This window comes from Ipomoea nil, unplaced genomic scaffold, assembly GCF_001879475.1.
Source record: "Ipomoea nil cultivar Tokyo-kokei standard unplaced genomic scaffold, Asagao_1.1 scaffold3054, whole genome shotgun sequence".
NCBI lineage: Eukaryota > Viridiplantae > Streptophyta > Magnoliopsida > Solanales > Convolvulaceae > Ipomoea > Ipomoea nil.
This window is the reverse complement of record NW_017619482.1, coordinates 637965-710053: the sequence shown is the minus strand read 5'-3', so window position 1 is coordinate 710053 and position 72089 is coordinate 637965. Positions and strand designations below refer to the sequence as shown.

Below are 72089 nucleotides of genomic sequence, written 5' to 3'. Positions count from 1 at the left end.
TACATATTCGCTCTACACAAGATATACTTCTCACACAATCTCACACACACTTTATGTTCATTTATTTCCGCTGTGCACCATACTCTAACAATCTAGTTAAGAGTTTTGGTTTATCTCTGGCTTAGCAATTGTTGTGCTGTGCGAAAAAGTTTGAAAGTCTATTAACCCCCCCTCCCCCCCTCTCTAGACTTTCACCTTACCTCTTTTGGGACCAACAATTGGTATCAGAGCAGGTGCCTATCCAGTCAGAATTTGTCTCTAACTGATACCAACATAATCAATAAAGGTCTAGAATGCCATAATTCTAGGAATTCCAATCCAATCTAGCAAGTTCTAGCCACTCATAATCATGGTGACTTCAAGTATACCTCTAAAATAATTGCAATGAAAAATAAGAACAATTAAGAAAAGATAAACAAGGACCTTGTGGTCCAATGGTACCAAGTTGAACTCCCATAAGGGAGGTTGTGCGTTCGAGCCTTACACTCAGGGAACGAAAAGTGTAATTGCTAGGGTTTTCTCTTTCCCATAGGTGATGATCTCCCCTAAAGTAACCAACACTCAGGGATAGGTGATGATTTCCCCTAAAGTAACCAACACTCAGGGAATTCCTCTGAACGGATCATTTATGATGCTACTTTTCCTCGAGTTCTTCTTCAATAACATCCTTGTCCACTGCCCATCACTTTATTAGCATGAAATTAACCTACAAAAATTTCTTGTTTTGACGGACACAAGTTGTTCCGTTTTTATACGGGCATTGATTTAATGGGGTTTATTGATGGCACAAAACCATCACCGCCAGCTCTCCTCCCGGCCGCTACCGGCGCCCCCGATTCTCTCCCACGGTCGAATCCCGAATACGGGTTATGGATGTGTCAAGATCAAGCAATGTTGCAACAGGGTGGCCGCGGTCGTGGTAATAACGGAGGAGGTAATCAAATTAAATGTCAAATTTGAAAACACACAGGTCACTTAGCGGTTGCATGTTACAATCGTTTTGATCCACCGACTCAAGCCAATATAACCTACCAAAATAATTCAGATATTGGTGGATCTCAGATGTGGATTCCAAACACTGGTGCTACCAACCATGCCACCCCGGACATTGCTTCCTTGTCCACTTCAGAGGAATATGTTGGTAACGACACTTTACGTGTCGGTGATGATATGGGTTTATCTATTAGTCATGTTCGTCATGCCTCTTTCAATACCCCTTCTAAATCTTTTAAATTGTCTGATATTCTTCATGTTCCAAGTTTGTCAAATTCTTTATTATCCGTTCAAAAATTTGCATCTAATAATAAGGTCTTTTTTTAGTTTCACCCCACTTTTTTGGTTGTAAAGGATATCAATACCAAGGAAATTCTTCTTCGAGGCAATAGTTACGGGGAACTATACACTCTACCGCTGCCATACACGTCTTCTTTCGCTTTCTTCTCAGCCCGTGCCTTAGCATCAGTTTGGCACAATCGTCTAGGTCATCCTCATCATCGCATTCTTAGTCGTATTCTTCAGCCTTCTTTAGTTCGTGGGTCTTTAGTCAGTTGTGCAAATAATTTGTGTAATGCGTGTCAGTTGGATAAATCTGCCCGTCCCCCCCCCCCCCCCCCCCCCCCAACATGTGTTACTTCCTCCAGTTCGCATGTTCTTGATTTAATTTACACAGACATTTGGGGCCCTGCTCCTATTCTATCTACAAATGGTTATCGTTACTTTGTAATATTTGTGGATGATTATTCTCGTTTCACATGACTTTTTCCTATGAAATTGAAGTTTGATTTTTATGTCATATTCGATAAGTTTCGCATCCTTGTTGAAAGGTCATTCAATTGCAAAATAAAATCCATTCAGTCTGACCTAGGTGCTGAATATAAAAAATTACACAACTCTTTTGTTCAATTAGGAATTCAACATAGACAGTCATATGCATATACACACGAACAGAATGGCCGTGTTGAGCGTAAGCATCGTCACATTGTTGAAACTGGCCTAGTTCTCCTAGCTCATGCTTCTGTTCCTTTAAAATTATGGGATTTTGCCTTTGAGACAGCCACTTATTTAATTAACTGAATGTCATCTTCTGTGTTAAATAATCCCAGTCCCCATCACTTGTTGCATAAATCTCCTCCATCCTACTCCTTTCTTTGTGTCTTTGACTGTCTGTGTTATCATCATCTTCGTCCATACAATCGTCACAAAATGTCATACAGATCATCTCCTTGTGTCTTCTTAGGTTATCCGAATTCCTTTAGGGGGTATAGGTACATGGACCTTCAGACTAACAAGATTTACACATGCAGGCATGTCAGATTTGATGAAGAAATTTTTCCCTTTGCTGCTAAATCTTCTTTACAGGATTTGTCTCGATATCATGAAGCTCCGTGGGTGGAATCTATTTTGACTCATCAACCCGCCACCATGCCCTCGACTGCCATGATCCACCATGCTCCTCCGGATCAGTCGCTGCCTGCCGACGTCTAGCCGGCCGTTTCCGACAATTCTACCACAGCCTCGGCTGACGTCACGGCTCCACTTCAGCGACGGCGAGGACGCCCTCGTGGTCGGTCCACCAGGCCTACCGAACGTACTCAGTCTATGGCTACTCGTAGCAGGTCCGAAGCACCACTTATGGCCTTATCGACTCAGGTTTGTCCTACGGAACCCACATGTTATTCTTAAGCTATAAAATATCCTGAGTGGCGTGATGCTATGGACCAAGAATTCAATGCTCTCTTGCAAAATCAAACTTGGGCTCTAGTTCCTCCCACCACAAGTATGAATGTTATTGGTTGTAAATGGGTTTTCTGGACTCAAAGAAAAACTGATGGAACTATTGAGAGACATAAAGCAAGATTAGTGGCAAAAGGGTTTAACCAAGTGCCTGGCCAGGATTTCTTTGGCACATTCAGTCCGGTGGTAAAACCTACAACTGTAAGGCTTCTTTTATCTTTAGCCTTATCTTCGGGATGGGCTATCAGGCAACTGGATGTTCATAACGCTTTCCTAAATGGTAATCTTGCTTAAAATGTTTATATGAAGCAACCTCTTGGCTATGTTGATACTAATTTTCCATCCCATGTCTGCTTGCTAAAGAGATCTCTATATGGATTAAAATAAGCTCCGAGAGCCTGGTTTAATCATTTGCATGACTTTTTATTAACAGTTGGCTTTCAAGCATCCAAAACATATATCTCTTTGTTCTTTTATTCTAAGGATTCTACCTTAGTCTATCTGTTGGTTTATGTGGATGACATTCTTGTAATGGGAAGTGATCAGGTTCTGGTTTCCCACTTAATATCAAAATTGTCAGCTGCTTTCAAGATCAGACATCTTGGTGAGCCAAATATCTTTCTGGGTATTGAAACTGTTAAATGCAAAGATGGTATTATTTTATCTCAGCAATGATATATGCATGATATTCTTAAACGTGCTGGAATGGCTGGATGCAAACCTCTTTCTACTCATATCCCTATTTCGAAACATGTTCCATTCTGTGCAGATTTGTATGATGATCCTACACAGTACAGGAGTATAGCTGAGGCTTTACAGTATCTCACAGTCACGCGTTCTGATTTATCCTTTGAGGTTAATCAACTATGTCAACACATGCATGCCCCGATTGTATCACACAGCAACAGCTCAAGCGTGTGCTCAAGTATGTCAAGGGCACTCTCAGTCTCAGGTTGCGCATTCGACACTCCAGTTCAAAAGAAATTCATGCATTTTCTGATTATGATTGGGGTGGTTGTCCAAAAGATCGTAAATCCATGAGTGGGTATGCAGTCTTTTTAGGCACTAATCTCATATCTTGGGTTTGTAAGAAACAGAGAATCGTTGCTAAATCTTCCACTGAAGCTGAATACAAAGCTCTGATTGATGTTTGTGCTGAGGTTTTATAGATCGTGTTGCTATTACAAGTCACTAGTGTACCATATGCTTGAGGGGGAATATAAAGACTCTATGTATTTGAGTCAATCTAGATCTCCTACTCCTAGTTACTATATGACTCTTTATTGTATATATTTCCATCTCTTGTACTCATTGTAATTAAATTCAGTTAATACAATTCCATCAGTTCTCATCCTCCCAACATCATGATCTTTTAACTCCAAAATTTTATTACTTACCTGAGTAAATTCAGTTACCAATGTTCAAAATAACAAAGAATTTTATTTATTAGAGTATAGCAACATAGCAACAAAAGGGACTTTGATTTGCAACAGATCTAAATTTAAAAAAAAAAAAAAAAAAAAAAAAAAAAAGAATTGCATTGACTATAAATCTCTCTTCATAGGTAATGTATCTATGGGGAAATCAACTTCCAGCACCCTGTGTAGTCCCCTGGGAAAAACAGGAGAAAAATTAATAATCATTCAATTCATAGCAATTGCAATATTTAAGGGCGTAAAGAAAACAGATCACTACGAATCCAATCTATTAATACAACCAACAATTAATTGCTTTCCGAATTTATATACCTAAAATTCAACAAGTTGGTATGATTTTCAATTGTACCGCAAGTAATATGATAAAAACTAAAATAAATCAGGCAAATTATATCGTGCATGGTGCACTCCAATATTTACCCTAATACACATTCATTTTTTAATATACTATAAGTTCATTTTATGTGTACAGTGTACTATAATTCATTTTTAATAAATTCATTATATTTGATACATGCTCATTTTTAGTGGATTAAGGGTCCACCTTAGCATGTGAACTTGAACCCACGGTACAAATATTGATATAATCAAGCCTTAAATAACATAATGCACCTATTTTTATTTGAGGGGGGTGGGGTGGTCAAAGAATCAATCCAATCCAAGCCACATACAGCCTAACAAAAATGAACCATAAACCAAACAGTTGATAAGAAATGCCATTTCAGCCTAATTTTTTAAACCAAATCTTGTATGATTGACATTATAATCAATCAATGAAGATAAAGAGTTGTCACTGGTAATGAGTCAAATCAATTGGTAAGGTTTAGTAGAAATGGCATTTCCCATATTCTAAAACATCCATCAAGGCATTAACAAAAAGAACAAGCATGATATTGAACAGTTATGCAGATATTCATTTACCACAGACAAATCTGGCATGATGTCCAGGCAGGATCACACCCCTTGGGGAACTCACTGTAACATACAAGAAAAGCTTTCAAAGGTAAAGGTGAGAAATAAGGACCTATTGAACACATAAATGTCAAAAACGAAAATTTATTCATAAGATAAAACAAATGATAACTGAAAGCAATGCTATGCACCCAAAATGAGAATAATTTTAACCAATGGTTCCTTCAGGCAAGCACAAGTTATCAGAAATTTTCAGTTCTGGCAAGTAGCAAACCATTATTTCGTTCCAAATTTTCATATCAAAAAAACTGATGGTATCATGTTAATTGATCGTAAATTAGTAACGCAATCATAATATATTGCTAACACTATAAAACCTTCTAGAGCAACCTCACAATCCGTTTTATGGATGATATTATTTTCCATACATAGCAGGGGATTTTATTAACTTTCTCTAAGCCAATAGAAAATGGTGATTTACCTTTCCACCTGATGGGGTGAATAAAGCTTTAACAGCATTGAAAACTTCATTCACAGGCTTGGCAGCATCAATCTGAAAATATGAAGCTCCAGTTGTATCACAGGTTTTTATTTTCCTTTCCTTTTCTTTGCTAGTCGATGGGGTTAAAAAGAATGAGCTAAAAGATACTACCTTCTGGACCTTTCCCTTTGACTTGTAATATTCAATAACCGGGAGACTAGATTCCATGTAAACGTTAAATCGCTTCCTTATTGTCTCAATGTTGTCATCTTCTCTTCCCTTTCAAGAGAAAAATTAGGAAAGTCATAAAGAGAAGAGCGCAGAAACAAACCTGAAGACATTAAAATGGGAGCATGATGAAAAACATACAATAAAAGGAAATTGTATTCCAAACCTGGTTCCGACTCAAAAGGCGCTTCTCCATCTCTTCTTCATGACAATCAAAGAAAAGGACAAAATCTGGCTGAATTCCAGTCTGCAAGATGTCAAATGTGATTGTGATTATTGTAACAAGAACGCTCATCTAAATGAAACAAATATTGATAAACATGAAAATTTGAAAGATCTGGATCAAACTGTCGCTCATAAGAAACTTACAACACGTTCAAAAGCTGCACGATTCTCCTCATTGCGAGGGAACCCATCAATAAGAAATTTGTCATTGCCATTTTCCTGAATTGCACGTTGGAGAAGGGCAATTGTTACCTCGGAAGGCACAATTTTTCCCTCTTTGATCATGTTCTGAATCATTGTCCTATACATGCAGGAGAAAACTCTTAATTTTTTTTTTAAATCACGAGGAATTATGCAGCTATGGAAAATAAAATTTAAAAAAAAAAATCAGCTATGGAAAAATGTAATGAGGCTTCACTATACTAGAAACTTCACATTTCATATAATAGAATAAGCTGTAAGAACTACAGATATATGAGCATAATACTGGACCAGCAGAAGAACAATAGCAGATTATTGATATTTAAAAATCAGAATATCAAATAAAGTACCCAAAGGGATTGGTATAATAGCACATTACCCATTTTCAGAACCAGACTTGATCTCTGCTCGAAGGAGATCACCAGCACTTAGATGGGTGTACCCAAAATGTTCAACAATATTTGCACACTGGGTGCCTTTACCGCTTCCTGGGCCACCTGTCAAGTTGAAGGATGGAAATTATTAAATGCAAAGGTATATATCTCAAGAATGTAATTGCAGAAACCAAAGGACAGCCATCAAAAGTGAATAATTACAAGAACAGTGCAAACGCCAAATAACATAAAATCGGTGGAACTATAAGATGCATGATCAGCCATTTTTGGAAACTGATGATGACAAGAAAAATCTTATTCACTTGATATGATTGAAGAATAAATGCTGAAATTGAAGTATTCACCTAGGACAAAGACAACCTTAACCTTCTTGTTAATTGGGAGGCTTCCAGTTGTTTCCTGCAATCAAACTCTATTTGTCAAACAACATTGCATGTAAGCACGTCACTATTTCCACACAAATTGATTTTAGAACCAATAAAGCCAATAACAGAAAAAGTCTTCTAATCTAAATTATTCATTGGTTAATCCTAAGAGAGCACCCTATGCTGGTGGAAGGAATTGCTGATGAATTAGTTTCTCCGTGAAAAAATCAATACACACACACATACACACACACATATATATATATATAGATATATATGAAAATTCCTTTTCAATAAAATGTCATCTGGAAGTGAAGCATTCAACTTCAGAGTCTAATTCAGGATTCAAAAACTGAAATATCTTAGCACTCATTCTCAATGAAAACATCAAGAGCAAATGTAAATTTTCAATGACCATATCGATAACGTTTAACACTTACTTAAAAATAATCCGGAGTAGTAATTTTTTTTTTTTAAAAAAATGAAAAGTAAAAGAAAATGAAATATGCAATAAAAGGTACCTTGTTTGCAGAATCCACAACAGTCCCCATGAATATCAAATGAAGAGTCTTAGAAATAGTCTGACTACTCTAAGATCTTAAACTGCAATGACAATCCTGATGGAAACAAAAAAAAAAAAAAAAAAATGATGATTATCCAAGAATTGCACATAAGATTATTGATTCTTGAACTACAAAAATAAAAACTACACAGCATGGTAATGCTTGTGAGAAGTATAGAATAAAGGAGAACAAATGAATATACCATTAGATCCAAAACAAAAACAACAAAAAAAACAAAAACAAAAACAAAACAAACAAAAAAAGAGGATAATTTAGATCAGATATTTGAACAAAAAGACTGCGCTTGCCAATGACTAGACAATCCAAATCAATCAAGCATTCCACTGGCAAACAGAAAATGCAAGTGCAAAAGACCTTTTTAAGGAATAGTTTTATAGGATATTCTGATTGTGAGGTCCACTTAATAGACATGGAAATATCCTGTGAAGGTGCAGGGGAAATGAAAATAAAGTTAGAGTGAAGAGCTGAACTTGTCACATTCATTAAAAGTTAGAATCACTTCCGAGGCAGACAAATGATAGATCTGACTCCATTATGGCGTAACAAACATTTCATGTGATCACGCAATACACCAATGAGACATGCATATGTGATCAATAGCTGACTAGTTCTAAAAACTGAAGGAGATAAAAGACTTAAACTGCACACAATAATACGAAGACCATTCCGATTTACAATACAGGAAGCAATAAAAGCAATACAAAATCGCATGGCACCAATCTCCCATTTATCGGTTTTAGATCTGTTCAAAAAGAACGAAACTCAACCAGATCAACCGGATTACCACTCAGATCAAAGCCAAAACATCCAAAAATTTACAGGGAGATCCGAGAAATAAACCTCAAAAACAATTCAACAATAGCATTAAAAATCAGAAAAAACAATAGCATTAAAAATCAGAAAAAAAATCAGGCAAATGCAATGATAGGTTGAGCAATAAAAATAGAGCAGAAAGCAAGATCTGAGCTTGTTCACCTGGTAGGTAAAGCTTGAAATTTGTTAGGGGTTGAGTACAGCGGACAGGAAATGCGAGGGAAAGGAGAGATAAGAGGAATGGCTATTTATAGGGAGGTCGCGAATGTTTCTCTCTACGCGTTCAGCTGCTTTTCGTCGGCAGAAGACGTGATTTTGCAATTTGGTGCTCTCATCATAATCATTAAGCGGAGATTAGGAGATTTTTCCCAAAATAGTTTCATGTGAAATATATTATTGAAAAAGAGGTAATTCTATTTTATAGATGGCAGTTTACTTTTAGTCACTTTTTATCATAATATTCTATTTTGGTCCTAGTATTATTATTATGATATTATCAATTTTGATCCTCTATAAAAAAAAAAAATCATTGAGATTTTGTTAAATACAAGGGCATTTCGATCTTCAATTATGAATTTTATCCAAAAAAAATAAACATAAAAAATATAACAGGTCGATGCACTTTGTATTAAAAAAGATGGATGACTAAGAAAACAAGTAAGGCAAGAATCCCACAAAGAAGCTTAAAAAAAGACTCAAAAGCTTTGTAAAAAACTTGGATTACTTGAACTCAAAAATTTGCTTGGATTCCTTTTATTGTTTACAATGAGCCCCATAAGGGTATTTATACCTATTCCACCTCCTCAATGGATGATGGAGATCTACTTAATCCAACAACTAAGATTTGCTCTCTAGAATCCTCCAAAGATATCTACACAAGTAGGAAGATTCCCTAATGTTCTAGAATATTCTATATATCTTTACTACCCCTAGTGTTATGTATATGCTTCTAGAATATTCTACCAACTATAGGAAGCTATGGGAAAGTCCAAGATAGGTTTAGGAGGATGTAGGAAACCTCGAAAAGGTGTAGCGAAATGCCCCACACGTTACACTATGCTCATCAATCCGGCACTGTACACCCATCTTTTTCCATTTCTCCACTTGGAGAATTTTATTTTATTTTTTAATAAAACCATAGATTAACTTAAGCCCAAAGACAATACATTACAAAGATAGGGAGGAGGGTTATAAAACCACTCTCGTAGAAATGGACTGCTTAGTTATCGTATGATCGACCCGCTTCACTGATCATTTAGAGAAAGATAAAAACATTCGAGAAAAGCTACTCAATAGGTTTTTTATATCCATAAGGATGACTCCTTAGAACTATATATGTTTTAGACTTTGGACCACTATGAGAGAGTCGGTTTCCACATGCACTCTGTCAAGATGTAAATCATTTATCCAACTTAAAGCCTCCCGGATTGCAGCCGCTTCATCTTCTCTTGTGGTGTACATACCAGACTTCTAGAATTCTTTTGCAGCAACAAATTTTTCTTCCTCATCACGAATGACACAGCCAAAGCCCATTGTTGTATTTTCCTTCTTGATAGATGTGTCCACATTCATCTTGAGAAAACCTTGTTGTGGTCTAGCCCGACATCGTACACATAGCCCGCTCCTGCCGAGCCGTCTTCGAAAGGATCGGGAGAAGTGCTTGAGAAAACTTCTCCTCGGTAATAAAACCGTTTATTCAGGAGCCTGAATCAAAGCTATGTCAGGTAAAAATTATTTCTTAGACTCATGGGAGCTCGGCCCCAAAGCTGTCGAACACACAAACTTCATCGTTTTGAACCTTCGATTTGCCACTTTTAGCTTTATCTACTTAATCCTATTCGATTTTTCGTCCTATGCATTCAATCTTAATATCTACATCAACCTAATCTCGTAATCGGGTCAATATCCCGTATTTATCGTTTAATAACCGTTCAATACTCAGGAGCCAGTGGTGATTGGATTATATCTTTGACCTAGTGGTCAGTTTTAGTTTGAATTTCTCTGGTCAGTCGACCTCGAGGTCGATTATTTTTATTTGTTCATCTTAACCCATCACAGGATCAAGTTCGAATCCACATGTGCTTAAAACCGTGTGTGATTGGTGTACTACAATTTTTTTTTTTTGTCAATTCATCTAATGCTCGGATCGATCACTTATTTTGAAAGACTTGACCTAAGGTCCGGTATCCCTTTGCTGTGTTACCCCCGGTCCAGATCGATTACGATCGGACAATTATGTTTGCCATCAACGTTGATCTGTTTAGGTTTTGATATTTCCGAGTTTTTTAACATTCCCAATTTCCCTACGTTATTGTTAAGATTTGACCTTCTCGATCCCTCTACCAACCCCACTCCCCCTATGGTGTTGAAGTCAGGACAAGTGAGAGAGAGGGGGAAGGGGGGTGGGGAATCGATCAAAAGCAAAAGTTGAAAAGACTAAAAGCGCGTTGCTAGTATGCGAAACATGCATCAACAATATTACTTATTCTTCTTTTTCACATTGGATTTACAAAAAAACTCACAATTGCAAGGCATATTTTTCTCTTCTCTCTCAATCACATATACAAAAATCTAAAAAAAAAAAAAAAAAAAAAAAAAAAAAAAAAAAAGAGAAGAAAACATTGTTTGAAATGCCCTAATAAAATATGACATGATAGTTTTAAAAACTTAGAAAATTATGGCCCTGTTTGATAAATGGGTGTTAGCTGTTAGCTGAATGGGTTAATTAGAGGGTATAATTAGTTGATAATATTAGCTGATTGTAGAAGGTGTTTGGTAAATTAGCTGTTAGCTGATAGCTGTTTAGTATAATTTTCTTTTCTTAAAAAACTAATTGAAAAAGTCGCTTTGAGTAGCTTTTTGAATTTTAGCATTTTGGAGTACAAAAAGCTAATTAACCAAACACTTATATTGATTTTTAAATCAAATCAAACAACTAATAGTAGTCAAATAAACCAAAATTAACCTATAAACTAACTATTTTACCAAACACAGCCTATATATTTATTCCTTGATTTGTGCAATTCTTTTTTCTTTGAGGGTGAGCAAATAGAAGAGATGGTGCTTAATCATTAACAACGGTAAATAACTAATGTATGTTTAAAGTTTCAGTAGGAAAATTAGTTTAAAAGCCCCTGTCTAACATTAATTTATTGTTGCTTTATGATCAAAACAACAATGTCCATGTAGCTAGTCACGTCTTACATTTCCATTCTGCCAATTATCTTCACATGTTCTTTTTTTTTTTTTCTTTTCTTTTTACTCTTCCAAATGTTCTTAGGATTAATACTTCACTTGTTGAAAAGAATAGCTTAAAATGGCATAAAATGACATGTTAAGTGGCTATTTTGTGGTACAATTATCAGTGAGGTCCACTTCTGAATTGAGTCGGGTCAAAGTGGATTCGGATTCTTCGTAGTGAGACGAAGAGATTGATATATTGTACGCTCAAAACGGATAATGGGTGAATGAGATATTGATTCTCAAAGTAGACCCATTAAGTTGGGAAAATAAAGGGAAAAAATAAAGTTTTTGCCCCACATTGGTTTGGGAAGAAGATTTGCCCCACTATTTATACAAGAGCTCTTTTTAGGTTTTTTGAATTGTATAGTATAGAGGCTCTCTCTTGCGCGTAGGGAAAAGCCTAATCTCTTGAATTCCTTACTCCTATATAAGAAATGGTAGAGCAACAAAGTTTTAAGGAATCGCTCGACTCATGCTAAAAACCCTACACCAAACATGAGCCTATCTCTTCTTCTTTCCTTCCATTTTTCTACCGAAAATAATAATCCTTATTTTGTGGGATTATTATTCAATTTTACCCACGGTTACCCAACATCACTTTGCTATGTTTCAACAACTTGTTTGACCCTTTGTTTCAAGTGTTTTGCTGTTTTCTTCTTCTTCTTTTGTACTTTTATTAATATATATATATATATATATATATAAATATATATATATATATATATATATATATATATATATATATATAATGTCTTACAGTTACATTAAGTTCTGACTAATTTATAGTAGAATTGTTATTTATTTATTTTTTTTGGAAACCAGTAGAATTGTTATTAAGTCTCATATACAAAAGATTTCATAGCTTCTCAAAATACTAGTTTTTTACGCGCATTGCGCGATTGGGATAATGCCCAATGCTTTTTTTTAAATAAGTACTTTAAAGTATATTAAGACAGGATTATATTGAAATTGTTCATGCATCGATAATTGAAGGTTGAATTTGCGTATTTAAATAGGTAATTCTTCTCCCAAAGGTTGAGTCCCCAACCCCAAGGGCCCCCCCACACTCCGGCCCGACAGAGCATTGTGGGAAGTTGTAAATCACGGTGACTCAATGGTTCAGCAGACAGGGTCAAATGCTGATACGCACAAGGAATCTGCCCACTTTGGACATAATTCTCGCACTGCCACCGCCGAGGTTCAAACCTTAGTTTCTTCTCCCAAATACTACCCACTAAACCATTGAGCTAAGCCCGTGCGGATTAAATAGGTAATTCTAAGTTTACAAATGCAAGATAATATAGTCAAGATTGATTATAATTGTCGATAAAATAATTGTATAGGTATGGTTGAAACCAAATACGGGACATAAGGGAGAACAAATAAAAATTAGGGCATAAAATATTAAATATATACTAATATTGTTTGAGAAGATTCCGACATTAGGATTTGTGGTTAAGTTCTATTAAGACTTTAATATTAGAATTAGATTAATGGTGTTGTTATGATTCTATATTAGACTTTAATATTAGAATTAGACTAAGGGTGAATTAACGGAAAAATTAAATGGATAATCATATAATTAAGGATAAATTAGAAAATCTTAAAAGAAAAAAAATTAAAACCTGAACAATATGAACCATTCATTTGATTTAATAATTTGGCGGTCATTTTTTCTACCCAATGTTAATAATTAAATAAATTCGCTGGTCAAATCCGCTAACGCTAACCGCTAACTGCTGATTGTCAAACAAGGACATTGCGAGGTAGTTCTCACTTCAATTTGTTGTGTGATTTGAATACTCTCTTTGTCACAAAATCTCTCAAGTAGTTAATATGGTTCGCTTTATTAATTTTTTTTTTTAATTTTTTCATGGTATATATAAAATACTTGGTAAATAAATATATAGCATTATTTTGTATTATAACTTTGATATTTAATTAGAAAAACAGTGCACAAAAAAGATAATAGATAATGTAGTGAATATAATCAATTGATGAATTTGAATGTAAAAACTTTACATTTGAGAAAAAATAAAGACAATATAACTAATGAAAATATTTCTTTTAATTAATTTGTTGATAATTAATAATTTTTTTTTCACTGAATAAAGACATTGTAAGGATAATGTAGCGAATATAATCAATTAATAAATTTGAATATAAAGAATTTTTATATTGAAGAAAAATAAAGACAATATAACTAATAAAATTATTTCTCTTATTTAATTTATTGATAATGAATAATTTTTTTTTTTGAATAAAGGCATTGTGGACACATAATTATAAATTAAAGAAATGCATATGTATTATTTTTTGTTGTAACTACTAAATTATTATTTATATAATTTAATAAGAGTAAAATAGAGTACTAATTATGCCAACTTTGATTGGGATGAGGTTCGAACCTAAGACCTTTTTCTATTGAAATCAATGAGTAAGTTAACGGTGAACTAACGGCAATTCTTAAAATTTTAACGGAATTAGTAATGGTGTGTGAGTATTATAGGAAATTTTAGTGTAAAATTTAAATCTGATCAATCTTTCAATCAATCTGAGCCATTCATTTGATTAAAATCTGTGACCGCCATTTTTTCTACCCATTATAGGCCTAACTCTCTTGGGCTCTTATTAGTATATAGTAGATTTTTATTTGGTATGATACATAATTTAAAAATTAATACTATCATATAATTTAAGCTAACCATCCTAACACGTAATTCATAAGTGTGAATTAGAGGGAAAAAAGTTTTTAAAACGTCCTGAAAGATGAATAAACAACTTAATAGTGAAGCAATATGGCGCTTAAAGAACAATCAAAGTTTAGCACCTTTGCTTCCTTGTGGTAAAGATTTTTAAAATACTATAATTAAAATACTATATCGTAATTATCAATTTGGTTGTTGACTATCCTTCTTACACGATTTAGTCCTCAACTATGTAATATTCATCCAATTTAGTCTTTTGTTAAATTTTATGTTTGTTGAACGTCAAAATTGAGGACAAAATTGGCATTCTACAAGTTTTCTTCCTCTTACCCCAAAAGGATAAATCCTCAACCCTAAGGGCCCCACACTCCGACCTACCTGATAGAGCATGTGGGAGGATGTAAATCATGGTGACTCAATGGGTTAGTAGGCAGGGCCCTCTTACCCCAAAAGGCTGAATCCCCCACCCTAAGGGCCCCACACTCCGACCGACCTGACAGAGCATGTGGAAGGATGTAAATCACGGTGATTCAATGGGTTAGTAGGCAGGGCCAAATGCCCGTGCCTACGAGGAATCTGCCCACAAGTTCGAACCTTAGTCTCTTACCCTAAATACTGCCCACTAAATCATTGAGCTAAACCCGCGCGGGTAGTTTTGTTCCTCCTCTCTATTAAACAACGCCAAACCATGCAACATTGCAACAGTAGTTAGATAAGTGCACCCCAGCATGGTCTTTTGATCAACGTTCTCCACCACCATCAAATTAAAATTGAGCAAGACACAACAAAGTTCAACATGGATTCTCCATTCTTCCTGAACTCGCTGACTTCTTGATTCCTTTCAATCCAAGACTCCATAAGATCAAAGGAGAGCTGTGTATATATAAACGCAGGAAAAAACATAAAAACACAGAATCAACTTAAAAACAAATAACCACAAAATATAATCCAGCCACCCTAACCTGATCTACTCATTTTCTTAAAAATATAAAACTCTTTACTAGAGAAACAAATTAAAGAACCTCAGGAGCCTTGTTCAACGTTTTCCTGCCGGCGTCCATGGTCATCGTCGCCATAGCATTCTTGTTCTCCATTCTTTCTCTCCGCTCTTTGACTATTCTCCGCCCAATTTTATAAGGATGTACCATTTTGGATACTTTTACATAGTCAGAGGACTAATTTGGGTAAGGAAACATGTGAAATTACATCATTATCCTCAAAACGCACTGAGATTTCACGGTATTATTAACAGACGACTAATGTGAGTAAAGTTTACATAGTTAAAAAGACTCAATTGAATAAAAATGATAATCGATGACAAAATCAGTAATTTCGCAATAGTCAAGAGACTATTTTAATAATTAACTCATATTATAATTATTTCCAAAACTATTTCGTCACTTAAAAAAAATTCATCCATATTTAAAATATATGGTAAAGAGTCTCTCTCTTCTTTTTTTTTTTTTTTTTTTACTACTTATATCACTAATCATTTTGAAACATTATTTTTAAGTTGCAGGCATAACCAGATTTATTTATTTTTTTAAAAAAGGGCTAAGTATCAAAGTCAACCTAATTGAAATTGTAAACATTATGATTTAAAAATATGCCAGGAATATGACATTTTATAGTCTCTCAGTTATATTTACTAGGACTCTATTTATTTGAGTCAGTTTATGATTTCTTAACCCAGTTATTATGTGATTCTTCTTTGTATATATTCTCAGTCTATACTCTTTGTAATCATATAATTCAATACAATTCATTTATTTCTCATCTGATATCAGAATTCACGATAATTAATATTGCCATCTCTAAAATTTTCAAAAAAAAAAAAAAAACACTTATGAATTTGTGATATTATGATGAATCTGGACATTATGAAGATATAGCAAATCTGGGAATTCTGGTCTCACGGCGACGACTTTGCAAATCCGGAATTCATTGAATCCAAACATCGTTCCGCTGGATGATTATGATAATTGTGGTTTGCTGTCTTGCGCAAGGAATTCGTTGAATCCAAACATCGTTCCGCTGGATGATTATGATAATTATTGTGGTTTGCTGCTTTACTTGTGCAAGAGGAATTTGAAACCGCCGAGGACAAATTAATTCCAGCCACCACCCAAGAACGCGAAGCCGCCAAACGGAAATTCACCAAACAATTTCTAAAGTGAGCAAGGTGGTGGATCTAAAATTTTTCATGGTCAGCAGCGTGGCGGACTTGACTTTAAAAGTTCGGTGTCAAATTTGTGATGGTTTCGGTCACACAGGAGCTAATTGTTTTCAGCGCTATGATGATCACTCTTAAATTTGTAAAAGAGTAAGTTTCAATTTTGGTCCACCAAACTATTGAACTTGTGTTAATTGCAACACTTACTTTCAAAAATGTTAATTTAGTACTTTAACTATGCAATTCTTATCAATTTTGGTCATGCCGGCCAAATTACCGGTCAAATATGACCGAAAAATCTTAAGTCAACAATTAATCTTAAATGGAAGGGACAAAGTCGTCATTTCATATTATGTTCGGTCACATTTTACCTTTGTTTCCTTTCTTCTCCGACGAGCTACATGTTTCCGGCCAAAGAAAGGAACCCAATCCCTTCCGGAGGTTTCCAATCCCTTTTGGAATTATTCTATCAAATTGCAGTAAGAATTGAAACAAGTTGAACGTCATAAAATAAAATAAAATAAAAATGAACCTTAATAAAATAAAATACTCCATCCGTCCCATTTTATCTGTCTTACTTTCCTTTTTCATCCGTCCCAAAATATTGTCCACTTTCCAAAAATAAACATCACTACATTTCTAATTTTCCTATTTTACCCTTTTACCTTAAACTACAACCACTCCGTAGGGTACTGTTACTTATTAAAGCAAACAACTGTCATCCACTCAAATTCCTCAAACTTTGTGTCAGATTAGAAGAAAGTGAAAGAACATATATCGATATTTCTCTTCCTGGGTTTGTTTATTTTCACTTCACTAACATAGAAGATCAGAGATGAAATCCTGGGTTTCTTCATTTTATTGAGAGTAGATTGCAAAATAATGCGCTCAACTTGGATTAGATTCTCAAGTACCACAATTTTCTTCTGTGTTATCCTCTGGCACTAGATTCTCATTTTTCACTTCGCAAACATAGAAGATTCTGGGTTTCTTCATTTCCACTTCGCAAGCATAGAAGAAATGAAGAACATATTGTACATTTTTCTTCCCAGTTCTCTTCATTTCCATCAGGGGTTTCAAAAAAAAAAAAAAACATTTTTAATATTTACTTCTCTTAGCTTTCTTGGTTTTTTTATTTTTTTATTTTATTTTATTTTATTTTATTTTATTTTTTTATTTTTATCGTTCTTATAGTCAAATGTAGATCCCATAATTTTTAGAAGAAACAAGTTTCTGTGTTTTTTAATGATACTGGGTGTATAAAGAAGAATAGAAGACATAGAAATTATGGAGTATTTGCTGAAGAAAGATGATGAATTATTTGCAAATGAGATGAATAAATATACAGAGTAGTAAAGTTGTAAAATGCGATGATGAAGGAAGAAAAAATGTTTTGTTGTAAAGTATTCACATTGCCAGGGAGTACAAGGGCATAAATGGAAAGGGACTCAACTTCTTTACTTGCCTTAAAGTGCGTGCCAAAAACCAAGTAAGACATATATTTCGGGACAGAGGGAGTAAAAATGAACCTTCCAGTAAGAAATGTCGTGCATCATTGAGAAATGCAAGAAAATGGAGGCCCAGACCTAGGTCATGATCATTCGCTATGCAATGCCTGCGCCCTGCGGGATTTAGAGCCGCAAAAGGAGAAGAGCGCTTCTGGGTCTCAACAAAGGCGACAAAGGCCCAGACCTAGGTCATGATCATTCGCTATGCAATGCCTGTGCCCTGCGGGATTTAGAGCCGCAAAAGGAGAAGAGCGCTTCTGGGTCTCAACAAAGGCGACAAGAAATCAAAGATATTGGCCACCGGCAGCTCAAGAGACAGTGGCAGTAGTAGCGGCCGGGGGAGCACCGGAATTTTGGTCAACAGTCGCTTTCCCAAATCAGACTGAACACGAAAAAACGAATTTGCCCCTTCCAATTCAGTTCAATTGTTGATTTAAGATTTTCCGATCACATTTGGCCGGTAATTTGACCGGCGTGACCAAAATTGATAAGAATTGCATAGTCAAGGTACTAAATTAACATTTTTGAAAGTCAAGTGTTGCAATTAACACAGTTCAATAGTCAGTGGACCAAAATTGAAATTTACTCTTTGTAAAAGTTTCGGTCACACGGGAACCAATTGTTTTTGGCGTTATGATGATCAGTGTCAAATATGTAAAGGTTTTAATCACACGGAAGCCACTTGTATTCAACGTTATTTAGGGGCTCCGGATCCTCAGACTAATTTGGTGTTTCAAGATGGTTTTGGTGCTAACACCTCATCAAAATCTCATACTTGGTTTCCGGACACTGGAGCCACAAATCATGCAACTCCAGACATAGCTGCCCTTTCTACATCGGAGAAGTACACTGGTAATGACACTTTACGTGTCAGTGATGGTATGTGCATGTCTATTAGTCGTGTCGGCCATGCTACTTTTGATACCCCTTCTAGGTCTTTTACGATGTCTGATATATTGCATGTTCTTGGTCTGTCTACCTCTTTATTATCTGTTCAACGTTTTGCATCAGATAATAAAGTATTCTTTGAGTTTCACCCCTTTTTTTTTTTTTTTTTTGTGAAAAGATATCAATATCAAGGAAATTCTGCTTCGGGGCAATAGCTCTAGGGCTATACACGCTACCGTGGCTAAGTTCATCTCCCTTAGCGTTTCTTTTCGCTCGTGCTTTTGCATCAGTTTGGCACAATCGTTTAGGTCATCCTCATCATCGTGTCCTTAGTTGTATTCTTCAGTCTTGTTCGGTTAGTGGGACTAGTACTATTATTCGTTGTAATAATAGTTTATGTAATGCATGTCAATTGGGTAAGTTTACCCGTTTTCCCTTGCCACACGTTGTGTCTTCTAATTTAAATGTTCTTGATTTAATATACACAGACATTAGGGGTCCAGCTCTTATATTATCTACAAATGGTTATCGTTACTTTGTAATCTTTGTAAATGATTATTCTTGTTACACGTGGTTGTTCCCTATGAAATTAAAGTCTGGTCTCTATGTCATATTTGATAAGTTTTGTGTTCTTGTTGAAAGGTCCTTCAATCAAAAAATAAAATCCAATCAGTCTGATCTAGCTGGTGAATACAAAAAATTGCATGCCTCCTTTGTTCAGTTAGGAATTCAACATAGGCAATCATGTGCATATACACATGAGCAGAATGGCCGTGTTGAACGTAAACACAGACATATTATTGAAACTGGTCTAGCACTCTTAACTCATGCCTCTGTCTCTTTAAAATTCTAGAATTTTGCTTTTGAGACTGCTGTTTATTTAATTAACAGAATGACATCCTCTGTATTAAATAACTCCGGTCCTCATCTCATGCTGCATAAATCTACTCCCTCTTATTCATTCTTTTGTGTCTTTCGTTGTCTGTGTTATCCTCATTTAAGACCGTACAATCGTCACAAAATGTCGTACAGGTCATCTCCTTGTGTCTTCCTAGGTTATCCTGATTCCTTTAGGGGTATAGGTGCATGGACTTATAGACTAATAAGATTTACACATGCATGCATGTCAGATTTGATGAAGAAGTACTTCCTTTTGCTACTAAATCTTCCTTGCAGGCAACACCACCTACTCATACTAATCCCTGGGCGGAATCTATTCTTCACCATGACGTCATCAATGCTGCATCGGATTCCGTGCATCCAGACTGCCGCTAGAGCCCGTGTTGGCAGACGAGCCCGTGCAAGTTGATTCGTGTAGCCTACGTCATCCTCGACCGAACTTGTAGAAACTGCACGACGTCCGCGTGGCAAGTCGACGAGACCAACCGTCCGCACTCACTCCATGGCGACTCGCAGTAAATCCCAGGCTCCTCCTACGGCTCTGGCTGCTCGGGTTTGTCATACGGAACCTACATGTTACACTCAAACTGTTAAGTATCCTGAGTGGCGTGAAGCTATGAACCAAGAATTTAATGCTTTACTACAGAATCAGACTTGGTCCCTAGTTCCTTCCACCACAGGTATGAATATTATTGGGTGTAAATGAGTGTTTTGCACGAAAATAAAGGCTGATGACACTATTAAGAGGCAAAAATCCAAGTTAGTAGCAAAAGGTTTCAATCAAGTTCCAGGTCAGAATTTCTGGATACATTCAGACCATTCAGTTCTCATTATATCATAGTGCAAAATTATGATATAATTTATATTGGCAATTGATACAATGGTGCAATAAACAAAAAAGAATTAGTGATTATACAAATTAAAATATCACCACTAGTTTTGATGAGTGAAAACCAATTCCGTCAACAATATAATTCTATTTTAAACATGGTTGCAGTAGGCGCTGGGCACTAGTCGGGCGCCCGGGCAGCGCCTAGCGCCTAAGCGGCCTAGTCGGCGCCTAGGCGGAATCTAGGCGGCGCTAGGCGGTCGCGAAAAAAACAGTAGCAGACTTGCAATTTGACAATTTTAATGAGGCTGTTTTCAACATTTTATCAAATAACACATCCAAATAAATGGCATAATGACAATTCATAAGTCATAACATCAAAAGAATATTTTTTAAAAAAAAACTCAAATGAAATACCCAAATACTTCTGATGGTTTTAGGGTTTTTGGGCCCAAGGAGGTCCAACACAACCTTTTGGTCGGAGGATACACCTCTCAATAATATTTATGTCTAACTCAGAGATAATGAGAGTGCTCAGAAATTCTTTGTTATTCTTTCCTCTTCCGGGTGTCCCCAGTGTCTCCCTTTTTACAAGAATGGAGGAGCCTTTATATAGTGGCTCCTCCTCTGCCGACTTGAAGGCCCTTAATGGCCGATTTCAAGGCTAATCCAGGTATGGAGCCGTTAGACGCTATTACTCGGTCGACCAACGGCTCTCCTAGGCTTGTAACAGCCCGACCGGGTCCTGTCTTTAATGCTTCAATGGCTCTCTATTAAAGGAACCCCTTTAATGCCCTCAACGGCTCTCCTCGAGCCGGGTCCTTTCCTGGGCTTGGGCCTCGGCCGACTCCTGGACTCGACTTGACTGCTCTTTGGGCTCCTCTCGATGCTGGCCCACTTCTATTTTCTTTGGGCCCCTATCTCTTGGGCCGGGGTCCTTACCCCATCAACTAGTCCCTCACTTTTCCATACCCGGTCCTTCAACCTGGGTTTGGAAAAGTAGCAACCGCTCGTCTCCTTTAATTACCGTATCCGTGCCCTGAATAGCCCCTTGTAATGTCCAGATCATCAGCCATCCTCTCCGGATCTCGCGGAGCCGTTGAGATTCTTTCATCTAGGCTTGGCACCTATAAATGGCCTCCTTCCTTCTCTCTTTTCTTCACGAGTTCATCATGGGTCACTCTCCCTTGAAAGGGAAGCGAATTGACTTCGGGTCTCCTCGGCGTCCACTGCCTTCTAAGCGGACTCGACCTGAGAGGGAAAGCAAGAAAAAAGCTTCTCGTCCGGCTCCCCGGAGATCTCCTGCTGGTGCCACCTCCTCAGCTTCTCGGCCGCCGACCCCACCTCAGCGAGAAGTCGTGCCGCCTTTGCTTCGTCCGCCGACTCCAGCAACCGCCAGGGTGACTTCTCAAGATGGATCCTTTGTGGAGGTGGCCGTCCCTGAACAATTGACTTTCAAAATGACTTTCTCCATCCCGCTGGATGACCTGGACGGGCCGGTCACGGGCCTTATGGATGACGAGGATTACGCCCGCTACCAGGAGGCGTATCCGGATGATGAGGAACCCATTCCGCCGCCGCTCATGCCAGCTTTCTGGGACTCGTTCTGCCCCTCTCCCCCTGGACCATCGGGGGGATTCTGTGGGGGCGACTTTTCCTCGCCTGGCGAGTGACCTTATGCACCGGGGTCGGTCATAGCTCGGAGGAATCTTTTTTAGGAGCATTCTCATATTCATTATTTGTAATAAGCTCCTTGCTGCTTGTACCCTCCTTTTCCATAATAATAATAAAAGCGCTACTTTTCGTCTTGCCTTGTGTTTTGTCGTGTTTTGTTGCGTATCCATTCGGATGACTGGTCAAGGAGTCGGTCACATCGTCAGGTTCTTTTCAGTCTGACGTCTGCAAGATTCCCCATAGCTCGGGTAAATCCAATCTTTTCTGTGTTGGCGTGCGAATCTTGCTTTTCCCGGGCGGATCTGATGGAACTAATCTCTGACAAAGATTCTCGTCATCCGTCCAATCCGGCTCAGTTATGCCAGTCTCCTCCGTAATTACCGCCTAGATATTCGCCTTTACTGGGCTATATAAAGACCCTTCGCAGTTGATGCAAATCGCAACACTCTTCATTTTGCGAAAGCACGGCGCTATGAGTTACAGAGATGGTGATCGCCGCTGGTCCATTCGCAACAAGGAGCATGCCCGACTGGAGCAGTTGGGGCAGAAAAGGCTGGCTAACGGAGGTTGTCTGGTGGGCGACTCGGCTTCCGACCCCATCGTGGTGCCTCCGGACATGCTGGACCTGATGTGTAGGGAGTCTATCGATGTGGAGATGGAGGCTGCGGTGGAGGATCCCGGACCGGAGGTCGGGAATCCTGCTCCCGAGGAGGAAGAGGTGTGGGAGGTTCCTCCGCTTTTTGGCGTTGCCATGTCGCCGAGCGCTCTGGAGAGGCCTTTACAAATGATTGACGATGGGAAGCCGGCCGTGTATCTGGACGAGATGCCAGAGCCTGAGCCGAGTCCTCTACCATTCCGCCCCCAATACTTCCTAGAGGGTCCTCCAGCTGCCCACTCGTCGACAGAGAAGGAAGCCAAGCCATGACTCTGTTTTTCTCTTGTAGTTTGTACCGGCCGAGTCCTAGGCCTTGTAATCTTCGTACTGATTTGAATAAATAGTGTGCTTTTCTATCCGACCTCGCAATTCCTTACTATTTTGTCGCCCGACCTCGGATCCATGAGACGGACCCCTAGTCTTGCTATGGCGAGATCCTCCTGCCGAGGGAGTCGCCGAGTCTGACCGCCGACCCCGCGATCGGAATTTCTTCGTGAGCTCGGCCGATATCATATGACGAGCCGGGTTCTACCGGGTTGCTTCTAGAAGCTTCCAGCTCGTATCTCGTGGGCCCAGAGGCCATGGCCCACTACGGGCTTCCGGCTTAGCAGGCCGGGTCACGCGACGTTCGACCCTAGCCTAGGGCAGACGCGCCGTCTGTGGGCTAACCCTAGGCCTGAACCGTCGCCTCGCCTTTTGAGGCATTAAATGCGGCGTCCCTTCACGTCTCGTCACCTCCAGCCCCTCCAACGAGAAGGTGACACGTGGCCGCCCTTTGAAATTCCTACCCTTCAAATAGCCACTTTGTCTCTCTTCCCACTCTCTTCTCCAGTCTTCCTTTTCGGTTTTAACTTCGAGCTTCTCCGGCCACTCTGTTCCTCCTCCAATTTCCTTCCTGACCTAGGTAATGTCTTCTTCCTCGCATTCTTCTTCTTCTCGTTGTTACTCGGTTGACAACACCGAGGCGACCTCTCCCTCTTCTTCTTCTCCTTCTTCGTCTTCCTCTTCTCCCCCTCGTCGTATGGAACTTCCGGCGGACGTTCCATTGACGTCTTCCCTCCGTCGTACGGAACTTCCCTCGGACGTTCCATCGACATCTTCTCTTCCTCCGACCCCCTCTTCTTCGGGGGCGGTTACTCCGCTGAGCCCCGCTCCTCTAACGACGGTGGCGGCTCTGCCGGGTGGCGTTATACGGCCGCGGGGCAAGTTCGATCCAATCGTCCGTCCCTCCGGGCCGCCGTCCGTCGCTACAGCGGCGGATCTGGAGATGACCCAGTATCTTCTTGGGCCCTCGGCCATAGTCCTTGCCCCGGAGGGCCGGCAAATTTACGACCCACCCGAGGGTTGTGTCGGTATTCGTCTGCACTCGGTTGTCTTTGGCTTCCGAGTTCCTCCATGTCCTTTTCTCTCTCTTTTTTATTGCCATTATAACTTGGTTCCGGGCCAATTAGTGCCCAATTCTCACCGACTCCTCACTTGCTTCATCAATCTCTGCCACTGGTAGTTGTGCGAGCCGGACCTCGACCTGTTCCGGTATCTTTTTACCGTAAACAAGGTCGGCTCGCACTCGCCGGGCTTCGTTCAAGTCGCCGCTCGCCCGGGGCGACAGCTTTTCGAGGGGCTGTCCGATTCCATCAAGGATTGGAAGCTCCTTTATTTCTTCGTCCGCCCTGCCCTTTCTTCTTTCAGTTTTCCGACCCTGTGGCCGGCCGCTCTGTTCAAGCCTTGTCCTCGACGTGCCGTTCCTTCCAACGATGCGGTCTTGGGCGGCGAGTTCTTGAAGGGCTTCGGGCCGTACTCCGTCAAGTACTGGTCCCGAGTCCGGGCCATGGCTAAGCGTGGCTTGCTACCGGAGGGTGCGGCCACCGTAGGTAGTCTTCGTTACCCCTCATTCTTTTCCTATCTCGCCATATTCCGACTCGGAACACCTCATGCTTTCTCTTTCCTTTTTACAGGTCCATACGACTCCGACTCCTCCAGCTCCGACGAGGCGTTTGAACCGACTCCCGAGATGGCAGACAGAGCCGAAAAGATGAGGCGTCGGCTGATCCAACGCTCTTCCGGCACTGCTACTGCTTCTTCTTCTCTACCGTCTCCGGCTCCCAGGCCGACTCCTCCTCCTCCCCAAAACGTGGTGGATCTGACTCCGTCGCCAGTGGTGTCGCCCACTCGACAGCCACCTCCTCCTCAGACAGAGAGCTCCGGTTCTAAGCGCCCGGCTGTTCAAACTGACGAGTCGGCTCCAAAAAGGATCCGGCTGTGCCATGAGGTAGAGGAGGATGCCCAGATCTGGATGGGCACTTCTTCTGTCCGTAAGTGGTGTGCTAACGTCCTTCTACCTAAGGACGTGGAGGCGACTCATGCTCTGAGGGACGGGTATATCCTCGAGGCCTCACTGCGCCAATCGTACCGCGTAAGTGTTTCCCACTTGACCTTCCCTTCGTCCTTTCCTTTCATTACCTGACTCGTGTCTGTTTCGCAGAACCTCACCTTTCAGATGGAGATGAGTAAGCGGCCGCAGAACTATTTGACCAACATGCGGTCTATGGCCAACAAGCTGCGTCAGACGGAGGAGGCCTTTTTGGAAGAGCAGGCGAAGCACCTCAAGGTGGTGGAGGTGCACAACTCCGAGATGCTGAGGGTTACTCGCCAGTGGGAGGAGGAGCGAGACAAGGTGGCGACGATTGCTGCGACCTCTGTCGAGGAGTACAAGAAGTCGGCTGCCTTCGAGGCGGAGGTGAAGGCGGCGATAGAGGCTCGCCAAAAAGAGATTGCTAAGGAGTGGCTGTCGACGCCGGATGGTGACGAGTTCCTCCTGGACTTGGGCGAACGCGACTATCGCCTCGGCTTTCGCGAGGCACAGACAGAGATCCATTCTGCCTTGCTGGTCCGCGACTCCTCTTTCACTCCCGAGAGCTGGGGCCTCAAGCCCGTGATAGATGCTCTTCCGGCGACTGAAGGACAATCGGCGACTGGAGACCCGGCAGCTCTTCCGGCAGCCTCTGATCCGGCGACTCTTCCTTTAGCAACACCTCCTGAGCTCACCGAGTCCTCTCTTCAGGCCGAGGACCCTTCTTCTGTTCCCCTGACTGGACCAACGGCAGGGGCCCAAGTCGAAGGGATTGATGTTGACACCCCCTCCCCCGTAGTTTAGGGCTGTTCTGTTTGGGGATAGCCCCCTTTTTGTAAAGGCTGGCCTCCTTCTCGGGCCTTTTTTAATGAAATTCCCCTTTTCTCTTCCTTTTCGTATTATCTTGAGCTCGACGCTTCGTCCTTTAACCTAGTCTCTTTTAACTGCTCACCGAGTCCTTCTGTCAAGGCGACTCTTCAAGGCTTTTCCGCAGGCACGACTAAGGGTCCAGGCCCTTGTTTCCTGTCTTTTCTTGCCGAGTCCCTCGGTCAAGGCGACCCATTAGGCTTTTTCTATCTCAGAAACAGTTTAGGGTCAGTGCCCCGTTGTTTCTCTCAATACTCGCCGAGTCCCTCAGTCGAGGCGACTCCTGTAGGCTTTTTCTCGGAAACGTCTAAGGGTCTGGGCCCTTGTTTCCTATCTTTTCTTGCCGAGTCCCTCGGTCGAGGCGACCCATTAGGCTTTTTCTGTCTTAGAAACAGTTTAGGGTCAGTGCCCCGTCGTTTCTCTCAATACTCGCCGAGTCCCTCAGTCGAGGCGACTCCTGTAGGTTTTTTCTCGGAAACGTCTAAGGGTCTGGGCCCTTGTTTCCTATCTTTTCATGCCGAGTCCCTCGGTCGAGGCGACCCATTAGGCTTTTTCTGTCTTAGAAACAGTTTAGGGTCAGTGCCCCGTCGTTTCTCTCAATACTCGCCGAGTCCCTCAGTCGAGGCGACTCCTGTAGGCTTTTTCTCGGAAACGTCTAAGGGTCTGGGCCCTTTTTTCCTATCTTTTCTTGCCGAGTCCCTCGGTCGAGGCGACCCATTAGGCTTTTTCTGTCTTAGAAATAGTTTAGGGTCAGTGCCCCGTCGTTTCTCTCAATACTCGCCGAGTCCCTCAGTCGAGGCGACTCCTGTAGGCTTTTTCTCGGAAACGTCTAAGGGTCTGGGCCCTTGTTTCCTATCTTTTCTTGCCGAGTCCCTCGGTCGAGGCGACCCACTAGGCTTTTTCTGTCTTGGAAACAGTTTAGGGTCAGTGCCCCGTTGTTTCTCTCAATACTCGCCGAGTCCCTCAGTCGAGGCGACTCCTGTAGGCTTTTTCTCGGAAACGTCTAAGGGTCTGGGCCCTTGTTTCCTATCTTTTCTTGCCGAGTCCCTCGGTCGAGGCGACCCATTAGGCTTTTTCTGTCTTAGAAACAGTTTAGGGTCAGTGCCCCGTCGTTTCTCTCAATACTCGCCGAGTCCCTCAGTCAAGGCGACTCCTGTAGGCTTTTTCTCGGAAACGTCTAAGGGTCTGGGCCCTTGTTTCCTATCTTTTCTTGCCGAGTCCCTCGGTCGAGGCGACCCATTAGGCTTTTTCTGTCTTAGAAACAGTTTAGGGTCAGTGCCCCGTCGTTTCTCTCAATACTCGCCGAGTCCCTCAGTCGAGGCGATTCCTGTAGGCTTTTTCTCGGAAACGTCTAAGGGTCTGGGCCCTTGTTTCCTATCTTTTCTTGCCGAGTCCCTCGGTCGAGGCGACCCATTAGGCTTTTTCTGTCTTAGAAACAGTTTAGGGTCAGTGCCCCGTCGTTTCTCTCAATACTCGCCGAGTCCCTCAGTCGAGGCGACTCCTGTAGGCTTTTTCTCGGAAACGTCTAAGGGTCTGGGCCCTTGTTTCCTATCTTTTCTTGCCGAGTCCCTCGGTCGAGGCGACCCATTAGGCTTTTTCTGTCTTGGAAACGGTTTAGTGTCAGTGCCCCGTCGTTTCTCTCAATACTCGCCGAGTCCCTCAGTCGAGGCGACTCCTGTAGGCTTTTTCTCGGAAACGTCTAAGGGTCTGGGCCCTTGTTTCCTATCTTTTCTTGCCGAGTCCCTCGGTCGAGGCGACCCATTAGGCTTTTTCTGTCTTAGAAACAGTTTAGGGTCAGTGCCCCGTCGTTTCTCTCAATACTCGCCGAGTCCCTCAGTCGAGGCGACTCCTGTAGGCTTTTTCTTGGAAACGTCTAAGGGTCTGGGCCCTTGTTTCCTATCTTTTTCTTGCCGAGTCCCTGGGACGATTAACTGTAACCCATGTGCTTTATTTAGATGTTTGGAATCCTTGAGCACGTACACGGCCTATCCTTTTCTACGGATAGAACCTTTTCAAATGGGTGACATTCCATTTGCGATCTATGAGCTTGCCTTCCATAGTCTCTAACTTATAGGTTCCGGCTTGGACCACCGCTGCGATACGGTATGGCCCCTCCCACTTAACCGCAAACTTGCCCCCTTCGGTGGGCTGACTGGCTTGTCGATCGTGTAACACGAGGTCGCCAACCTGGAAGGTTCGCGGGCGAGTCCTCCGGTCGCGATATCTTTTCACCGCCTGCTGGTACTCGACCATCCGTGCACTCGCGGCTTCCCTCCTTTCTTCTAGGAAATTTTTCTCGATCCGCAAATTCTCTTCGTTCGCTGCATCCGAGTAGGTGCGAACCCGGTGGGTGGGCTCGACTACTTCGACCGGAACTTTGGCCTCGAAGCCGTATGCGAGCGAGAACGGGCTCTCCCCCGTCGCTCGCCGTTGGGTAGTGCGATAAGCCCACAGGACTCGGTCAAGCTCGTCCGCCCAATTTCCTCGGATGTCTTCGAGCTTCTTCCAGATCCCATCGACCAACGTTCGATTCACATTCTCGACCTGCCCATTGGCTTGTGGGTACGCCACCGAGACCTTGGTATGCTTGATACCGTGTCGGCGGCAGAAATCAGCGAAGGCCTGGCAGTCAAACTGTCGCCCGTTGTCGCTGACGATGTGCTCGGGCAGGCCGAAGCGACATATCACCCTTTTCCACAGAAAACGTCGACATTGGTACTCAGTGATGCTAGCCAATGGCTCTGCCTCGACCCATTTGGTGAAATAGTCGATAGCCACGACACAAAACTTCAGACTTCCCGGGGCGACGGGCAATGGCCCCAACAAGTCTATTCCCCACTTGGCGAAGGGGATAGCAGTGGTGACCGGTGTATAAAAGGTGGCCGGCCGGGTGTCTTTCCTGGCGAATGCTTGACAAACGTCGCACCTTGACATCCATTCGATGCAGTCTCGCATCATGGTCGGCCAATAATACCCTTGAACGACTAACTTCCGGGCGAGCGTGTGGGCGCCCTGGTGCGCGGCACAAATGCCTCTATGAGCTTCGTCCATTATTTTCTCGGCCTCGGGTCTAAGCAGGCACTTTAGTAAGGGTCCACCGAACGACTGTTTGTATAGCTGTCCGTCGATGATCTGGAAGGAAGGGGCTTTCCGCCGAACTCTCGCGGCGACTCCCGGGTCTTCCGGTAACTCGCCTTTTTCTATAAATCGCCGGATGTCCTCTATCCAGAACATTTCGGGATTTTTCCCTCGATCCCATTCCTCGATATCTACTCGCTGGACTTCCAGTGGTGCCTCCTCAACACTCGGCCGGTTTAGCTCCTCCTTCTGGCAAATTTTTATCAGGTGGTCCGGTACCCCTTCCAGGGCAATTTTGGACAATAGGTCGGCTTCCATGTTGTCCGCGCGGGGTATGTACTCTATCTCGTAAGCCCCGAACCCTTTTAACATCTCGACCGCACGCTCTTTGTATAGTACCATCCTTGCATTCCTAGTTTCACACGTACCCGAGATCTGTCCGACTACCAGTCTGGAGCCAGTCTTGATTCGCAGCCGCTCGACTCCCAGGGCCTTGGCGAGTCGGAGGCCGTTTAGTACCGCTTCGTACTCGGCCTCATTATTTGATGTCGAGAACCGATATCTCAGAGCGTAATATAGCCGGAATCCTTCCGGAGTGATGAGCATGACACCGCCTCCACAGTGTTGTCGACTCGATGCTCTGTCCGCGTGCATTTCCCACCACTCGCCTGGGCAGCTCTCCGAGGCATGTTCCTTTTCTTCCTCACTTGTCGTGCATTCAACCAGGAAGTCGGCCAAGGCTTGACCCTTAATGGAAGGCCGGGGTTGGTATTCAATCCCGTACTGAGTCAACTCTACGGCCCACTTTACAAGTCGGCCGGAGGACAAGGGGTTTCTTAGCACGCTTCCGAGCGGCTGGTCTGTCAAAACTCGAACGGTATGAGCTTGGAAATAGGGTGCCAGCTTGCGCACGGTGACTACCAATGCATACACAATCTTTTCCAACACGGTGTACCGCGTCTCAGCGGCCTTCAGCGAGCGACTTACGTAATAAACCGGGTGCTGGACTCGGTCCTCCTCTCGGACCAACACCGAACTCACTGCCTTGGCTGAGGCGGCGAGATACAAGAATAAAGGCTCGCCCACCTGGGGGGTAGACAGCACTGGGGGCGTTGAGAGGTACTGTTTCAACTCCTCGAACGATTGTTGGCATTCGGCAGTCCAAGCGAATCCCTCCTTCTTCTTCATGGCTTCGAAGAAGGGTACGGTCTTATCCGCCGCTTTGCTCAAGAAGCGGCTAAGGGCGGCCAATCGGCCAGTCAGCCGTTGTAGGTCCCTGACGGTTGTAGGAGGCTGCATGTCGATGATGGCCTTGAAGCAGTCGCCCAAGTCCTCCGCATGCTTATCCTCCTCCCGGCTCTTGACGAGCATATCGTCGACGTATGCAGCCATCGATTTCCCAAGCAGATGTTGGAACAACCGGGCGACCGTTCGGGTGTACGTAGCCCCGGCATTTTTAAGTCCGAAGGGCATGACTCGATAACAGTAAACTCGGTCCGGTGTCAGGAAGGCGGTCTTCTCCTCATCCGCCGGGTACATAAATATTTGGTGGTACCCTCTGAAGGCGTCCATGAAACTCAGTAGCGCCGACCCGGCCGTTTCGTCGACTAACTAGTCGATCCGAGGTAGGGGAAACGGGTCTTTCGGGCAAGCCTTATTAAGGTCGGTGTAGTCCACGCACATTCGCCACGCCGGGGGCTTGGGTACGAGGACCACATTGGCCAACCACTCCGGGTACTTAACCTCGCGGATGTGCCCGGCCGCTAGTAGCGTGCCAACTTCCTTCTTCACAAATTCCCTCCGGTCGTTGGCTAGGTATCGTTTCTTCTGTACGACCGGTTGGTGCTCCGGATCTACGGCAAGTTTGTGTGATATGATTGATCGGTCGACGCCAGGCATGTCCTCTGGGCCCCAGGCGAAAACCGTCCGGTGCTCCCGGAGCACCTTTACAATTTCTTTTTTCAATGTCTCGGAGAGGCCGACTCCAATTTGGACCCGTCGCTCCGGCCATGTAGAGTCGATCTCGACTTCCTCCAACTCGACAGCAGGCTCTGGGCGAGGTAGTATCGTCTTCTTCGGGGGCCTCTCAGTGATCTCATGGATCTGCATCTCGCGTTTGCCCATCCCTCTCCATGCCTGCAGATAGCAGTCGCGGGCGACCTTTCGGTCACAGCGCACCGTGCCTACTCCATTCGGTGTGCGGAATTTCAGGTAGAGATGCTCAATTGAGATCAAGGCTCCTAGATCCTCAAGACCCGGTCGGCCAAGTATCGCGTTATGCGAGCAGGCCAGGTCTACCACAATAAATTTCATGCTGAGTTTCTGTACGTTCGGGTACGTGCCAATCTCCACTGGGAGAATGATCGACCCTTCCGCCTCCACCGAGTCCCCTGTGAAGCCGGCGAGGGGAGTTTTGACGGGGTTCAGCTGTTCTCGAGTCAGCCCCATTTTGGTGAAGGTTTCTAGATATAGCACGTTGACGCTGCTCCCGGTGTCCATCAGGATTCGCCGAACGACGATGCCGTTGACGTCCATGGCTATAACCAACGCATCTCGATGCGGTATTTCTCCGGCTGGTAAGTCTCTGTCGGTGAACACGATGGGCTCTCGACACACCTTTTTGGAGTTCTCCTCACGCCCGTACACTGTCCCGACGTACAACTGCCGAGCCCAAGCTTTTCTGGTGTTCGCTGAATCACCACCTTCCGGCCCGCCGACTATCATGTTGATAACCGGTTTTTGGCGCCACTGAGCCTCCTCCTCTTCGAGAACCGGCTGTTTGCCTCGACTGCTTTCGGCAACGGCGACGGGCTCCTCATCCCCTCGACTGCCCGGCCTCCGCCTCCACTGGTTAGGAGGCGGGGTTCCTTGCTGGATGATGCCCTCCATAATCTTCTTCAGGTAGAAGCACTCCTCCGTACTGTGGGTATAAGATTTATGATAACGACAATACTTAGCGTTCTTACCCATTTCTTCGTTTGTCGCGCGATCGTCGGTCGGCGGAGGCGGAGGCGGGGCAACCGCTTGTACCTCGTGGACCGAACGCTCGGGAATCGGCCGATAGGCATGGACCACTGGTCGGTCGTACGGCTGTCTAACTTCGGGTCGCCGAGCCACGTCCGGGCGCCTTTCTTTGGCTTCCGCTCGCGTTCTCTTTCCGCTGGCAGATCCGCCGACTTCGCGCTGTCGCTTGTACTTCATATCCTGCTCCGTATTGGCCCTCTTGTTGGCCATATGAATGGCTTCCGCGTAGGTGGCCGGCCGATTGTCCCTCAGGTCTCGGTACAGCTGGCCGAACCGCAGCGACTCGATGAAGAAGGTGAGCGCCGTCTGGTCCTCGACCTCTTCTATGGACTGGATTTCTTTCTGCCAGCGGGCCAGATAGGTCTTCAGAGATTCGCCTTCGTCTTGACGGATGTCGCCCAAGTGAGTTAGGTCCTTTTGTGGCTTAATATTAGCGGCGTAATGGCTCATGAAGCGGTCTGCCAGCTCTTCAAAATTGTGAATCGACCCTGAGGGCTGCGCCACCAGCCACCTTTGTGCTGACCCCTTCAACGTGGGTAAGAAAGCACGGCACATGACCGGGTCTCGTACCCCCAAAACCTGCATCTTGGCCTGATAGCTCAGCAAATGCTCGCGGGGATCGCCGGTTCCATCGAACGTGGCTTGTTCCGGGAACTTGAAGTCACTCGGTATCTTAAAAGCCATAACCCCGTTTGAGAAGGGTAAGGCGGTCAGCAACGTACGTCCTGGGGATTTGGCTTTTCCCTCCATCCGTTCTTTCAGATTTCGCACCTCCTGTACTAGGTTAGCCACTTCGACCCTCTCCAGGGTGCGATTTCCAGTGGATTCCGTGCTTTCGCTGACTTCAGACTCAGACGGTTGGACGGGGTTGCGGGGAGGTTGCTCCACGCGACGAGTCTCAGTTCTGGCTCTTTTGGTTCGGCTCTTTTCTCGTGCAGCTTGTCGGTCGCGGGCGGCTAACGGGGCACGACTGGGCTCCTTCCGGCCTAATCGTTCCCTCGCCGACCGACGCCCAACGCTGGGACCTAGCCGGGAATGAACAGATTGTACCGGTTGGCTTTCAGCTCGTCGGCTCAATTGCCGGTTGTCGGGCCTCTGAGGCGGTTGCAACTCGCGTTGCGGCTGGCGAGTGATGGACTGTTCTCTCACTCCTAGGCTCGCTTCGGCGCAGGCGCGCCCGATTGCGCGTAACTGCTCCAGGGTGAGCAGCACCTGAGGTAATTGCGGGTTTATCTGCGGCGTCGGCGGCGGTGTCGTCTCGTTTTCTTGGCTCCGAGCATTTCTCCTATTCAGCTGGCTTCTCAGGTCGGCCTCCCGTCCGTTGTCGTGACGGCTCGACTGTTCCTCGCTTCCTGCCATGTCTGGAGTTTTCCTGATTCGACTGTTGTTCCTCGGACTCGCCTTACTCAAGAGGACACGGGACTCTTCGTTTCGATCCCCACAGACGGCGCCAGTGATGGTTTTAGGGTTTTTGGGCCCAAGGAGGTCCAACACAACCTTTTGGTCGGAGGATACACCTCTCAATAATATTTATGTCTAACTCAGAGATAATGGGAGTGCTCAGAAATTCTTTGTTATTCTTTCCTCTTCCGGGTGTCCCCAGTGTCTCCCTTTTTATAAGAATGGAGGAGCCTTTATATAGTGGCTCCTCCTCTGCCGACTTGAAGGCCCTTAATGGCCGATTTCAAGGCTAATCAAGGTATGGAGCCGTTAGACGCTATTACTCGGTCGACCAACGGCTCTCCTAGGCTTGTAACAGCCCGACCGGGTCCTGTCTTTAATGCTTCAACGGCTCTCTATTAAAGGAACCCCTTTAATGCCCTCAACGGCTCTCCTCGAGCCGGGTCCTTTCCTGGGCTTGGGCCTCGGCCGACTCCTGGACTCGACTTGACTGCTCTTTGGGCTCCTCTCGATGTTGGCCCACTTCTATTTTCTTTGGGCCCCTATCTCTTGGGCCGGGGTCCTTACCCCATCAACTTCAATCATCCAAAGATTGAAAGTATCAAACTAGTCTACGAGTGTATATATGTCATATTATATGTATATGTCATATAAATGGAAAAAATTAGCAAGGTCGAGTCGGTCGGGTTAACTCGACTAACTCGACAGAAATTGACGAGTTAACTCGGCGTATTTGGACAAGTTAGGCGCTAGGCGGCTGACTTAGGCGCTAGGCGGGCGCCTAGGCGGCCGGTCTCCTAGGCGGGAGCCTAGGGCGGAAATCGCTACGGCCTATGGGCGCCTAATGCCTAGGCGCCGATTACTCGGTGCCTAGGCAGGATTTTTACAACCCTGATTTTAAATCATATATATTATAACATCGAAAACATATTTTTTAATAACAAGAGATGTAAACCCCAAAGTTGTAGCAAGTACCAATAAATATCAACTATTTAAATAACACTCAAATGTATTAAATAAAAAAAAAAAAAAAAAAAAAAAGTACACAACTTAGCTTTCTTTTATTTAAGCTTCGTCTTAAAAGATAATTTTGACAATCACTTGTAGTGTTTTATATTAATGGATCATGTTAGAGCATCCCCAATAAAAGATTATATTTGATTTTTCAAATAGTAAAAATTATTAGGGAGGTTTTTAACAAATGTGGAGTAGAAATTTTTGCAAGTGGGTTTCTTCTACAATGAGGAGATTTTGTCAGAATTTTTTTTTAAAAAATTAAAGTGAGACGCAAACTCGCTGTCAACCCAACACATGCGCCCGCATGGGCGATTGGCAGCCACTCTCAATTGAAGACTTTATGTTTTTCTTTTTTTAAAAAAATTATTTTAAAATAATGCTAGCCGTTGCAAATGCTTCTTGTTTGGTTTTTTTTTTTTTTTTTTTTTTTTTTTTTTTATATAAAAATTTTTTTTAATTTAAATTTTAACATTCTTGTTTTTATTTTTAATTATTAATTTAACTTTATTTAATTTTTTAAGTTATTATTGTTATTAAATTTATATTTATTAATTAAATTAAAATTCTTAATTATCAATAATATTATTATTAAATTTATAATTATTAATAATATTGTTATCAAATTTATAATTATAATTTTTAGAATGATAATAGATAAAGAAATAATAATTAAAATATATAAAGTAAAATGGTGGGTCATAAAAAAATCTAAAGCTAATGTGGGGAAGAGATTTTGTAATTGAATGAGACGATACAATCGTTATACCATAGCAATGTGCGTCCCGCGCCTCCCAAAACGATGTCATTTTGTTAATTTCAAGTATAAAATTTCGTGCACTCTATTACATAATTTTGTACATTCGAAACATGAAAATTTTCAATTATAAAATTATGTGTTTCCAGCTATAAAATTCTGTGTTTTCAGGTATAAAATTCTGTGCATTCTATTATATAATTCTGTACATTCGAAACATGAATTTTTGTTTTAAAGAGTTAAGAGTTTATTTTTTATATTATGTTAAGAGTTTATGTGTATTATGTTAAGAGTTTATGTATATTATGTGCTCTCTCTGTGGACATTTTATGTGTCATGCTTATTATTCATTGGTCAAACCAACTCTTTTTTCTTGGTTCATTTTCTTTAGTATTCTTTACTTATTTTTAAATTTGATTTGTTGTGTTTAATAGTACTTTTTGTGTAGTTTCTAAATATATAAATTTTGCATACTAATACTAAACTTAATATTATGAAAAATTAGATTAAAAATAACTTCAGTCAAGTCTCGTTAACCGAACCAGACACATAAAATGGGACGGAGGGAGTATTATGTTAGAATACGTGTATTATTCTTTCAAAAAAGATTGTGTATTCAATTATAAAATTCTGTGTTTTCAAGTATAAAATTTTGTGTATTCTATTATACAATTCTGTATATTCTAAAACATGAATATATTTTTTAAAGAGTTAACTACATCCACGCGAAAAGGTACAAAACGACATCGTTTTAGATTAGGGCGCACAATACGTTATGCGCCCTGGTGCACAGTATAATTTATCGAGATGATAGATGATGAAGTGGATGTTGAGGTCCACAAAAAATTGAAAAAAAATAAAAATAAAAATTATTAAGGATGTCCTTATGGATTTTGACTTTAACAACTCTTTAGCTCTTATTTAATCACTTATTTTTTTTAATATATAATAGAAGGTGGGGGGCACCATCTAATTGGCGCATGTTAGTCATGTATCGCGCGTGCAATCAGACTTTTTTCGAAAAAAAATACTTTCCGAAAAAGTCCTCTCTCCTCAGCTTTAACCCTGTTTCCCCCTCTTTGTCCTTGCATCGGAGATACTCTAATAGCGAACACAAACAAGTTGGCATTCAAATTACTGCAATTACAACAGTCATTCAGAATAGCTGCCAAAAACAAAATTGGCAAACGCGAAGCACAACACTCCAAACCATATATAAATGAATACAAATAAAGAATCTGGGTTGTCAAATAAGGCACCCGCCATAATGGCTGGATTCAATTGAGAGAGATATAATACCGACATCTCCAACCTATATATACTAATCTCATCGAGCCCATGATACAGAGTCGATTTCGTCCCTCGCTTTCTTGTACAGTTCGAGCCTCTTTGCGCATTGCTGTCTTCTTTCCATCAATGCTGGATCCTCATCCAACAGTTCTCCAAGTGCCTTACCCTGAAACATTTTGCAAATCTCTTAGTCACACAATCCAACAACGCTATATTGTTGATACAAATACTTGAGGGTATTGAACTCGTGTTGCCTGTGATAAAGTGCAAATGCATAGCCAAGCACATTGTGCTCAGATGACATGTAGTGACCTCTCCCATGTGGGAGGTCATGAGATCGAGCTTCAGTTGAGGCGTTGTTGACTCTTTGAGCTTCATTCGGTTGAGAAAGTATGTTTGAACAGATACTACAATGTCATAGAGTCAAAGTACCTCTTTCTTCCCAATCTGCACGTAAAAGCGATTCAATAAAGAATGCTTGGCCTCCTTCACTTGGCAATGAACAACTGCCTTTGGAATAGTGTTTCTGAGAGTGTCGGAAACCATATTCACATAAGATGACACATTTGACCCAATCCTCCTAAAGTGACCCTCCGCATGGCGGTCTGCAGCAGCAGCACCACCAGCACCAGCTGCTTGGTTTCCGCCTTTCTCCACCTCCTGTGGAAGCTTCCTAAAGTAATCCACTGTCAGGTATGAAGCCTCCATGTCCACGAGTCTAGTGACCGTCTTCTTACTTCCGTCACGAAATTTTTCCAAGGATTCATTAGAAGCTGCAGCTATTGCAGTTTGTAGACTGGGAAACCGCTTTAACTCCTATCCCATCAGTGAAATTAGAGCGGATTGTTAATCATGAGGGTAGTAGTAGAAGCAACTAGGCAGAACAGTATTATTAACCCTGTTGATCAAAACATAAACTTTTAGAACAAATATATTTTACCTGGCATTCTCCAATTGACTTCCTCACAAGTTCCTTCAGAACAAAGTGAACCTGATATTGTGTACTGGTCAGGTGTGCATGTTGCAGACAAGAAAGGTACATAAATGCTCCAAACTTATGGTTAAACACTTACAGCATCAACAGAAGCTTCAGCTGGGCCTCTAAAATAATTTAATGATCCCTCAATAAGCCGTCTATAACCTTGTTCTGGGGCAATCAAGTGAGGTTGGTAACCATCTGCCTCAGAAACAATTTTCCTCACATTCTGTATGGATAGATGGCGGTCAAATGGAAGTTTTTTTAGAGCCGCAGGAAGCTGATTATCAAAAACTCCATAGATTCGATCACCACCTGGCCGGCTGATTTAGATATCAAATGGAAATGTGCGTTAACTAAAGAAACTTGAGACAAGTAGAGGGTAAAAGTACCACTGGTGATAGACACTTATTAACAACAGATCACAACTCGTGTACATATTATAGGCAGCTCTTCAGATAAAATCAGCGAGGCAACAATTTGCAATTTCACGAGATGAAATTTTGTTACTCCATGTAGGAACACTATTTTTAAATTTGTTTCAATCAGCCAAAAGGCACAACCCTTCAATAAGTATCCGTGTTCTGTGAATAACCGTTTTAGAGAAATAGATTACTCATGCTATTCAACTTAATAAATTTTGAGGGATGATTCTAGAAAATTAATAAATAAATATAAAATACTTCATGCATAAAATCAACCGATTAAAGCTTGAAACCTTGCATCCAAAGCAACAAGTGGAAGAAGAAAAAGAAAAATGAAATTGCATACCCTCCATCCAGATGCTCCTTAAAGATCTTGTCAAAAGCACGACACAGTTCCAAGATAGTGTACAATTGAGCCTGAATAAAAATTTCAGTCACTCACAAAATAGGATGGGATTATGAGAATAATGATTCAAGAGAGAAATGCAGCTCACCCCTGCGTCAACAGCAATAGGCCTTCCAAGGTGGTCCATCTCTGATTCAAGTTCCTCAATGCCTTTGTTGATTAAAGAGGTGATACTTGGTATTTTAGCCCTAATTACAGACTCCAAGTGCTGAAATCAAGATGCTTAAGATATTATCTCCATTCTACACTTTGCATAAGCCACTCAGACGAACATTCAAGGGATTAAAATTACTAAAGAATGTACCTTTGAAAGAAGCTTTGCCAGGTACTCTGAACCCATTTTACTAGAAAGGTGTCCATAGTCAGGACTTGTAGCAAAATACTCACGCTCCTTTCTTCTTGCAACAATCATATCAGTATTTTTGTTTATATCAGCTTGAGAACGGTTTACAATACCCACCCAAGGATGTTGCAACCGATAAGCTCGCCCTTCAAGAACCTTCAGAAAGAAGCGGTTTCAGTTGTTATAGAGATGTATTGATGATCAAATAGGACTGTCAAATTATATAAAAGAAACAACAGAAAGCTAGTGAACTACTCCGTATAAGACTGTAATTTCAATTTCATTTAAAGGAAAAGAGAGAACGCACATCCAATGCATTAGTTCCTTTATCCATCAAATCTAGCTTTGTAAGCACCCCAAAGGTCCGTTCACCTGCAAGAATGGTCAACAATGTTTTAAAAATATTTGGAAAAATGACAGGAAGAGATGTCACAAAGATTCTAAAATAAAATATACCTGAGGGATCCACTTCCCTGGCAAGTTTTATAGCATCCGAGGTGGCAATATCCTGATTAGCTGGAGATATTGCTAGTATAATGCAGTTGGGCTACAATGCCATAATTCAAGCATTAAATATAGAGTAAATCAGAACATAAAGAAACATTAGCATAAGCACATAAATAGCATCTACCTCTACCATGTATGACACAATGAAAAGAATTGCATGAAAATGTTTACTGAAATTTAAAATTTAACAAACTGCTCAGAGAAATAACAGCCTACAAACTAACTGGATACAAAAACTCAAATTTTAACATTAGCCTACAGTGAAGTATATTCACTTCATCCAACAGATACAAGAAAATTCTAATTTAATAATAGTAAAGCTGTGAAAGAGAGTAATGCACCATTACCTTCCCAACATAGGTTCGGACCATGTTTTCAATATCTTCAACTATACTTTCAGGTTGCCCCTCTGCAATGCACAAGTGTGTTTAGTTTTGCAAAAAGTTAGAACTCAAAATGAAAACAGCCAAGAGAACAAAGAGATAAAAAGGATAAAGTCAGTACCAACAGCAACTTTTGTCAAACCAGGCAAATCAATCAGTGTTAAGTTGACCACTGCCAACAGAAAGCAACCACAACAAGGTGTCAGCAAGTGAAACATTAACACACACAGAGAATGGGAGGATGGGTAGCAGTACAAAGTAAACAAGGAAACGTTCTTCATTTACACCATGAACTCTGGGCTGTCTCATGAAACTCAACAAGATAAGCATATAATGGTCATTTCTGTTGAGTAATAGACAGAAAAAGGATGTAATACCATTGGGGGAGTAGATGCTGAGGTGGATGGGAACAGGAGAAATTTGTTTTGATTTTCCAGTGATTCTATCAGTTTCATCCTGAATTTCCTTGCGTACCAGAGCTACAAAAGAAAAATCAGACAGTCAAAATTGCAGGTCCATAATGTTATGAAACACATTGCAACAAACACATTTCAGATATTTCCTGCATTCAGTCATATATATTAGAATTACTAAAAGCAAAAATCAAAATTGCAACCATCAAGGGATGTGTTACGAAGGTGACCAAATTTGTGTACCACATTTTAAAATAGGAAAAGAATTTTTAGCCTACAATTGCAGAGGCTGAAACATTGATACAACACTCATAAGAAAACTAGCTCCTTATCTGAAACTTAATAAGAAATTAGTAGTGTATACAATATTTCACATACCGAAGTCTGTGAATCTTTTTCGTGGCAAGTGAGCAAACTCTGCATATTCCGGCTGCCCAGCATCTGTCTTGTGCAACTGCAATACCAATGGCCGCCTTGTGACAATCCCTGTAATAACAAAGAAGATACTTTCAATCAAAATCAACAAAGTCCCCAAATCTCATTCAGATGTGATCAAAGGGCTCACCAGATCCTCGAGGAAGAAAATCTCTCCCAACTACGCTTTCCAACACCGATGATTTTCCAGAACTCTGAATTCCATTATAAAACAATCATCAACTACAGGAGAACTCCAAATCACCGACATAAACAATGAAATGCAAAGAAGAACACCACGACGAAGAAAAAATAAACAAAAAAGACATCGAGATTGCTCCTTTTCCATCAAAACTCACAATCGACACCATAATATTCACTCAAGACTCTCATTATCTTTTACTCTGCTTGGATCTGCACATTTCTCGCTCCGGTTTCTCTATCTCTCTCTAAGCCATTGATCAAATCTAGTTTACTGAGTAATGCAAATTCCCATTTCTAGACGAAAAACAAAGTAAAGAAACCAGTAGATGACAATGCAGAAAGGAATTAACTAAACTGACCTGACCACCGACGACGGCGACGGAGGGAAGAGCGTCCCAGAGAGAAGAGAAAGCGTTGTCACCCCCACCGTAGTCGCCGAGAGCCGTACAAGCTCTCTGAATCCGATTCACCAAACCGATCAAGCTCTCCATTGTCGACATCTTCTCACCCTCACAAAAACACTAATGCCTAACCAGATCTGATGCTCAGCTCCAAAAATTCACACAAATTTTTGGAGGAAAAAAAAAATCTGAAAATAATAATTTAGGCAATGAAGATCTGAAGGTGGAAAGACGAGGGAAAGGTTTTGAAGTTGGCGACTTTGTGGACTTGGATTGAATGCGAAGTGAAAGAACGATGTTTTAGGGAGACAAAACTCTGAGCTTGTTGGACTGTTTTTGTTCAAATTTCAATTGTTCAAATTTGATCCAGAGGGGATCTCACATATGCATGTGTGTACTCACCGTGGGTTGTTCCAAGTGCTGAATCAGTTGTACCTTCCTCTTTAAACTTTTGAATTGTTATTCACTTTTCATTTTGAATGTAGTGTTACTTTTCTGAAAAATATCTAAGAAGGAATAGAATTGAAATTTCAAAAAGATTAATTATATTGTTTGATTGGTGGAAAAGAAATTATTAAAAAATATTGATTTCATTATTTGGTTGAGTTTGAAATTGTAAAGAATAATAAAACGAAATTCAAAAAGATTAATTATATTGCTTACCAAATAAGTTTGAAATTGTAGTAAAGCTTATTTGGTAAGCAAATGTAAAATAAAAATTAAATAAAATTTATTAAAGCTTATTTGGTAAGTAAATGTAAAATGGAAAGAATGGGTATTTTGAGTATAGAGATTGTTTTTCATGATGTAGAGGTATATGCATTTAACACTGTTGTCATTCAGTTTTTAACATCTGAAATCAGTAAGTTGTTCTCCTTTTTCAGATTTCAGATTTGCATTTGCATATATGAGATTAACAACAAGAACATGTTTTTAATTCTATAGGACACTGTTATCCATGCGCACTTACCAAAACTATACATTACATTTCAAGAGCAACAGGTTTATTGTGTAAAGAATTTCTTTGTCATTACCTACTTTTATACCTACAAAACTATCATGCATAAATATCGGTTAAAATTCAACTACGAGACAACAACAAAAGAATATAAAAGTGCAGGGTTTCCGTGGCATATGTATCGCTTGACGTCATTTTCCAGTCTGAATAGTAACCTACGATTTAATGAGAAAGAACTTATTGGTAAGTTTTGTGCTCTCCTAAATTTAATATGTTTTCTTCATAGTTTTCATAATTAGATTAAATGTTTTTCAAACCTAATATATGTCATTGGTCGGGTAGTGGACAAACATGTAAGCTAATCGATTTTACTATAGAGGATGCGAAGTAAGTACATATTCAATCTACAGTTTTTTTTGTTAGATTTTTAATGTACAGTTTGAGTATCATTAAACTACTACACACTTATTCTTCTTTATTGTAGGGTTAATCAACTAAGGTGTACGTTTTGGATGAATATATGGCCAAAATTGAGTCATTCTTTCAATCAAACTTCACTGATCATGTGGTTGTTTTGCTACAGTTTTGTAGGGTTAAACATGGTGTTAATAGTGAGTATAAGCCTTATTTTTAATATTGGTACTACTATTTTAATATACACATACACATACTAATGGTTTTTATTTGATTTTAGATGGAGAGGTGAGACTTTGCAGCTCCTATGATGTCACCCAAGTGTTGTTCAATCAAAGTTCTATTGAGTTTATCAATTTCAATGAAAGGTTTGTCTCATTTTTAGTTTTAAGATCTCTGTACTGTTTTATTTTTGAATATAAAAATGATTTCTCCAATTGTAGTGTTGCTGAGAGAGACCAGCAAACCCCCATGAGAAGTATTAACTCTATGTCTAGTCTGAGCTATAACAATGCACACGATGACTCCACAAGTCAAACGATGGAGGTTGTGACTATCAGTGAGATGTATGATAGGCAAGAGGTAAATGTAAAAATAAAAAATAAAATAAAATAAATGAAGGAAAATAGTGTTAAGGTTGAAAAGACATATTAATGCATTTTGGTGGATGTTTCTATGTTGTGGTTTTTGCAATGAGATTTTTTTTTTTATTGTGGTTTGTATGATGAACAATTGTGCCTTGTGGCACTCTTAATATGAACTCCTAAGGATTGGTTTACATTGTCTATAGTTGGATTGTTTTAAATTTAAGTTTGCAGGAACCATGCCAGGAGTCATATTCACATTAACCAGTAAGATTCGTGAAGAATATAAGGAAAGGAGCAATTTGGTAATAGATTTACAAAGTATGCATTTTAATACTTTGATTTTTGGATTACTTTCCTTTCCCTTTTGCAGGTAAAATTTGACTCATCAGAATCAAATCATACCAGACTGGAGGAATTTTCCTACACACCTATGGACTGACAGAATCACATAAGCATTTCCCAAGGAGAACATTTTCAAGTTAATTACCTATATTAGTTAATACCTAATGTATTAGTTTAGTGAAATGAAATGATTGTTTTAGATACTTCGGGCATTCAAGAGAGTTTAGTAATTGATTATGTACTCAATGTTCTAATCAATTGGCACTCTAACTAATAATACACATAAATATTCATCACAAAATGGTAGCACTCAAAAAATAAATAATTGAAAAGTATCAACTGGAACTTACCTATTGAATAATGGAAGCTGAATCATCAAACTTAGGAAGGGAGCATTTTTATAATTTTTCATCTCTCCATGATCTGTATCATCATCATCTTTTTAAAGGATTCACTTTAAATTTCTACCTGCTAGTGAACAAATCTAATAAACAAGAAACTATTAAGGACACCTGAGTATAGTGTTAGATTCACTTTGGTCTTTGCCATGAGGAGAAAAAGACCTACACAAAGACCATAAAATCTAGAAAGTTCAAAGTGAATGTCATATTGGAATTGTGGTCACATTACAATGAGACAAAACTGACATTTTTATACTAAAGATCAATTGAGAACAATTTATGAATATGATCCCTAGATCACTTATGTCCTGATCAACTCGTTCTCTTAACGATTTAATCGTCTTTGTCTGTCATATCTCCACACCTTTCTTTAACACATCAGCTCGTCCTTCACGAACTCTGAATTACAAATCTTTTTGTCTTTAAGTGACGATTTGTTTCTCTGATCTTTTAGAATTATTCATGAGTTGTACCATCAACTCATTATTCATTTTGAAGGATCTACTTATCCTTTCAAAGAATAGATGTTTGTCAAGATATAGACAAAATGATTTTTCATTGAATGATTCCCATTAACTACTTTTTTTTTAATCTTCTTGCTCGATCCTGTGGATTTTAGTGTTGAGGAACATGCCTCAGAGCTTGGTGAAGAAGATGAAGGTGGTGAGTAGTCAAATGATGCATTGGCTTGTTTGTGGGTTTTTTTACCTTTATCAGTCACTTTCATTGGCTCGGGTAGCAAGGTTTGACCCTTAACGAACACAGAATTTAAACGTCTACTTGTAGAAGGGTCTGTGGGTTTGGTCAATAAGACATGTGATGAAGAGCTGGGATTGTAGCCAAGTCTGGCTCTATCCCCTGATGGTCTTTGATCATCCATCATTCGATCCATTATTTTGGACGAATTAGTGAATGTTGCAATGAACTTGCGCAAGTTTTGCTCTCTTATTTCTCTTGATTTGCACTCTTCTTTAAGAAGAAGAACTTGCTTCTCGAACTGACTAATGGTGCTAAGCATCTCATTATTTTTTTAGCACGATGCTCTTGAGCTCTTCACGTTCAATCAATAGTCGAGCATTCTCTTCTTTTAGCTTAGAATATGTGCTTTTCATAAATTTAAAATCCTTCATCAGTTTCATAACCAAATCCATTGGATTTTCTTCACTACCAGAACTATATTCACATTGAGTTGAGAAAGAGGATTGAGAATTTACCTTATCCTCCTTAGCCATTAGACACATGTTGTCATCGCTTTCTTCATGGTTGTAGAGACAAAGAAGTCCTTTCTCGTTTCCAAAACTGTCACTGTCTGAACTAGAACTAGAAGAGCATGGCTCAGGTTCAACTTTCTCAATTGCTTCATCAACGGTCAGTGCTTTCCTTCGTCTATCACTTCGAGGATTATTTACTAATTGATCGCATGTTGCTGAGAATACTAGTGCTTTGGTCTTGGTCCTGGTATTTATGGACCACCAGATATGGACATTCATCCTTAAAGTGTTTAGGTTTCTTACAATTGTAACACAACATTTAATTTGCATATCCTCGGGTTCTCGCTTCTTGAAACCACTCGTTCTTTCAGAGTGCCTTCGGTTTGAAGAACTCGATGTTGCTGATGCATCCTGGAAGTTGTTCATCCTCATGAACCTTTTAAAATTTCTCACAAACAAGGCAAACTGTTCATCAGTTAAGAAATCAGAAGGATTTAAATCTGACCTTGCTGAGGTGGTTGGTTGTTGATGGGCAACGAGAGCGACATTCTTTGGTTCGGGCTCTTCAGTGAGCTTTGGTTCGTGTTCGAACTCATATGCTTTTAGGTCACTGAAGATTTGTGACATTGAAACTGTCTTGAGGTCATGATGATCCCTCATAGTAGTAACCTTCATCTCCCATGCTTTTGGTAGACCATGAAGTATTTTCAAATTAATCTCCTTTTGGCTTGGCACCTTCCCAATGTCTATGATCTCGCTAAGAAGCTTCATAAATCAGGTCTCCATTTGACTGATAGATTCACTGGGATTCATCTTGAAATCTTCAAATCTCTTCATAGTTATTGTTAACTTGTTCTTTCTTCATCACCCTCTCCTATTTGTATGAGGATTTCCCAGATGTCTCTGGCGGTCTTGCACTTTCTAACCCTTGGAAATAATGATTCGTCCAGTGACTTATTAAGAATGTCTCAGGCCACATTGTTCAGATTTACTCGTGTAAGTTCTTCTGATATGTAGGTGTGCTTGGGAATCATCTCATGCGCATCTGGGCCTTCAGCAATCTTGTTTGTATTTACCATCATGATAGTTATGGGTCCATCAGTTATCACATCCCACATTTCATCATGTATGGATGAAAGATGAGTCTGCATAAGAATTTTCCAGTCATCAAATTTAGCAAGATTGAAAGCAAGAGGTCTAGAATGATGGTTATGATTCTCCATTTTGAAAAGTTTGTGTAAAGATGAAAAATAGATTTTAGATACTTTTGAACTGGGATCTACCAGGTAGTATACACAAAGCGTTTACCGGTCAAGGAAACTACTCTGATTCCACTTGTTGGTCCCGAAGAATGAGGAGACAAATCTAGAGCGGGGGGGGGGGGGGGGGGGGTGAATAGATTCCTTGGATTTTTGAATTTTATGACGAATCGTTAAGTCCGATAGCTTAACAACTTGTTAAGAGTTTAAATGCACAACGGAAAAAGTTTACCCCTTTTTGAGTTTCTTTGCACGAGTTCTTACTTAGATAAATGATTGAGAATGCAATAAGAAATGTGATGAAGAGATGAATGCAGTGTGAAAAATAGAGAGAGAGAGAGAGAGATTTATATAGTGGTTCGGCTGTTAATTAAGCATACTCCACTCTACTTCACAACTGGTGAAGGTTTGCACTATCTTCTTAGTACAAAGCCACTCAAAGATTGTTCCTTGACACAAACCTGGACACAATATCAAGATATAGGTATTTTGACTATCTCCAGTCTACTCCGCCTCTATCTATTTATCCAATTAGAGGAAAGATGATGTGATGATTTTCTTTTTCCCCCAGCTGAGAAGCTTGGCATGAACTGAATGAAGATGATGATGTAGCTCAAGCTTCCTTTGAATCTAGATAAAGAATAGAGAACTTTTCTCTCTTGCACTGCATTCTCAAGCTTTTTATGAGAACTAGATGAGCTTGTAACTAGATGATTTTCAGACTTGTTGTTGTGTGTTCTCATCCTTGAGAGGGTAAGCTATTTATACGGGTGAATTTTGTTCTGTTGGAGAGGAAGACAAAATTTCAAACACCCTATTATCCAGTGGGTAGAGACCTTAGGATAAAGAGTGCATGTGGGTGTCTGTACTATTTAGCCGTTGATTGATGAAGTGTGCTGACAGTTTTGTCACTTATCACTACGCAAAAGGACAAGGCATTTATGATATTTTGACTTAGGGATTTGTTCCTAGGACTCCTTTTGTCCCAAACAAATATCCCACATACGAGATTATGAACTATTCATGCTCAGAGGATGTCTCTGGCTAGTTCTCACAAATTGCTGATATGGAGATCAACTCGTGTGCACTCTTGATTGGTTGACTTTTCCAATCATCCAAATAATCAACGAATGACCTTTTATTAATCATTTGGCCTTGACATACCTCAAAAGATGGACCCTTCCATGATTCGGTCTCTTGTAACCTTTTGGACTTCAAAATCTTCAAGTCTTCAACTCTTCCTGTCTTGATTCGACCTTGCTGACTACTGGTGATTTGTTACATAGGACGATTCAACTCGTTCTTTATACATACTAAGTACCACAAGTTGATATCTAGATAACTCGGGTTTGAGACTTGAAAACTTAAAACGAATTAGGGGTCTAAGTTCCTAAGCTTGGTATAATCAAAATCTAATTACAGGAGTATTCCTAACAAATTCTATTGAGGATCCGCTCATTGGTAATGTTCCGCTTTAAGCAATAGTGTTGTTCACTTTGCAAGTCTTTCCTCTAGAGCATTTTTTAATAGTATGTGGATAGTTTATCCTATTGGCTCCACTCTAAACAAGATTGAATTAGATGTTGCCCATTTTTGTCCACTGCGCATTTCACTATCAATAAATAATTCTTGTTCTTGTCTCTCCACTCCGACTACACATATTACTCTTGAGCTTTATATGACATTATTGAACTGGTGCATACTTATCCTGTGTACCTAGAAGAGGGCTTCTCGGTGTCTACTACGGTTCTTAAAAGACCCTAGAATAGAGTGAAAGTTGTCTAGTGTATAACGCTTCGTTAACTAGAAGAGGGCTATCCGATGTCTGCTACGGTTTTAAAGAACCCTAGAACAGCCCAGAGTGAAAGCTATCTAGTGTTCGGTGTTCCTTAAACTGATTACCTGGAAGAGGACTACCCGGTACTTAATATGGATCCACAAAGCCCTGATAAGAGTCTGGTGGGAAAGCTTTCCAGTGTCGATATACCTCTCATATACTCCCATTGTAAACCTCTCCACTGATTACATGGAAGAGGGCTACCTGGTACTTAAAATGGATCCAAATGGACCTGAGAATAGTCCAGTGTAAAAACTTTCCAGTGTTGATTTACCTCTACTATACTCCCATTGTGCACCTCTCCAATTTCATATTTTATCTACATTATATCAATTGCATGCTCTTAACTGACTGGTTTTGCATTGTTCAATACTTCTTGCTATGGTTACGTTACCTTTGGCTGCTGTTTTTCAAAAAGGTGAGACATATGATTGTTAGCAATTTTAATATAAACTAACCTCCAGCCATAGTTGTTTTTCAATAGATTGCCTTGGATTGCTGTGAACTGCTTTGGTTGTTGTTGTAGTTGTACAGTAGGGTGTCTCCCACTTTCTCACAGATTCAAAGGATGGTGTATAGAATGTCAAAATGACAGTAATCTGTGCAGTGGGGGGCCTGTCCTTTTATAGTCTATATGCCATCAATATAGACTTTGTAACGGTTTCCGTTACAACCGTTACAACACTTAATTGGCTCCTTCTTAATGACCATAAACTTGCACCATTCATTATGTTTTCAAATGGAACCGGAGACGCTCGAAGGAGGCTGATTCACGGAGATATATTTTCATACTCAAGCAAGAATCAGCAGATGAATTATTTGATCAAATTGATATGTCAGAACATTTATGAAGGACAAGAAATGTCAAGCTAGCCACGCCTAACTTATTCAAATTTTGGAGGCTACAAATTTCAAGAGACGGCAACGGGCAAAATATTCAAATTGTCTGACAAAAGACGAATGACTACTGCCTAACGTTGCAGATCAAATTGACAACTTTATTTTGATTAACTACATACGAAGATGGACGATCAAGATCGAAATTTTATCAACGGGCAAATAGCTTTCATTGGCTATAAATTGTCAAGCAGACTTGAAGACAAGCAGCGATTCACAACAGAGCAGTTGAGACCCCGAAAACAAGAGCAGAGCAATATTTCTAATTAGCCAAAAAGGGGGAAACAGAGCTTCATAGAACAATATTCAAGTCTGAGTGAGAGAGAAATATTTTATTTCTTTGTAATCTTCTCTACTGAGTGTAGAAAGAGGGCGGAGTAACTAGAGAGAGTGAAAAACCCTGGTTGAGTGTAGCTTTGTGTGTAGCACTCGTTGTAAAGGGTAGAGTAACAAGAGGAGCTTGTGAAAACCCTGTGAGAGCGTAACTTTGTGTGTAGTTCTCGTGGTGTAGGAGTACAACTTGGTGCGAAGTACTCGAGGAAGGCGAAGTAACAAGAGGAGCTTGTGAAAAACCTTGGTGGAGTGTAGCTTTGTGCGAAGCACTCGGGAAGTGTCGGTGGACACTGATTCATTATTGTATCTGGGTGATCAAAGAATAGTGAATTTCCTCCTTGGAGTGAAAGGAGAAGAGTGGAGTAGGAGAATTACACCATCTCCGAACCACTATAAATCTCTCTCTCTCTCTCTCTCTCTCTCTCTCTCTCTTTACTTAATGCTCATTTATTTTGTGCATGCTTATTCTAACTGTGAAGTAACCTGATTACGATTTATCGCATATCTTTAGCTATCTGGGTTTGATAGTTCCCTCGTTCGCATGCAAGCCAAAATTTACATACATCATCTTTAAGTCATATCAAGTGTATCTAACGTGTTGCATGTTTAGAATCTCTCTTTGAGCACTACACAATCAAGCATAACACTTTACCGCTATCTTTCTGCTGCACACTCTAAGTTGTATAACTTGCATTGTTTATGCTTGTTATTTAGAGTTGAAATTACCAAAGTGTTTTTGCCTTGTGTGTTTTGTAAAATTTGTAAAAAGTTAGAGAAGTCTATTCACCCCCCCCCCCCCCCTCTAGAATTCTCGCCATCCTTTTGGGACCAACATATATTTTCGCCTTGATGTACATTGTACTAAGCCAATTGGACTTATTCCATCGCTCATATAGTGCAATGTCATCTTGGGTACTGTCTTCAGTGGGGATCGGTGGTTTCTCGTTATGGATAACAATGTCCAAGTCTTTCCACCCTAAACTAAGAAGAACCCTTTCTTTCCAAATTTTGTAGTTGTCACCCCTAAGTTCGGGAACTTCGATGTTCAAATCAGTATGAGTAACAGATTGAGATGCTGTAAAGGTAATGGTTTGGATTAGAATTTTGAGGCATAGAAATAACTGAATTGCATACATTACCAATGTAAATGATGCATGTCAAAGATCCAAATGCCATAAAAATTGTCTGTGGGCTAAATTTTTAAGCAAAAGGGACCTTTGAAAATTTTAGTATAGAAATGGGATGGGAACAAGGTTGAATTTCTATTCTCAACGATAAAACTACCAAGGACTATATGCCGATACATAAATGCCTGTGGGCTAAATTATGATCATAGTTTGGTATTTTTGATCCTGATTAACCATACAAATATAACAAAATTGTATGTGGGCTAAATTTCATTATATTACATATAATTAATCACAATTTATGTCTAAACTTTATGTGATTTGAAAAAGCTTGATATACAATTTTAATTAAATTAAGGATGTTGTGGCTACTCCTTAATTAACTAAATTTGTATTATCACATCGGCATAGATTTAACAAAACAAACTATGTACTCAACATGATAAGCAATTACCAAGTATAATCCCAGTAAAGTTGGTCGAGATGAAACTCGGTTAAATACCAACTCCTTAGACAGAGTAGGATTCCAAGGGAACTAGTAGCATATTGGCTATTCTAGTTTTCTTCCCAAGAAATTTTCCCCGGTTCATGTATTCTCATATTATAGCATAACTGTTTTGAAGGGTTTATTCAAAACTTTGATGTTCACGGTTTGGAAAAAGGCTTTAAGAATAGGTGAAGTTTTGAACTTAATGTGCTAACCTTCAGGCACTACCGTAGTCGTACTAAACCTTATGTACTACTATAACCGCAATATGCTAAAGTCCAAGTACTAAGGAATTCAACAAACTCCTAAAAGACACTACAAAAGTCCAAATACTAAGGAGTTTAATAAATTCCTAAACATTCATTTCTAAGGCATAAAATATAAATCGCATAATTAAAATAACTAAATATTATGTTAATTGGACATAACATGCATATTACAAATATATAAACTCATATGAAACAAATAAATTGCACAAACATTATAGCAATTTAAAACATATGAGCGTACTATATAATAAAATTCAAATTCAAATTATAATTTAAATAAAAATTTTATTATAAGGACAATAAAAACATCCAAATTTCAGGCCCAAAATAATTTAAACAATTAATAATTTATATGAACTCAGGCCCAAACCAAATTAATACTCCATCAACCCAAAACTTAATTCTCAATCAAAATAGCTACCCTAGTTGGCATCTTCAGATCTCCAAACCAGCAGCCGAAAAAAAAAGAAAAAAAAAACACGATCGATGGAGAAAGATCAGAGAAACCGACAAAGCGGAGAGGGCCAGAAGCCGAGGGCTAGCAAAGCCGTCACCACCTTTCTCCACCGCTTGCCACCGTCGCCGGCCAAACCAGCTCTGCCACTGCTGCCGTTTCGATGCAACGCCAACGCCGAGCCAACCTAGCCTTGTCATCGGTCGTTGCCTGAAGAGGAAAGAGGGGCAGCGACGTCGCCGGGAACCAGTTTCGCCGCCACCACCTGTCCTCTACGCTAATCACCGGAGAAAATGGCGCACCGACGACCATCTAAAACCGTTACACAGTCGCCGGCGAGCGATCTGATCAGAATCGGAGAAGATAAATTCTCCACAACAACAGGTTCATTTTTATTTTTATTTTTACATTTGTAGTTTCGAAAGAAAATATATCATATGAATTTTGTATATACTTTCCTAAATGCATACATGGTAACATATGTGCAAATATGTTCATATGCAAATTCATATGTAAATTTCTCTTAAAACATATTACGAAACACACACACACACACACACACACACACACACACACACACACACACACACACACACACATATATATATATATATATATATATATATATATATATATATATATATATATACACACACACACACAAATGTTCATATGCATATTCATAAACATGTATACAATTACTGGAAAGATGTAATCAACAGGATATGAATATGCATCAATATTTGCTCTATTTTTCTTTGCTAAAACATAGGCAGTTTGAACAACTAGGTAGAGATAAAACAGGTTCTGATACCAAATGTAAGCAATTTTAATATAAACTAACCTCCAGCTATAGTTGTTTTTCAGTAGATTGCCTTGGATTGCTGTGAACTGCCTTGGTGGTTGTTGTAGTTGTACAGTAGGGTGTCTCCCACTTTCTCACAGATTCAAAGGATGGTGTATAAAATGTCAAAATGACAGTAATCTGTGCAGTGGGGGACCTGTCCATTTATAGTCTATATCCCATCAATATAGACTTTGTAACGGTTTCCATTACAACCGTTACAACACTTAATTGGCTCCTACTTAATGACCATAAACTTGCACCATTCATTATGTTTTAAAAAGGAAAACGTTACAATGATATGAACTAAGTGGGAGAAATTGATGTGTATATGAATTGATGGGGAGATTTTGTTGTATACAAACGTGCAAACATTTTTGGATCATTGGATTTTGGGTATCTAAGGTTGTGATTAGTTTTTATGATTTTGTGTGCTGCCCGCCTGTGTGCACTGCCGTTCATGGATGTGTGCACGTCGGCCAAAATACTGTGGATTCACACATGCATACTACATTGGATGTGTGCATACCTGCATTTAGGTATGTGTACGTTATATGTTCACATGTTTGTATTTTAAGGGTGTTTGCATGTGAATGCAACCTTTTATATATATATATATATATATATATATATATATATATATATATATATATATATATATATATATATATATATTAGTTAGTTGGCATTAGATCCAAGAAACATGTGGATGTGGAAACAAGCATGGATTATGGACAAACAAGTGGTTAGGGGTGTCAATACGGGCCGGCCCGCCCCACCGCGGGCTTTTTATTTAGCGGGCTTTGGCGGGCCGGCCCGCGAAGCCCGCGGGCTTGGAACTATACAACCCAAGCCCGCCCCATGCGGGTTTGCGGGTCTCGCGGGCCATCACTTAAATTTAAAAAAAAAAACATTAAATAGTATAGAAACATGTTAAAACCGCTTGAAATATGGCACTGGAAACTTTCATAAAATCCATAAACCTCACCCAAATATCCTGGATCGATACCGCACGTTCAGTAGGACTATAGAAGGGTGATCAAAGCTAGGGTTCAACAGCACACTCAATTTCTCTCTCGGCTTCAGATTTTCCCTCTACAATTCCCGTCTGTGTATAATACATATATAAATATGTATGTTTGCTTGACTTGGAGGCTATTTAGTAATTCATAAATATGTATGAATTGATGATTTAGTTTTAGTAATTATTTGATAGAGTTGGAGGCGGATGGAGACGGGAGAACCGAAGAACTACGTACTCTAGGAATTATTGAATTAAGAATTGGCGAAGGATTATTGAATTATTGGATTTCTCCCCTTCTGCGTACTCTTAGATAGTTAGATCTAAACATTGCCTAAGAATTAAGATATTATATATATGATTTTTTTAAAAATAGATATTATATATAATTTATTTATTTATTTTTTAAATATGGCGTGGCCCGCGGGCTGGCCCGCAACCCGCGCGGGCTCTGGCCCTCCGCGGACCATGCCCGTTAGGCTCGCATTTTCGCAATCCTAATTTCTTGCGGCCCTAACCCGCCCCATTGCGGGGCGGGTGCGGGCTAACCCGCGGGCTTTGGCCCACTTTGACACCCCTACAAGTGGTGTATGTGTGTGCATAATGTGGGATATAATTACAAAAGAAGTGTGCGGTTATTTGTGTGGAAGAAGTGGGAATTGGTAATGAAATTAACATGGGTTAGTGGAAATATTGTAGCAGTGATTCAAGGGACAAAAGAAGATTTCAACAATATAAATAGAAGACATTATAATGTAGAGAGCAAAGTTTTCAAAACGGGAAAAAAAAGCAATATCATTCTCTAATGTGCTAAAAATGATTGTTTGAAAGACGCTACAAGGGAACTTCAAAAACGGGAAGGATTGGTGTACTATCGAGAAAATGTAGCTTCACGTTATTCAGTACAAACTGTGTTAAAAATCCAGGTTGGTTACAGTTTGTTTAATTTGTAGAATTTGTTCAAATTGTATTGTATACTTTTTCGTGGAGTTGTGCTTATGAGGTCAATGTATAAATAGGTGGTAGACCTAATTTTGTAATTCATTGAGCATTGTAATTGTAAAAACCGTGGGTTGATCTTTAATTAAAAAGTTTTTGGGCTTGGCCCCGCAGATTAGGAGGTGTTCTCCAACTGCGTTTTCAAATTTAACTGTGTACTTATTTTGGCGCTTCATTTATTTTTACATATTGTGTTACATATCTGCATTACATAATAATAATAATAATAATAATAATAATAATAATAATAATAATAATAATAATAATAATAATAATAATAATAATTATTATTATTATTATTATTATTATTATTATTATTATTATTATTATTATTATTATTATAATTATTATTATTATTATTATTATTATTATTATTATTATTATTGTTGTTGTTGTTGTTGTTGTTGTTGTTGTTTTGGGTATTAATGATAGCTTTATCTCTATTTCGTATGTTTTAATGGTTTTAAATTATGCTGAAAATTGAGGGTGTTACAATTGGTATTAGAGCCTAAGTTCGATCCTAGGATAATGCCTTTAGGATAAGACTTTAAGATGTTAAGTTGGAATCACTAGGTGTTTAAGTACTTAGGTTAAGAAGATTTTAGGATGCACGGTGAGCTTGTGAGTTTATTTATCGCTTTCTGTTAAAAGTATCCTATGCTTGCTCTCTGTCTAGCTTTTATTCTTGTAATTAAGACGCCAGGTAAGGGTGCCTGCTCCTAACCCACATCTATAACCGATGTTAACCCTGTAGAATCTAAGATGACACCACCAATAAACCATGCAAGGACCCCTGAGACACCGATTAATGAACAGTTGGCTCAGAACTTGCATCAATTAACTCAGATCGCACAGGCACTGAGTGACAACCTCCTTAACAACAACAACCGTCCGCCACCGAACGGAAACCGCGTTGTTTCCCGCTAAGTGTCAAACCATCGTCCCCCTATCTTCGCCGGAGAAGAAGATCCGGCAATACTCGAGGAATGGATCCGGATGTTGGATAAGATCTTTGGAGTAGTGGATTGCCCGTTGGAGCATCAAGTCAAGTTGACAACCTTCTACTTTGGGCACGAGGCCGACTTATGGTGGATCCATGAGGGACCGGCCTTTAGGCAAGAACCGAGTTTCAATTGGGAAGCCCTAAAGACCAAACTACGAGAATGCTTTTACCCCGCGCACGTAAGAGCAGCCACGTACAAAGAATTCCTTCACTTACAATAGGGATTCGCCACAGTGGTAGAATACCACAAGAGATTCTTGGAACTGGCTCGTTTCGCTCACGTGTTGGTCCCTACAGAGGCGACCAAAGTAGAGAAATTCGTTGTGGGACTCGACTTCGGGGCTAGAAAGGCCTTAACCGTGAGCAAACCAAGAACCCTCAACGAAGCCTACACCAAGGCGGGCGAGCTCTATCGAATACAACACACCCCTCGGGGATTTCCCGAATCAATTAAGAGAAAGGTCAAGGGAAACATAGTGACCCCTCCAAACAAACCAAAGGTAGCTAGAATCATTCCACCTCAGAATCGAGGCATGTCAATGGTTCAAGCCTCGAGGGACGAAACTGGAGTTATCCAGGGAAGAATTCTTGCTATGAGTAAAGCCCGAATTGGAGACAGTGATGTGGTGGCCAGAACGTTCCTTGTGCATTCCGTGCCCGTCATCGTGTTATTTGACTTGGGAGCCACCAACTCGTTCAAAGCAGCTGAGTTTGCAGCAAGACTCGGGTTGACAACAAGCACTAGCGTACAGTTAAGGGTCAAGGTAGTATCCGGAGAGGTGCTGAAATGTGACCGCATGTTCAAAAATATTATGATCACCATAGGCGGAGTGGAATTACCTAGTGACTTAATCCAGTTTGGACTAGACGATATGCAAGTAATTTCGGAGATGGATTGGCTGGGGCAATTCAAAGCCCAAATCTTGGAAACGGGTATCCTATCGCGGCTCAGTCAAAAACCCAGAAGTTAAATTAGTATCCATGATAAGATGAAGAAGTACTTAACTAAGGGGGGTGAGGCCTTCTTGTGCATCGTAGAAGACCTGGATGCCAAGAGTGATGAACAACAATCAAACCTCGTAGTTAGTGAATTCACGGATGTCTTTCCCGAGGAGATCCCTGGTATGCCTCCACCTAGGGAAGTGGATTTCACAGTGGACTTGGTATCAGGTAGTGCCCCTATATCAAAGTCTCCTTACAGACTGGTACCAAAAGAGATGCAAGAATTAAAAGGGCAATTACAATACTTGTTAGATAAAGGCTACATCCGCCCTAGTACTTCGCCGTGCGGAGCCCCGGTGCTATTCGTAAAGAAGAAAGATAGGAGTATGCGACTGTGTATCGACTATAAAGAGTTAAACCAAGTCATAGTAAAGAACAAGTACCCCCTCCCTTGAATCGATGATTTAGGGAGCGGGCTTATTTTCAAAGATTGACTTGAGGTCCGGGTACCATTAAGTGAAGGTAGTCCGACTAGGACATTCCAAAAACGGCTTTCCGAACCCGATACGGCCACTATGAATTCACCGTAATGCCTTTCGGTTGACTAACGCCCCCGCTGTGTTCATGGACTTCATGAATCGCGTGTTTCGTCCCTATCTAGATGATTTCGTGATTGTGTTTATTGACGATATCTTGGTCTACTCTCGGAATCATGAAGAACACGAGAAACACCTCCGGACGGTGCTGCAAACGCTAAGGGAAAAACAATGATATGCCAAACTCTACAAGTGTGAATTCGGGAAGGACAATGTGGCGTTCTTAGGCCACGTAGTGACCAAGAAAGGAATCATAGTGGATCCAGTAAAGATCCAAGCAGTTAAGGGTTGGCCAACACCAACGACAGTTGCGAAAGTTAGAAGCTTTCTCGGATTGGCTGGTATTATCGAAGGTTCGTGCCTGATTTCGCTAAAGTGGCCCATCCCATGATGAGGCTCATGAAGAAGGAAATTCCCTTCTAGTGGGATGTGGATTGTAACTTGGCTTTCCAAGAGTTGAAGGAAAGGTTGACGACAACACCCGTATTAGCGCTGCCATCCGGGTTAGGAGGGTTCGAAGTTTACAGTGATGCCTCAAAGAAATGCTTGGGTTGCGTACTGATGCAAAACGGTAAGGTGATCGCATATGCATCTAGGCAACTCAAAACCCATGAAGAGAATTACCCCACCCACGACTTGGAATTAGCAGCTGTGGTTTTTGCTTTGAAAATTTAGAGGCACTACCTGTATGGGGTACAATGCAAAATTTACACTGACCACAAGAGCCTAAAGTACATCTTCACTCAAAAGGATCTAAATATGCGACAGAGGCGGTGGTTAGAACTCATAAAAGACTACGATTTGGACATCCAATACCACGAGGGAAAAGCTAATGTGGTGGCGGATGCACTAAGTAGAAAAACGAATCATTCCCTTAACACCACGTGGGTTTTGGAGGATGAGATGTGCAAGGAATTCTAGAGAATGGGCCTGGAAGTGGTAGAACAGGGACACGTGGGCAGGGAGATCCAATTACTCAACATGAGGATCCTTCCCACATTGTTTGAGGAAATTAAGAACGGGCAGCTGCAAGATACCGAGTTAAATAAAATAAGGCTCAGCATAGCGGAAGGGAGAAAGGGATCATTCGAGTTGTTTGGCGATGGCAGCCTTCATTATAAAGGACGGTGGTGTGTGCCCACGATGTGCGAGCACCTTAAGACACAAATCCTGGAAGAAGGACACAGTTCACCATACTCCGTGCACCCCGGAGGTGATAAACTATACAAGGATGTAAAGAAACAATTTTGGTGGCCTAACATGAAGGGAGAAGTGGCGAATTTTGTGACTAAATGCCTGAACTACCAAAAGGTAAAAGCTAAGAGATGTAAACCCATGGGACTAGTGCAACCACTAGAAATACCTCAAGGGAAGTGGGATTCCATCTCTATGGACTTTGTGGGAGGTTTACCTGTGACATGGACGGGTAAAGACAAGATATGGGTAATTGTAGACTAGTTGACCAAGACAGCACGATTCATTGCCATGAAGGAAACATGGACAATGAACCAGTTAGCCAAGCGGTAAAATACCATGGGGTTTCGCGAGACATTGTTTCGGATAGGGACTCAAGGTTCCTATCTCAGTTTTGGAAATCCCTACAATCAGCAGGGGACAAGATTAAAACTGAGCACCGCGTTCCACCCCACAACCGATGGCCAAACGGAAAGAACAATTCAAACCCTTGAAGATATGTTAAGGGCTTGCATGTTAGACTTCCAGGGATCGTGGGAAGAGCACCTGGATTTAATTGAATTCTCATATAATAATAGCTATCATGCGAGTATACGTATGACACCCTACAAAGCCTTGTATGGCCAAAAGTGTAGGAACCCTTTATGCTAGGAAGGTACCGTTAACCCCGTGACTTTAGGACCTCAGTACTTGCAAGACACGATCAAGAAGATCAAGTATATTTAGGGAAGGCTGAAAACGGCTCAAGATCGCCAAAAGTCTTATGCCGATTTGGGGAGGAGACCGGCCGAATTTCAAGTAGGAGAAAAGGATTGGTTAGAAATTTCCCCCACCCGGGGAGTGATGAGGCTTGGGAAAAAAGGAAAAGTTAAGCCCCCGGTTTATTGGTCTATATGAGGTCTTGGAAAGGGTGGGAAATCTGGCGAACCGCTTAGCATTGCCTGACGAATTAGAACGCGTACACAATGTCTTCCATGTGTCTCAACTAAAGAAGTACGTGCACGACGCTACTCATGTCCTTCAACCTGAAGTAGTGTGTTTGGATGAGACTTTAACCTATGAGGAAAGACCCGTTAGGATCTTAGATACCAAGTGAAGGGAAACCCGTAGGAAGTCGGTAAAGATGGTAAAAGTCCTATGGTCCAACCACGGGACCGAGGAGGCAACTTGGAAGCTGGAAGATGCGATGAGGGGACATTACCCCAAATTGTTCACTCCAGGTACTTTAGTTATCCCTTACCTTGCGTACTTAGAGTTAGGGCCAGGTAAGTCGTTTTAGTCCGGCGCTAGGCTTTAGTCAGCCTCGTGAATCTAAACTTCGAGGACGAAGCTTCTTGTTAGGGGGGAAGAGCGTAACACCCCGTGTTACGCCCTTTAAACTCAGATTTATTATTTAATTAATTCCGCTAAAGAATAGTTGGAAAGGATTTAATTTAGATAGAGTCCCTTAATTAATTGGTGTGGTCCATAGAGGATTGTGGATCCTTGTCTATATTAAAGCCTTAAAGCCCGTTAGAATAAAGAAGTTGGGCCCAGCATTAATCAGATTCTAATTAAAAGTCCTAAACCTATATAAAAGGAACTAGAAAGCCTTTAGACCCCTTTCCCTCCGATCCCCCCCCCCCCATCACTCGAAAATCCCCTCCCAGAATTCAGACAAAGAATTCTCCGTCACCAAGCCTAGGAAAGATTGATAGGAAGAGGACCTTGAGGAAAGATCCTAGAATTCGTAAGAAGTTTAATTAAATCTACGAGGTAACCCATGTCTTACAAAACCTATTTTCCTTGCTATCTTTTATTGATTGGCTCCTTTGAATGATTGTATGTGTGATCTTGTAATTATGCCTTGATAGAGCTTGTCTTTAGGATTTATGATGTGGATTCTTGTTATTCTTGATGATTCTTGATGATCTTGTGTGGTTGTTTGCATGTTCTTGTGTTTAATTATGTTTAGAGCTTGTCTTTAGGGTTTTATATGATGGGTTCTTGATGTTCTTGATGCTCTTGAACCATTATGTGTTTATCCTTGAGTCTTGGCATGTTTAGAGTTTGCGTTTAGGGTTCAATTGTGTTGTTTCTTGTCTTATTCTACGTGTTCAAGTCCCTATTGTTGTTGATATGTGTTTGGGGGTGTTTGGACTTGATTTTGGGTAAAATTGAGGAATTCCCGGGATGGGAAAAATGCCAAGAAGCATATGTTCCAGTAGGTAGTCGGTGGGGGGATGAACCCCCACTCGACCACACGCCGGAACTAGCCACCGTTCCAGCGGGTGGCCGGCAGGTGGACGACCACCCGCCGGATTGCCCACTGGAACAGGGTAGTCCGCCGGCGGGAAATTCGGCAGGAGGATGTCATCCCGCCGTACCGCCTGCTGGTACGGGCGGTGGGGTATTTTGTTGGTCTCCGTTGGTTGTTTCTCCGTGCCCCGTTGTACCCCGTTTGAGGTTTGTGAGTCTAGTACGATGTCTTAAGTACCGTAATGTGAATTGTGAGTCGTGTCTTTGCATGTGGTCCATACTTGTTTCGTGTGGTGTCAAAGTTTGGTCTATAGTGGTCTTTATGAGTCTTGTGGTCGCCTTGAGGCCACTTGTTGTTGAGAGTCAATGTGCATGATGTGCCCATTCCTCGATTATCCCCTTATGAAGTCGTTGTTGAGTCTTGTTTATTGTGTTGTTGTCCGTGATGATAAAAGATATGAGATTGACGGAAAATATATGTTGGCGGTTTGATGCACTGCGCGTGCTTGTGTGTGATGGTACTGCGGTACCTGTGTGTGATTTAATGGCATCGCGGATGCTAAGAGATCGATGGTCTTGTTGGCGGTTATGTAGGCGGGGAGCATGCGGTGCTCCAGAGGGATAAGGATGTGGTGTGTAGGGTGGCCTGGAGGTATATGTTGGAACTGTTATAAGGTTGGAGAGGCGTAAAGGTTGGAACTTGGTATAAGGTTGGAACATGGACGTGTTTGTTGTTGTTTGTTATTGTTGAGTCTTATTGTCGTCTTGTCTTGTGGTCATAGTTTGCATGCTTGTGTCTTCATGTGCCTTGTCGTGTTAAGTCGGTTCATGTATCTTAAGTGTTATTCCTGGTTTTGAAGCTAGAGTCATGTAGGACTATATCTATGTATTCCCAATTCTCAAAATGGTTTCCTATATTTATTTACTTATTGTACTCAACGCGTGGGAGTGGGTTGCTTAGCATTATTCGCTAACGGTTGTGATACAGCATGTTTTTTAGGTACTGATTAGTTGGCCAAGAGTGCGCTAGATGGAGCTACGGTTCCTAGCTTAGTTAGACGGCCCGTGAGTCATGCTTGTATTTGGATAATGATTATGGTTTATGCTTTGTTTAGTTAGTTTTAGCCTGTTCATCTAGGTTCTCAAGCTTAGATGTGGCATAACACCCCAACACTTATGTTTAGCTTCCGCTCTGTTTTGGGTATTAATGATAGATTTATCTTTATTTCGTAAGCTTTAATGGTTTTAAATTATGCTGAAAATTGGGGGTGTTACAAATATCTCTAAGATGTTTTTAAAGGTAGACTAACTTGTGTATCGAATTGAGGGTACTCGATATGAATGTCGAAGCAATACTTTATTTTTCATGTCTTTTATTTCAATCTTCGTCTTTAGGCATGAGCCAATATCATCAAGCTCTTTATGTATTTCAATAATATTTATACTATTAACATAGACTACGATAATAAACAAATACAGAGTAACTCAATTAGCAACTCTTTAATGCACACATAATGGCACATATTATTTGCATAATCCTTCTTTAGGAGGAAAAACACTCAACCAATTATTAATTATTTAAGTCATATAAAGATTTTTGTTATTTAATACTATCATGTTGTCATCTTCATTTTTCTCACTCTGAGAGTTTTTAATCATTTAGAGACTTTTCAAATAAATATTAGCATTTAATTACATGTGAGTACGCGATCGTGACATTCATCAACTACATATCTAAATCTATTATTTATTGTCAATGATGTTATGTAGCAAAACTTAGTGTGATACATTTTGAGAGAGTATAATTGAACAAAATCAATTCTAGGTCTCTGCATAAATCTCTTGAGCTACTAGTCTCAATTTATATCACACTACCACATTATTATTTGTATTTCTCTTTTGTACAAACACCCATTTGTAACCTACAAGGTTAACATTCAATGGTGTACGTGTTATACAGATAATACATTTTCTGCGAGTTGAGGTATGCCTTAATTGCTCCTTTATATATTAATCAGCCAGGGCGCTTCTGGCACCTAACCCTGGATCTAGATTGTTATATAATATGAGCAATTATAAAGGCAATTATGTTATCAATAACCATCGACAACTAAGTCAACCATATTCTAGCCATTTCTCAAAGATATTTACATCTGGTCATTCCGCAGTATTATGATTATTTAGTGCACCTATAATTTTACTGAGATTTGAGTTTTTCACCTTCCGGACGAACGTCTTTAGATCATAACTCTTTAAAAGATTTCAAGAGTGGCAAAATTTTTCTACTAGATTTAGCTTTCTGCGAATTCTTATCTTTTACACCGATAGGTCTCCCACACTTCTAGCGTCCAAGTTGGGGAATGTATATGGGACCTAGTCACTCTTTTATGATCACCTGTATATATTTCGCAAATTATTTGCTAAATGTTACAAATCGATTATCTTATGAACTTCTAGTTTAGTCTAACTAGTATGCGGATTTAAATACTGAATATCTTTTTTATTCTATGAAATTGCTTCGCATTGTACTAAATTTGGGCGCTTATCTTGCCCTAATACCATGAAATGATCTTCATAAAGTGTGCAGTCAGTGTACCTAATTATATATTGATCCCCTATATATCATGGACTCTAGGTATTTAAATAACAGACGGATGTTTATAACCAACATATATATCTCGTTTAACTTGATAGCCCTTAGAGGAACGTTATGATCGTGTGATGTACTTTGAATAAAACGCAAATATGAAAATGTTTTGATTTCACAGTACTAATAAGTGTTAGGGAAAATAATTGTGATTTGCAACATGTCATATTCAGGGCCGATCCAAACATTTTATAGGCTTGGGTCGAAATTTAAAAAAAGGACCCCTATGTGAAAAACTAAAATTTAAATTTAATAATATTAAAAAATGATAATATTAAATCTACATCTATACAAATTTAATAAGAGGCAATCAAGTTAGGCTCTTAACGGGAACAAAAAATGTTGGTGTAATGGTTTCATATTATTTTAATTTTAGTATTTTTTTAAAATATTTTTTCTTCTTTACCCTCTATCATATTATTTTCTTCCCTTAAATAACCACGCATTCCGTTAGAATAAACTTTAGTAACAGAATATTCCATTAACTATTTATTATTCTTAACTTATTCATTAATTTATAGAGAAAATTTCAATTTTGGTCCTATGACTATATGGGTCTTGTTAATTTCAGTCTCCGACTTTTAAAAGTGTCAATTTAGTACCTTGACTATGCAATTTTTATCAGTTTTGATCACTCCGGTCAAATTGCCGGCCAAATTTCGCCAAAAAAAAACATAATTAACCAATAATGTTTAATCTGAGGGACAAATTCGCCTTTTTACTACCTTTCCCCTCCACTCCTCCCCTTCCTCACAAACCACCATCCAAATCCATTATTTCCGGCGATGGTGGTTAGGCCATGGATAGGAAAAGGCAACAGCTTCTTGTGTTTCAGTCCAAATCTGGCAGGTATTCAGCTTTACTTTTCGGTATTCCCTCCCATTCTTAAAGCTTGTTTAAACCTCCCGCTCTCCTTCACACATGGACATGTTGCCTCCATCCACGCATCTATGCTCAAGCATGGTTTCGCAGCAGCATTCACTTCCGTCTTGCTGGGTTTCAATCCAATGTCTCCACCTTGATGCTTGTGGTTCAGACTTGTAGAAATCTTGCAACTTTTTTTAATGGACAGAAGATTCATGGTTACGTAATTCAAAGTGGGTTTTCGGCTGTAAACTCCGTCCAGAACTCACTACTGAATTTGTATACAGAATTTGGAATGGAACTTGCACGGGAGCTGTTTGATGAAATGAGTGACAGAGATGTAATTTATTGTGGAAACACAAGAAGTATAATTCTCATCAGAGTGCCTTTGCCGATCCTGGCCTAACCATCATCGCCGGAAATAATTGATTTGGCTGGTGGTTTGTGAGGGAGGGGAGGAGTGGGGGAGAAAGGTAGTAAAAGACGAATTTGCCCTTCAGATTAAATATTAATTAGTTAATTATGTTTTTCCGGTGGAATTTGGCCGGCAATTTGGTCGGAGTGATCAAAATTGATAAAAATTGCATAGTCAAGGTATTAAATTGACACTTTTGAAAGTCGAAGACTGAAATTAACAAGACCCCTATAGTCATAGGACCAAAATTGAAATTTCCTTTTAATTTATATAAGAAAGGTCTTAGGTTTAAACCCTATCTTAATCAAAGTTGGTATAATTGTTAAACATATCCTATGAATATGTTAAAATTTAGTTTGAGTTTTTTTTTTTTTTTTTTTTTTTTTTCGTTTGATTAATCTTCTTTTGATTATTTAGAACAAAACTCAATATTTCAATTATGCATTTGTATTATTTGAATGATTTAGGTTATTATTGTATTAATATTTTTTGTATATATTTCTATAATGGTATAATTATATATTACGTTACAATTACTGTACTATTATTTTTTTATCGGACAAAATTATTCTTATACATCATTGTCAGACCTGCGCGGCCTAACTACAAAGTTGTTGATCAGACATACAACTATACCTGCACTGTAAACGGTAGAACTATTGTCCAAAGAATTGACAATATTGACATCCCATTGACTTCAATTGAACAAGTTTACACATAATTCTCATAATTTTATCAATACATGAAAACTTCTAAAGAAATTTATAAGTTAATTTTTACTGTATAATTATAACAATATCTATTGTAACCATATATTTCGAATGATTTGTTATCATCCTCTATTGACAACAATTAAAGCAATTCTCTTTGACAAACTCGGAACTCACAAAACAATTTATCTCAACAACAAATGTAAATTTAAAAAAATAAATAAATAAATGACTTCATTGTTGTGGATGAAAAGTAAGTATCCACTTTATTACTCGTATTAAACTGAATAAATTAGTAGCTACAACAAAAAATAATGTATATGCAATATTTAATTTAGAATTAGATGTCTATAATGCCTTTATTAAAAAAAATGATTCATTATCAAAAAATTAAAAAATGAGATATAATTTCATTAGTGAGTTTTTTGCACGTTTGGTCCTACGACTATAGTGTCACTATCTTGATTGATCCGCGACTTTCAAACCTTGCAATATCAGTCCACGGCTATTGTTTTTGTTGCAAAAATGGTCCTTTCAGCCAATTTTCCGTCAAAATCTCACCTGAGAAAAAAATTCTCTATCTCAAGTAGGGATAAAATAGACATTTACATTGACCTTGCAATCTCGGACCGTTGTTGACCTCTTATTATGACCAAAGTGCGAAAAATCAATTGCCAGAGACGAACCCTAATATGCTCTCATCTCACCAACCCATCTGCGAATGAGTTTTTTTTGTTTGTTTGATTTTTTTTTTCGCACTTTGGTCAGAATAAGAGGTCAACAACGGTCTGAGATTGCAAAGGTAATGTAAATGTCTATTTTATCCCTGCTTGAAATGAGGAATTTTTTATTTTTAATTTTTTTGAAGGGAGGAACTTTTTCTTTAGTGAGATTTTGACGGAAAGTTGGCTGGAAGGACTATTTTTACAACAAAAACAATTAACTGTGGAATGAGATTGCAAAGTTTGAAAGTCGCGAATCAATCTTGATAGTGCTACTATAGTCGTGGGATCAAAAGTGCAAAAACTCTTTCATTAGTTATACTATCTTTATTTTCTACAATTTAAAGACTCCTTACCAACAATTTCATTATTTAATTATATTCATTACTTTGTCCATTGTCTTCTTTTTACAATATCTTGTAATTAAATATTAAAGTTATAATACAATATATATTATATATTTATTTACCAAATATTTTATTAATACCAAGAAAAAAATAAAAAATAGTTTGAAATCAATTATATTAACTACTTTAAGATGATTTGTTGACAAAGAAGGCATTCAAATAATTCAAGAAATTGAAGCATGAAACTATCTCGTAATATTTTTGGAGATTGTCATCCATCCACCGTTATAGAGAGGGGCAAAAACGTCCTTTTATCTAATAGTCGAGGGACTAAAATGGGTATTACCTATTATTATCTAATAGTCGAGGGACCAAAATGGGTATTAGTTGTTGTTATTATTATTACTAGTAATTCACCCGCGTGATGCACGGAAAAAAATTATGGTATTATAAATATAAATAAAAAATAGAAAAACTAAAATATTTTAAATTATTTAATATAATAATATTTTTGAGCTTCCATTGGTCAAGTATTTATTATTTTTATAGAATACAAAATTACAATTAAAATTAAAATTATAATTTTGTATGGTTAATATAATCTCTAATTATGTGCATATTCAAACAAATTTATAGAGGGAATTTACATAATTACATTGATTTATTCTTAATTTTATTTCATCTATATTATAATTTTCACAATACGAATAATAACTAAGATAATTACATTTGGAAAGCAAATTTCAAATTTTGTAGGTGTAAATTTAAACTCTAATTGAACACATTTTTTATATGATTATATAATATATAGCTATTTTATTTTTCAAAAGTATATTTTTTATATGATTATATAATATATAGCTATTTTATTTTTTAAATGTTGTGCTTTTTGTTTTTTTTGTTTTTATATAATAAAGGATGTTGTTGCATTAATTGTAACATTAAATATTTCCCAAACCATATAGCTTTATTATATAAAGGATTATTAGTATTATTATTATTATTATTATTATTATTATTATTATTATTATTATTATTATTATTATTATTATTATTATTATTATTATTATTATTATTATTATTATTATTATTGTTATTGTTATAGTTATTGATATTGTTATTATTATTGTTGTTATTATTATTGTTGTTATTATTATTATTATTATTATTATTATTATTATTATTATTATTATTCTTATTATTATTGTTGTTGTTGTTGTTGTTGTTGTTGTTGTTGTTGTTGTTGTTGTTGTTGTTATTGGGACAATGTCTCCTATCAACATATTACTTCTTATTATGGAGTATTTGATTTTAAAAACTAAAATGTACCACTATCTCTTAGAGTTCAAAATGCACACACACACACACACACACTCTCTCTCTCTCTCTCTCTCTCTCTCTCTCTTCCAACTCATATTGGACCCCACAAAAAATCATAGATGGGGTTGCTATTAGTTTAGTTTTGTATATCAAGACTAGGGGTGTGCAATCGGTTAACCGAACTGTTTTAACCCAAGTTTTAAACACTTTAACCGTTAACTGAACTGAACTTTGTATTACCGAATTAACCGAACTAAAGTTTTTCTATTAATCGGTTGATTAAATCCTAAAAATAATACATATAATAATAAATCTAATTAAAATAATATGTATAATAATAAATCCATAAGAAAATATACAAAAACAATATCATAACAACATTACAAATTTATAGGAATTTTACATATTAGATGATATATATATATATATATATATATATATATATATATATATATATATATATATATATATATATATATATATATATATATAATCTACGATTAACCGACAATTTCGAACTGAATTAATCGTTAACCGAAATTTTAAAAACCCTTTAACCATTAACCAAATCGAAAAAGTTAAGTTAAAAACGATGAACCGAACTTTATTGGTTCGATCGGTTAATTAAAAATTTACCGAAGTTTGACACCCCTAATCAAGACAAGCCTGTGAATCTTACGTACTTTCACAAGATTTCTTTCAAACAATCCAAGTCTATCTAAGAGCACAATAATTTCACTGCAAATCAGATCATCAAAAGATATCATTATGTTTCGAAAGGACAGTGGTGAAGTGAGTGAAGCATTATTTGAAGATCATTATAGAGTTCGATTTTTGGGCACATATAAAATAATGGTTGCGAAATTTTCTCATCACAAAAAAAAAAAAAAAAAAAAAAAAAAAAAAAAAAGAAGAAGAAGAAGACATCTTGATAGTGGATCGGTCGAGATCAGCCTAAATAATGTTTTGTGAAAATTATTTTCCAAGAACAAAGACCACATTAAACAAATTAAAAATGGGGGATCTCTTAGAATACATCATATGATGCCGTAATGGATATGCCAACTCTGGGCAGAAAATAACAATTATAAGGTTAGACTCAAGAGTATAATAATTAGTGCACTCTAATCATATATGTTTTTTGAAAGCAAATAATAGAAATTTATTACTGAATGAACATAGTAATAGAGTCAGGAGGGACCGAGTCCCAGTACATAGAATGTTCCTGATCAAAAGCTAATGATGCTAATGTATGAGCATGTAAATTAATCGTTATAGGAATAAAACTCAACGAGCAATGATTAAACAAAGACATAGATGTCCTACATTGGTCTGTAATGATCCCAACGTAGGACAAGACGACTGTAGAGTCTGAAAGTAAAGCACTTCGCAATTCTGAGCCATCCGTAAGAAGATCCAATGCTAACACACCCTGTTCTCTGAGCTAAGATAGAGTCTCCTTGCAAGCCAAAGACTTCGCCATGAGCGGAGAGAAGGAGCTTGCCAGTTTGCCGTTTGTTGCTGCTACAAAAGAGCCATCGTGAGAGACCAAGATTACACCGTACGCGCGTCATTCGCACCTGAACGCAACTATACAACAAAAAATAATACATATGCATTTCTTTAATTTAGAATTATGTGTCTACAATGCTTTTATTCAAAATAAAATTTATTTATTATCAATAAATTAAATAAGAGAAATAATTTCATTAGTTCTATTGTCTTTATTTTTCTCTAATTCAAAAATTCTTTACATTTAAATTCATCAATTGATTATATTCGCTACATCGTCCCTACACTGTCTTTATTAAAAAAAATTATTCATTATCAATAAATTAATTAAGAGAAATAATTTCATTAGCTATATTATCTTTATTTTTTTCCAATGTAAAAATTCTTTACATTCAAATTCATATATTGACTACATTGTCTATTATTTTTTTGTACACTATTTTCTAATTAAATATCAAAGTTATAATACAAAATAATACTATATATTTATTTACCAAGTATTTTTTTTTTTGAAGACTATTTACCAAGTATTTTATTAATACCATATATATATATATATATATATATATATATATATATATATATATATATATATATATATATATATATATATATATATATATATATATATATATATATATATATATATATATATATATATAAGCCCATCATATTAACTACTTGGGGGATTTGTTGACAAAGAGAGTATTCAAATCACACAACAAATTGAAGAAGTGATAAGTGCCAAATATGTTACATTTTGTGTGGTGTTTAGAAGGCATATTGTGCTATAATTAAAGTTCTTTAAGCCTATTACATGCTTAGAATAGCTTACTTTGATATAAAATAGGATCAAGGACTAATTGTGATTGCCTTTGTAGAAAAGAGCAAAACATTGTCAATTATAGGACATTCCGGCGACAATTCGATAATTAGATCATATCTTGAGTTTGGAGTGTCCAAATGAGGTGATTCAAGTGGCTATGATTTGGCAACTTCAAGGGCTACTCCTTTGCTAAAGACAAGAATGACAAATTCTCAACAGAAAGTTCAACGCATCGTCCAACGCGTGTTGGCCGTGCATTGGACGATTCCAGAAAGTTCAACGCATTAGTCCAACGTGCGTTGGGGCAGAAGTTGGAGAGCGTACGAGGGTCCGTACGTGCGTACGCTCACGCGTACATGCGACGGGACAGATTTTGAAATAAAAGGGGTGCGCTGATTAAACCTAGGGGGAGACTTTTGAATCATTTTATTCATCTTTCCTTTGTAATTTCAGAGCTCTTAGCTTGGTTTAGGGTAGATTTACATTTCCTTTGAGATCTGCACTCATTGTTCTACATTTCTTCAAGGATTGCTAAACACTTTGGATTGAAAACTTGGGTAACTTTTCTTCTTGCTTTGAATTTCATATCTAATTTGTATTTGTGATCTATTAATGATGATGAGTGCTTAGATTGCTAGGATTTGTATTGAGATTGATTTATGATTGTGTATTCATGCTTTGATGAGATTTGATGTATTGTTTGGCATTGAATGTCTATATTGTAGAGGAGTGCATATTTATCTCTTTCCATTGAAGGCCCCAATGGATAGATGAGTGTGAGAGTGGGGAAGGAGCAAGAGATTGCCCTTTCTTTAGTCTTGCCCTTGCAATCCCCAATCTACGATCCGAGAGGGCTAGGTTTGGGGAGAGGAAGGTAGACCGCCCACCAAGTGTTTGGTGAAATGCTTCACCTGACTTAGGAATTGAGAGTTTAGGTTCTACGCAACCTAATGTTGGTGCCATAGTTCTCCCTTAGGATTGTCAAGTTTAGCATTACATTCTTGTCCACGTGAGACCGATGAATGCATGATCACGAATCAATTCCATCCAAATCCCCATTTTACATTCTTGCTTATTTCCTTTATTTTCCTTTCTTCCTATGCTACCACACATGTTCCCACATCTATTATCCTCTTGCACCTAGCCTACCGTATTGACACATAGTGGCACGTGATTGTCTTGCACTTTGCTTACTCCGATTTGCCGTCCTTGAGTTCGACACTCGGGAGTTCCACATCTCCATTTACACACACACACATCACATCCAACCCACACTATACTGCATACGTCAAGTGGGAAACTACCTCTCAATGTCCTTGTTTGGTAATCAGCAGTTAGCGGTTAGCATTAGCGGATTGTGTTAGCAGTTAGCATGTAAAATGACCTAAGGGGTATAATAATAATAATAATAATAATAATAATAATAATAATAATAATAATAATAATAATAATAATAATAATAATAATAATAATAATAAAGAAATAAAAAAATAAAACATATGGGGAGCCGAACATTTGGCTCCTCTCAGTTTTGCCACTTTTCCCGTGCACATTGGTGGGAAAAGTGGTATGGAAGCCTTATAGGAGCCTCAAGGCTCCAATTTAAAAATTAAGTTTGCCCATCCGTTGAAGAGCAAGCAGTGAGCCAGCTAAACTGTCTCTTGTTATTCAAGAAGTTGAAACGGCTCTACAGTTAACATTTTTTTTTTTTTAATACAGAGGTGTTTTGGGGAAATCATTCTCCAAAACGCTAAGTGAAAATATTGTAAATTGTAGTGTTTGTATTTTCAGTGGTTTGAAACAAATTGTTGCTCCAAACTGTTGAATAACCAAACACTTTCTTTAGCATTTTGATCTTTGTGTTAGATTATATTTACCAACCGTCCAATATCTTTGCCTTACATTTAATTAAAATTTTTAAATTTTCACTACTTCATCTTTTTTTTTTTTTGAAAGTCAACCTGGCGGTTGTATTTATAGAAGAGTTAAAATAGAGTCTGGTGGAACATTGTCCCAGTACATAGCAGTATTGAAACTAAGTGCTGAAGTAGCTAATGTATGAGCTAATAAATTCTGTAATCTAGGAATATAAAGCACTGAACAATAATT

The 72089-nt window shown here is 39.3% G+C and overlaps 2 protein-coding genes and 1 long non-coding RNA gene across 4 annotated transcripts; 1 reads left to right on the top strand and 2 right to left on the bottom strand.

Annotated features, from left to right (window-relative positions):
* Positions 1 to 4098: 4098 nt before the first annotated feature.
* Positions 4099 to 8694, bottom strand: LOC109163947 (UMP-CMP kinase 3-like). 2 transcript variants are annotated; one of them, XM_019312680.1, is made up of 10 exons: positions 8536 to 8694; positions 7498 to 7593; positions 6956 to 7010; positions 6596 to 6713; positions 6160 to 6316; positions 5957 to 6037; positions 5734 to 5841; positions 5563 to 5634; positions 5091 to 5144; positions 4099 to 4344 (listed from the first exon to the last, which is right to left on the bottom strand). In XM_019312680.1, the coding sequence occupies exons 2-9, from the start codon at positions 7525 to 7527 to the stop codon at positions 5142 to 5144; spliced, it is 624 nt and encodes a 207-aa protein (XP_019168225.1). In that variant the 5' UTR covers positions 7528 to 7593; positions 8536 to 8694; the 3' UTR covers positions 4099 to 4344; positions 5091 to 5141. The 2 variants fall into 2 exon arrangements, with proteins under 2 accessions (XP_019168225.1, XP_019168226.1); XM_019312681.1 differs by having other exon boundaries at positions 7498 to 7545.
* A 27850-nt stretch (positions 8695 to 36544) lies between these two features.
* LOC109164000 (dynamin-related protein 1E-like) lies at positions 36545 to 41588 on the bottom strand. The gene is made up of 15 exons (XM_019312740.1): positions 41163 to 41588; positions 40751 to 40814; positions 40564 to 40671; positions 40150 to 40251; positions 39894 to 39944; positions 39737 to 39798; positions 39339 to 39429; positions 39190 to 39254; positions 38844 to 39038; positions 38628 to 38747; positions 38480 to 38550; positions 37806 to 38031; positions 37673 to 37723; positions 37165 to 37548; positions 36545 to 36898 (listed from the first exon to the last, which is right to left on the bottom strand). The coding sequence occupies exons 1-15, from the start codon at positions 41301 to 41303 to the stop codon at positions 36770 to 36772; spliced, it is 1860 nt and encodes a 619-aa protein (XP_019168285.1). The 5' UTR covers positions 41304 to 41588; the 3' UTR covers positions 36545 to 36769.
* A 4609-nt stretch (positions 41589 to 46197) lies between these two features.
* On the top strand, positions 46198 to 66279 carry LOC109163952. The gene is made up of 3 exons (XR_002051363.1): positions 46198 to 46210; positions 54407 to 54412; positions 66209 to 66279. It is a non-coding gene; the product is annotated as an uncharacterized LOC109163952 (long non-coding RNA).
* Positions 66280 to 72089: the final 5810 nt, after the last annotated feature.

What these genes read in the sequence shown, in the direction of transcription:
- LOC109163947 (XM_019312680.1), bottom strand. Translation starts at nt 7,527, where the DNA reads ATGGGGACTGTTGTGGATTCTGCAAACAAG. An exon ending in AAGTCTGGTTCTGAAAATGG is followed by an intron (nt 6,317 to 6,595) that starts GTAATGTGCTAT and finishes CTGCATGTATAG; the next exon opens with GACAATGATTCAGAACATGA. An exon ending in GTGCAGCTTTTGAACGTGTT is followed by an intron (nt 6,038 to 6,159) that starts GTAAGTTTCTTA and finishes GACATCTTGCAG; the next exon opens with ACTGGAATTCAGCCAGATTT.
- LOC109164000 (XM_019312740.1), bottom strand. Translation starts at nt 41,303, where the DNA reads ATGTCGACAATGGAGAGCTTGATCGGTTTGGTGAATCGGATTCAGAGA. An exon ending in CAGCATCTACTCCCCCAATG is followed by an intron (nt 39,945 to 40,149) that starts GTATTACATCCT and finishes TTCTGTTGGCAG; the next exon opens with TGGTCAACTTAACACTGATT. An exon ending in TGCAGATTGGGAAGAAAGAG is followed by an intron (nt 36,899 to 37,164) that starts GTACTTTGACTC and finishes AAAATGTTTCAG; the next exon opens with GGTAAGGCACTTGGAGAACT.